Raw genomic sequence first — 72089 nt, forward strand, 5'->3', positions numbered from 1 at the left:
AGAGGGACTTCCCTGGTGGCGCAGTGGTTAAGAATCTGCCTGCCAATGCAGGGGACACGGGTTCAAGCCCTGGTCCGGGAAGATCCCACATGCCGCAGAGCAACTAATCCCATGCGCCACAACTACTGAGCCTGTGCTCTAGACCCCGCGAGCCACAACTACTGAGCCCCTGTGCCGCAACTATTGAAGCCCGCACGCCTAGAGCCCGTGCTTCACAACGAGAAGCCACCATAATGAGAAGCCCGTGTGCCGCAACAAAGAGTAGCCCCTGCTCGCTGCAACTAGAGAAAACCCGCGCGCAGCAACGAAGACCCAATGCAGCCTAAAATAAAAGTAATTAATTTTAAAAAATCTTAAAAAAAAAAACCTAAGTAGAAGAGCATAGGCACCAAATGCTGGTAGCCTACATTAGCAGGTAGACCAAACAGATGATATGGCAGTTAAGGGATACAAATAATAATAATAATAATAATAATTGTCCTTCATATTTATTGGGGCAAGAACATTAACGTACGTCATTATCTGTCCTTGTGCCCCATAACAGTTTTGCAAGTAACAGTGATCTCATTTGACTGATGTGTAAACAAAGGCTCAGAGAAGTCAAATGAATAACCCGAGGTAACTCTGCTAGTTAGCGGCAGGCCAGCAATTCAAACCCAGGTCTTCTGACTCTTATGCAGCATCTCACACAAATATATAGCATTCTATCTTTTTTCACAGAAACATTTAATATACTTAATCCGTCCACTTTAAAAATAAAGAATAAAAAATATAAAATGTATCCAACATACAAAAAGCAAGTAGACTTCAGTTCCATGTAAGTGACATTTGCTTCCTTCTGAACCAATCGTGCAAAATTTGTTATAATTTTACATTGGTTTATGTGATTAATTGATTAAGGTCTTTCTCCCCCACTACACCCAAATGGACCATGTCCATATTTATCTAACACGTAGTAGGTGATCAATAGGTACTTATGAATGAATGCATAATCCACTGGTGTTGATTACAGCTAGAAAGGAGTGAATTTAGGCACTAGGTGAATTTAGCCTTTGGTTTAGGCAGGAGCAGAAATGCTAGGGGTATCTTACACAAAAACACTGAAGATGGGTAAAAAATTACTTTTTAGTTGCTGGGGAGGATGAACTTGCTTGTACTAGACGTAGCAATTTGAGCTCAAGGACAGGGCTAATCTAACCAGACCACATGCAGTTGCTACATGGTTGTTTACAGGGTAGTGAAAGTCAAGAGATTGTAACAATTCTACAGAAAAAGAACGAGGGAAGTTTCTTTTTTTTTTTTAATTTTTTAAATTTATTATTTATTTATTATTTTTATTTTTGGCTGTGTTGGGTCTTCGTTTCTGTGCGAGGGCTTTCTCCAGTTGCGGCAAGTGGGGACCACTCTTCATCACGGTGTGTGGGCCTCTCACTGTCGCGGCCTCTCTTGTTGCAGAGCACAGGCTCCAGACGCGCAGGCTCAGTAGTTGTGGCTCACGGGCCCAGGTGCTCCGCGGCATGTGGGATCTTCCCAGACCAGGGCTCGAACCCGTGTCCCCTGCATTGGCAGGCAGATTCTCAACCACTGCGCCACCAGGGAAGCCCGAGGGAAGTTTCTTAATGTGTGGTCCTCAACAGATTGGCATCAGACTCTCTGGGCAGTTTAAGAAGGCAGATTCCTGGACCCAAACCTTCAGAATCCTCCAGGGTGGTGCCAAAGAATCTGCATTTTTAACAAACTTCCGAAGTTTAAGACTGGCTGGACTGGAAGGGGGTGGGGGTCTAGGGCTCTGTCTAGGGAGAAGCCTGCATTTAAAAAGAGAAGAAGGGAAACCTACAAAAGAGACTGAAATAGCAGCCAGGGAGCCAGAGTCAGAGTCCGTGTTACAAGACAAGGAAGGTGAAAGTTTCAGAACAAGTAAATGGCCTAAAGTGTCAAATGTAATGGAGACGTCAAGAATGAAGACGGAGAAAAGTTGTGAAGATGGGATCCAGATTTTTCTGGACCTGGACCTGTCTTTTAAGACCCAACTCAAAACATTTCCTCCCCAGGGATGTATTTCCTGCTCCACTGGACAGAGTCCACCAAACTTTGCCGTACGTAATTCTATTATAGCGTTTCACCTATTGCACTGAAATTCTGTTTTTCTTTCTCATTAGAAATACCTGTTTTTCTTTCTTGTTAGACTGAGAATTCCTTGAAGGCAGGAGCTGTGTCTTACTCCTTTTCAAATGTCCAATGTCTGGCATAATACCTGGCATACAGAAAATATCTGCAGATGTCTGCGGAATGAGTGATGGGAGAGCAATTGGAGGGAAAGAACACAGTCTGGCAGTGAAGGTAGAGTCTAGCACTGAAGGTAAATGAGAGCAGGGCAATTGATGCTGCTGGAGCAGAAAATAAGTAGGGAACCAGTTCCTCCAGAGTACAGAAAAGATGTGATTAAAGCCACAGCTTTAGCTTTAAAAAGCAGAAAGGACAATTCTCTCTCTGAATCTTGAAGGAAGCCAGAGAGGATGGGTGTACAAGATAAAGTAGCTTAGCTCAGATGGCCCTACTCTAAATAAGTCAGGAAGTTAAAGACTTTGCTGAGAGTGAGGTACAAAAAAAAGCAGGATCTAGGGCCTGAAGCAAAAAGTGAAAGGAAAAGGAAGAGTGTTGGTGGGAGTGTGCTGGTGAATCAATAAGAGATTAAGAGATCCAATGCTCTATTCTCAGGCATTGTTAAGAGCACGTTATCACAATCTGACTCCTTTCTGTAGCCCTTGAAATAACAGGCTGCATCTATCAGTCATGCTAACTGGAACTGGCTACCAGACCTGGGACCTGAAACTAACTGGAGTCACTGATCTCTTCCTCTCCTGAACTCTCCCTGCACTTCCTTTCCATCGCAAACGCACTTGCTGCAGTCCAGTCCCTATAGTAGCTATTTGTCTTTTCCTTGTTAGACTGTAAATAGTTGAGGGCAAAGGCTGTGTCTTATTCACTGTTGCATTGTACCTTAGCATAGTGCTTTGTACATAGTAGAGGATGTCTGTACCAGGCACACACCTAATATAGCATTTATCACATCATACTGTGTTTGTTTGCTTGTCTGTCTCCCTTTTTAGACCATGAGCTCAAGGTCAGGGATTGAGTTGATCTATGTCTGTCTCTCTTGTGTTTGGAACTTAGCAGCTGTGCAGATGTTTATTCAATCAAATTTTGTTAGAAGGAATGCATGGATGAGAGAATGAATAAAAGAGTAAAATATGGGGATTTGTGAAGAAATCTAAAAAGATGACATACTGCACAGGCACTAAATTTTGTCAATTACACAATCATCAGTCTCATCCTGACATCAGTAAGTGTGTAAAGTTGGTGGAAAATGATGCTGGGCGTTGGGGGAGGACCTGTTTTCAAACACACTGGGAATATTTGGAATACACATTCTGGATCTTCTTATGTAAATTTCCAGCCACTCCCTTTCAAGGGTACAGGGCCTGGGTGAAAGGGCTAAGGGTCCTGCTTTGTCCACCCTTATTAGGTACCTGTTCGTATGGGATACAAGGTGACATCAAACATGGTTACTGTTCCCTTGAGGATTACAATTTAATGTTGTCATTGCAGTGAAAAATAAAAAGAATGATGAAGCAGCATAGAAACAGCAGTGGATCAAAACAATGGAAATCCACTGCTCCCCCCCCCTTTTATTTACAGGAAAAATAGCTACTTGAAGGGCATCTTTAAAATTTCATTGGTTTGTTAGGACCTTTTTTCTTTTCTTTTAAACCACTGGCTAGCAGTCTGTGAGCCCAGTAGAAAATAACAAAAGCTGACCCTTACATAGGGCATACTATGTGCCCAAGCGTTATTCTATGTGATTTACATATATTAATTCATTTCTCTTAACAATCCTATGAGATGGACACCACTGTGATCTCCATTTTGGATGTGTTGAAACTGAGGGACAGAGGTAAGGCAACGTGCTCAAGGTCATAGAGCTAGAAGTGGGGGAGCTGAGATTCAAACCCACGCAGTCTGGCTTCATACATCAGAGGAAAGCACTCAGTTTAGGTGTCGGGTTTACCTGTGTGAAATATGAAGAAAATCACTTATCTTTTCTGATTATGAAAAAATCTCAGAATTTATACAGGGCCTGTTATACGCCAGGGACGCTAATACAGGGTTTACTGGCATTATCTCATTTCTTCCTCACAATAAACCCGTGAGATACTATTTTTATCCCCATTTTAAAGACACAAATTTAAGGCACGGAGATGAAAAATGATTCGCCCAAAGATTGAAATCCAGGCAGACTGACTCCACTAGGAGCTTCTCAGTCTTCCCTGGCAGTAAAACGAGAGAACGGGGGACCTCAAAGGGATGCCACGAGAGTACAATGAAATAATGGATATGAAAAGGCCTCGGTGAACAAGTGCAAGGGATAAGGCCTACCCACTTGAATCACTGTTGAAAACTGGTTACCCGGGGCCCCTGGCCAACGGTTTCTAGTCCCAACCCAGCCCCTTCTCCGCCCAACCCACAGCGATATCTTTGAATCTCTTTCTCTATCTCCTCGGATCCTGCCCCCAAACACTTGGCTGAGCGGCGGACCGGAGAATAGAAGGTACGCGCGCGAGCAGGAGGCGGGGCCTGCCGCCCCGATCCGTACCGGGGGTGGCTTCTGCACATGCGTCGTGGCTCTGCGGCTTCAGCTGCCTCCTCGCTGCAGCCAATCAGGGCCCGCGGCGCGCTCGAGACGTATTAACGCTATGTGAGTCGTTGCGTGCGAGGGGGGCGACGTAAGGGCGCTCAGCGAGCCCGTCTGTTCTCGAATGAAAGGAAACAACCTCCGGCGACAGAACCCCGCTCCCAGGCGCTGCCGGAGAACCAAGACCGAGTTCTTTCTCTTTCCCCTCATTGGCGCTTCTCCCCTGCCGTTCGCCTCTGGGCCCCGCCGGTGAGTCCCCACGGTACCCTGGGGCCCCCCATTCTCTGCCCGGCGGGAGAAGACAAGGAGGATGGCGGTGGCCAGGCCGCCGCCCCTGCCCGTTGTTAAGGGGGACTCTTGGTGGTCTCGCTTTATTGTCAGGGACCCCAGAAGCGCCGCTCATTGAAGGCGCTTGGCAGAGAGGCTGCTGAGAAAAGTGCTTCGGAGGAGCCAAGGGAGAGGTTAGGCTTAAGCCTAGACTTCGGGGGAGGGGGCGCAACATTTGAGGAGGACAAAATACCGGGAATTTTTAGTCTTTGCCATCGCTTAGGACATATTTGGGAAGGAGGGAGACTCCCAGTTTGGGAAGAGTGAGAGGAAGAATTGTTAGGATGGCAAGAAGGGTAGCCTTACGGAATGAGGAAAAACTCCGGGGTGGGGGGAATTAGGGGTGAAACTGAGATAGGAAACGAAGACTATTAGAGGGCGAACTCTTGGCGGGAGGAGGGTTAAAGAAAGTGGTAGGGTGATATTTTCCTGGATCCAGGAGGATTGGAAAAGGACAATTAGGGGACCCTGACTTTACGACCGAAAGGAACCTGCTAAAGTGTTTTATTGGAAGATAGTTTTGAGAGTTTATCTAGCGCTTGATTAGAGGGAGATCTTGGAGTCTAGTGTGTATTGAGGAATAAATAACGGAGAGGCTCCGGTACGTTATGTGTACCATCCCTTATTATATGGACGAGCAGCACGGCATTCTTTTGAAATTTCTTCGTTTCGATATTCTGCGTGGAAGTTGAAAAATCCTTTAATTTTGAAAAACCTTTTCTTTTTATCGGCTTACTACGTAATATCAGGTCTTATTCATACAGTTCAAATTCTTTCTCTACCCTTGGGTTTGAAACAACTGGAAAATTCCTTTAGTTTCCTTTTGAATAACCGCAAAAAGCAGTGCGAAGCATGTAATAATATCGTGCAACCAAATTCAGGTGCCCTTCCGGTTCATCTCTTATTCGTTTCTTTCTCTCCAGTGTAACTTTCCTGACAGAAATACTGCTTCTTGGATCATGTTTATATATTTTGATCTGTATATTTCAACTTCCTTGCGTGTGGAATTGTTTGATCTTCCGGAACTGCAGTTTTTGTTTTGTTTTGTTTTTCTGTGAAAATGGTCTTTCAGATATCAGACACTGAATGAGCTCTCGAGTTGGTTCTTGAATGCTCTCCTTGATGTTTCAGGTTATTTCCACCTTGGTGCTTTAAAGCATCTTGGAAAATCTGAAATGCACTGATTGCTTCAGCCTAACTAACCGGGTTTTTATTTTTTTTCGGACATTTAAATTATGTTTCTCACGCTGTTATCTTTGCCTCTTTATTTCTGCTTTATAACATTATCCATAATGCTATGTTTCTTTGAAAGAAAAGGTTTCATTGTTGGGTGAAAGCATCAAAGTTTGATCTCTGCATGCCCTGAAAAACCTTTTAGACTAAAATTAAAATGCCATATACTGTATGGATCATTATGAACCCCTTAATATTGGTCCTTGGAATGCCCTTATTCTTCTCAAGTAGAGACCACAAATGTGACAGCATTAGATAAAAATCTGCATTTTTATGATAAAGACACTTTTACTAGGAGTCATTGTTTCCATGATGTTCTCCACTTCATGTTTTACAAGGAGGCTGTAAAAAAAAAATTAGCAAGATATGCACAGATGCATTATTTGAATTTTAGTGGAAAAATCCATTTACTCATTGCACGTTAGGGAAAGTTTTTAATTGGTTTGGTGCACTTTTGTGTGCGTTTCTGTTCACTTTATAAATTATATTTAAACTGATTACAGAAAAAATACACTAGAGTATTTTTGAATGCAAAATAAAGTGTACCTTTTTTTCTCTTTTAGATTTTGGGGTCTTTGATACCTAGAAAAGTAGGTTCTCAAAATTAGGATGAGAAATTTACCTGTTTATAAATGGAAAGAGGCAGGATGCAATATGGGTAGAATTTTGGGGACACCATTTTCAGAATTAATTTTAAGAATAAAAAGTGATGTTCTAATCTAGGAATTTACTTTGTCTTAAGCTGTTTTTATAGCTTATGCTAAGGTTGTACCGAAATTACACATTAAGACGTCTGTATAGATTGGATTCATAATGTGCCATCCTTTCAGCTGGCCAAGGATGACCAGGAGAAATGCTGAATACATTACAGTGCTTTCAGAGTGCTTACTGTTCATTGCACAGTAGTAAAGAAAGCTAATTTAGAACTCAAGTAGCAAATTCTGGTGCTATTTATGAATTTTGATGTTTTGCATATTTAATTCTAAAGATGTTGGCAGCTACATTCTTGATAAAGCAACTGAACACATATTTGCCTGAGCAAATGCAAACACACTTCCCCTTTTGTTTCTTTTGTTTCTCTGTTATGTTCTTTTTTTTTTTTCTTTAATCCTAAAAGTATTTGCTGCCTGTTTTCAATCAGTTTCACGGTTTATAGCCAGTGCTATGAATACAGTACTGTTGTAAAGTATCCGATGCCATTTGGAAGAGTGAAGTATTTAAAATTGTAGATAGCATTAAGAGTTTGTTAAACCCATCAGTGCAGAGACTGTCAGGGCCTTTGAAGTTTCATTAAAGAGAAAAACCTAGAAATAAATTGATGAGAAGACCTGTTTCTTTGTGACTTCGTGTTCAGTTTTAAGTATTTGCATTGTTATATTGTAAAGCACTGAATGGTTTGCATCTACCACCTTGCTGGCTTCCAACTGCTCCTGTTCTTGTTGGTGAACAAGTGCTTCTCAGAAAGAAACGATGTAGTGTTAGTGAGTCCATTTTTTCAACATATTTTGAAAATGTTCAAATATATGGAGGAATGGAAAGAATTTAGTAAATTTTAAGACAAAAATTTGAGATTTTATTGACTGTAATGTGTGTTGTGGTAACCTGGGTCCTGAACTGCTTAGTTATGTTGATTTGGGAAACCTACACAATTCAAATAACTGATTTTACATTTGTTTATAGTCTTCTGAAGAATCCATGTTGAGATTGATGATGTAAATCAGAAACCTTCCATCTTAGAGCTTTTCTTCCCTTTTTTTGTTTGACTATACTACCTATAATTATAATTTGACTAAATTTAAGGCTCATTCAGAAAAGTTTCCCTTTCTTTATACAGTATTACTAATTAAAGTATGAAAGTTACTACATTTAGAACACGACTGTCAGTTTGTAACTTTAATTTAATAAGCAGACTTTTGGAGTAAATCTCAGAGTCAGATAATACAGTTGTTTTTATAAATGATTGGTTCCTAAAGTCTGCGTTTTTGAATAGACTGGTGTAAGGCTTAATGTTTTCCTTACTTGCAAAAGGAATACAATAGCAAAAACTAATAAAGATGTATACATGATTTTTTTTAAAACTTGAAAATAATTCAACTTTTAAAAATAAGTGTTCCAAAGTCATGGTTATGTAAATTCATTTCTCATTTGTTGGATTATCAATATGTGAACTTTAAGGAGTTGTGCAGTTATAGAATTCTGTTCACCCTGGATATTGTGTAGTTCTTTTATTAGTTTTTGCTCTGCTCTTAGATGTATAATTCTTTGTCTCCTTGAAGGGGCACCTAGCTAGCTATACATGAAAAATGTTTTTCATTAATTATGTCAGCAGATGACTATTTTAATATCATACACTGTTCGTGTTTTATTTATCCATGCAGAAATAGTTCTAATTATTTCACATGTCCCTTAATTTGAGAGCAGTTTGATTTTTCTCAGTACTTCATTAACTTATCTTTATGCATACGCTGTACATTTTTTAAAATTACAGAGGTTTGAATATTAATTTGTCTATACTAAATAGCTATTTTTAAATGCATATATTAAGACCTAGGTCAAATATTAAGCAATTTATATTACTGTGTAAACTGATTTTTAAAACAAAATTAACCATTTTGTTGCCCTTCTTATTCTCTGTAGCATTTCTTGAGACATAAAGTGGCATTCTAAAGGCAATTTAAAAATCATGTCAAGCTCAGTTGAACAGAAAAAAGGGCCTACAAGACAGCGCAAATGTGGCTTTTGTAAGTCAAATAGAGACAAGGAATGTGGACAGTTACTAATATCTGAAAACCAGAAGGTGGCAGCACACCATAAGTGCATGGTAAGTATGCCCGCAGCAACCAAGAGACCTGAAACCATGAGAATCTTAATAATGAATATTCCTGATTACTAAACAAAACAAAACAACAAAACCAGTTAAACTTCTAAGAAGTGGTTTCTCACTAATGCTATGCCATTTTTACTTGAATATTTCCTTTTAAATTTAACATCTTATTCACTGTTTCACTGTAATTTCTTTATATATGAACCTTAATTTTTTTTAAATGTAATTTATAGCTCTTTTCATCTGCTTTGGTATCATCACACTCTGATAACGAAAGTCTTGGTGGATTTTCTATTGAAGATGTCCAAAAGGAAATTAAAAGAGGCACGAAGCTGGTAAGTTGGTATTTCTGCCTCTTGAGAATAAAACTTATTTTAAGCTCATTAAGGAGAAAATTGCTTATTTTAGAGTGTATCGTGTTATTAACTGAGTGTAATTTTTTAAAATTGCAGTCTTATTTTTTTTCCCCCCAAATCGGCAAATTGCAAGGCTAGGTTTAACTTATTTGCCAATCAACAAAAAAGGAGTGAATCAATATGTATATTATCCATTTTTTTTTCTTTTCAAAAAGAATTAAAATCTTCTTGGAGGCCATGTTGACTTACAAAACAAGCAGTTTGCTTAATTTGAATGTTTCATGTGTTAAAGTCTTCATTCACATATATTTTGATAATTAAAATTCTGAAATGTTTTCATTTTCCATTAATAAAGTAATTGTGATCATTACAAATGAAGATGACAGAACCCTTTCAACAGGAAAATGTTAGTAGTTGCTGCACAGCGTATTTTACCGTGGTTCAGCTATACAACACAGCATTTCTGACTTTGGATAACTTTTGTTGAATCTTACAGTTTTTCTGAAGCTGTGCTAAGCGTAATGTTCCTGCAGTTGTCTTCACTACCAAGTAACCAGTTTGGCAAGATACTGTATTGCTCTGTTGGAGAGGTAGTGTCGTCTCTGTTGCTATTTAATACATTATGGTTTACATTGAGACAGTGTCTTCTCATTTGGTTATTTTTCTCCTCTGAGCTCTTTATTGAAATTACATCTGTAAATGTACCTTCAGTAGCTCCACTATCAAGTGTTTCATTATTTTAAAGATGGGTTTGGCAGAACATATATCTATGTTCTTAGGCACTAAGTAATCTCATATTTCATAAAGAATCTAATGGGAACGGGGGGGCTATCATTTTGATGTCAGGAATAATCTATTTTGAAAAGTAGTCAGTTTTCTAGTATTAGTGGAAAAAAAAAAAGAAAAGCAATATGAAGAAGTTCAAAGATAACATTTGAGATTTGTTTTAAGGATAAATAGTCTCAAACCCTAGAATCAGTATTGGCGCAAATGGGAATTCAGAGGTCAGACAGTTTTTGTTGTAGTGAGACCTTAACTGTGAAAATGTTTATCTTCCCCACCCCCAAAACTATAGATAGCAATAGAATGCTGCATTTTTAAAAAAATGCGTTTTTTTTTATTTGGTGGTTTTAGATTTCTTCATGTTACTGTGGCTTGCTGAGTTTTGAGAACCAGAGCAGTTATGTTTTTATTTCCTAGTCCTTAAAAACAACTTTGGGTACAAAGAAAGAATACTATTTACTTGAAGCTAGTTGTACTGTAACCCTTATCACCCCATTATTTATTCCTTGGCATTATGAATATTCCTGGAAAATGCATCTACATCCTGACTTGTTAGCATTTTTGTTATTTGACATGGCTGCTCTAGTCAGAACAGGAGCAGTTTTGGTCCCTGACGTTACTGTGTTATTAACAAATGCAGTGCCTAGTTTTACATGAAGCAGCAGCATACATCTGGCAGTATTGCTAAATTCAATGGAGATTTAATTTATTTGTACCTGTTTGTGCAGAAAGCATCAGAACTTTGTACAGATTTCACTATTATAAATTGTTTTGATTAATTTTTAATGGTATGGTGTAGGGAGTTAATTTTTTTGCTCAAGTGTAGTGAGTTATAAATAACTAAGCTTGTTCCTTGATCTAGGGAGTAGAACAGTATTGGAGGTTAAGACCACAAGCTTTAGTAACTAACTAGCTGGGTGACCCTGGGCAAGTTGATTTACTTCTCTACACCATGTTTTCTTCACCTGACAAAAGGAGATAATGGTAGTACTTGCCTTCCAGGGATATTGTGAGAATCAAAAAAGAGACTATACAGGATTTAGCATGGTACCTGGTACATGGTTACGACTTGATAAATGGTAGCCCCTGTTGTAGTTATTGTTCGTAAGTAATGATAAGATCTGCTAATATTGTTGTAGGCTAATGAAAAGGATGCTGGGCTGGGAATTCATGAGGCCTGTTTTTTTAATAACTGCCACTGACACATTATATAACTTAGAACAAGTCACCAACAGTAAACGGATAATGCTGTATCACTGCTTACTAAACAGTGATGTTGCATAACTAAAGAGTGCTATAAGAGATATAAAGAGTTACCTTAAGAAAGGTGTGGGTTTTTTCTTTTTTCTTTTCTTTTTTGGCTGTGCCACACGACTTGTGGGATCTTAGTTCCCCGACCAGGGATTGAACCTGCGCCCTTGGCAGTGAAAGCATGGAGTTTTAGCCAGCGGACCGCCAGGGAGTTCCCTTAGGAAAGGTTTTGTAGCCATTTTGAGGCTGTGGGCATCCAGCATTGAGGAATAGTGGCAGAAGGAGAGAACTTTTGAGCCAGGTATATAATTTTGCTCCCTTTCCTTCTCTTAAAATGTCAGAATTTAAATAATTTATATAGGGGCTAGGACTGGAGTAGCATTTGCATGTTTAATTTTGAAATAATTTTTAAGTCTCCTTTTAACCTTTAGTTTTGTCCCTTCCATTACATCATCTTTACGTGAAGTACTATCAAGTAACCAAAATTCCAGATTTTGGTTTTCTTATTTTCTTTTCCCTGTGTAGATTTGTCTAAGCAATAAAAGGGCCATAAATCAAATAGAAAGGGAGAAAAAAAGTGAAGAGTTTCCTGTAAGTAGGTAAGCTACATGTAAACTAGATAATCAGTTTCCCTAATTGACTTTTTAAGGCATTTTATCCTGTGAGTCTGCCCTGGCTGCTGTTCATCTAGATTTTAGGTGAAAAGTGGGTCATGAATTCCCGTTGAAAATAATGAAAAACAGGAGTGCTGGTCCATGGGTGCTTTTAAGACAGGTTCCAGTCTGTATCTCGTGCTGGCTCCAGAGGTTCTCACTTGCCCCAAAGAAAAGTATAAAGAGAAGAGTCTGGGGTTTGAGGTGAAAGTATATAGGCGGCCAGATGGGTCCGAGTCTTGAGAGGATGGGAAGTCACAGTAGAGCAGGAGGTACGGGTGGCAAGTGTGTTCCTGCTGCCATAGGCCATTTTCCAAGATCTTCATGTCAGCCACAAGGATCGGGGAGGAAAGCCATTCTGCACGACCATATTCATCTCTTTTACATCACCTTTAAGCACCAAGATGGACCAGGAGACATTTGCCAGCCTACTAAGGTTTTTATAATTTGAGACTCTGTTTTTGCAATTGAGACAGATTTTTTTTTTCCAGAATGGTTTCTAGTTCCTCTTGAATTCATATGTGGAGATACCACATCTGTACCATCTACTCTTATTCTCCAGCCATCTAGCCAAGAAATGCAAATTTCCAAGTAAGATTATGAGTTGTCATTGCTGTCTTCATTTTGTTTTAGGAGACAGTTGAGTATATTTGAAGAACATACTCTTGCTGGATGAAGCTAGGTGGTGAGATCATTAAGAGTATCTACATCGGCAGAGTTCCCTGGCAGTCCAGTGGTTAGGACTCGGCACTTTCACTGCTGGGGCCGGGGTTCGATCCCTGGTCAGGGAACTAAGATCCCACCAAAAAAAAAGGAAAAGAAAAGAAAAAGAGTATCCACATCAGATAGTTACTGTTCAAATTGGTACCTATGTCACATATATCACAGACTCTAGGAACAGAAGGAGTTGAGAGGCCATTTAGTTCACTTTCCTTCCCCTTAGGCAAGATTACCTAAAAGCCATGTAACATAGATTTTTTTGTCTATCTTATTTTAAATATATCAAGAAATTGTGATTCTACCCAAGCAACCTGAAACAGGACCAGTATTATATAACACTCTTCACAGTTGCGAAATTCATCCTTCTGTATAACTCAAGTATCTCACTTAAGTTAGCCATTTATTCTAGGTCTGCCTCTTTCCATTAAAGGAAATATTTTGTTTTTCCTATATTAAAAATGAAAAGTCCTTCATATACTTGATGACTATCCTCAGGTCATTCCTAAACTTTCCCTTTTTCAAACTAAATTTTACTCACATGTCTTAAGAAATCCTTGGAACATTTTTCCTGCTTTTTTCAGTAGCAGAAATAGCTAACATTTATTGAACACTTAATATGTGCTAGGAACTGGGCTAAGTACTTTAAATACATGAACCTTTTTAATCCTTACAGTCATATTGTGAGATAGGAAAGTATTCATTCTCACTTTACAGATTAGGAAACTGAGGCTCAGAGAAGTAACCTGACTATGGTCATATAGCTAGTAAGTGGCAGAGCTGGAATTTGAATCCAGGGCCAGTTAACTCCAAAGCCAGAACTCTTAATCTCTAGGTTATACTAGACTGCCTTTTAAGCTACCTAACCAAAAATCACATTTTAAAAAATGTAATGATTAGAGCTTAGAAGTTTTCTAATAAAGATGGAAATAGTACTGAATTTAGGACATAATCAGACTCCTATTAATATATTCTGTTATAGCATTGTTTTTAGGACAAAAATCCTACATACATAACTATGTAAGAATATTCCAAGTCTCTGTTACCCTCAAGATACTTTTTGTAGCCTCTGAAAATAAAAAAGACAAATTTTACATAGTGTTTAGTTTATTTACTCAGTACCAGTAGAGTGCTTGGCACCCCAGAGAAACAGGGTGTCTGATTTTGAGAGTTCATGATCTAGATATTGGGCATGCCATGAATCTGCATATATGGCAATTTATAGATATACCTTTTTATTCTGTGCAGGAGGGGTCTTGCCAATTTAGGTGGTTAAGACTACTTCCTAGAGATGGTAAGTTTAAAAAAAAAAAAGGATGAGTCCATGAAATAGGTTAACTATAACTGAATGGGTCATTGAGACTGGCAGTAATGGATTAGAATTGAGAAAGGTGGGATGATTACAGGGTCTTCAAACATTAGACAGGAATTTCAACTTAGGAGGGGCAAAGCAGGATTTTTCAGGAGACAGGTGATACGTAGTAGTCATTGTGAAGAATAAAGTGTAATAATGGCAGCATATTTGTCTGCTGTACATAGATGTCCTGCAGGCATCTTAAACTCAACCAGTATTCATCATCTCCCTACCCTGAAACCTGATTCTCTTTCTGAATCATTTACCTTCAGTTCTTCCTTCTTCCACAGCAGTCACATCGATTCTATTTCTGGGATGTCTCAGCCCTCTTGCCTTTCTTATTGCAACCCTGTATCCAGTCTTCCTCTTCCCATCCTTCCAACATACTGCTGGTATTTACTTGATCTCTACTTTTATAACCTAATATCACTCACTTCCTGACTCTAAACCTTTACTGATTCCTTACTGCCTACAAAATAATATCTGCCCTTCAGAAGTCGTACCTTAACCCACGTTTTCCATTCCTTATGTCATCCCCTCTCCTCTCGGTTTCCCAAGTATCCTCTGCTTGTCCCCACATCTGTGCATGTACAGATGTTATTCATCTCCTAGATGCCTCTCAGAACTTCTGTCTGTTTTTGAGTCCAACTCAACCTTCACCTCTGTCATAGAGTTTAACACTATGCATTGTACTTGTTACACGTGCACAAGCCATTCTTCTCCACTGTGTTGTGAACTCTGGGAGAGCAGAGACTGTATTTTCTTTGCCCAGCATAGGATTAAGTGGGGGAAATGCATGGAAAACACTTAGCACGGTGCTTGACGTCTCATTTGTGCTCAGTTATACTCTAGTAAGTGGGCACTCATTAACTGTTGGCTGAATTTGAAGGAGGGAAGGGCTTCGATTGGATAATAGTGTGAAGCTTAAGTAATGGGCTAGGTGTAAATTGACCACGGAAGTAATAGTATAAGCATAAAATTCCTGTGTTTTGGTTAATCAGTGTTTTAGTGTTGTTTGCAGCTCTAGCGGTTTGAAGAGGAAGGAGAGAAATCTAGAGGGAAAAATCAGGTTGGTTATTTGTTCAGGATGGTGGAGAGCTGTGTATGCCTCAAGCAAGGGTGTTTTCATGTTTCTTCAACCTTCACTCTACCAGTAGGGTGTTAAATTTGTATTGTTTTCCTCAGGCATTGTATTCATCAAGGCCTCCATCTAGAGTCTAGAAATCATCTGTCCATTTATCAGACACTTAATTGGGTGCCTACTTTGTACCAAGCACAATGCTAGACACTTTGTATGCAATCATGAATAAATGTACTTTAGCCTTAGAAGTATGTAAAGAATGCCACAGGGGAGCTGGGAGAGAGGACCATAATTAATTTTACCTGAGAAGTCAAAAGACTTCATAGAAAGTGACATTTGAAGTGTGTTCCACTGGGAAAATGATGCTGTAGAACTCAAAGGGGGAAGAGTTTCAAGGAGGAGGAAGTACTTTTGACAAGTATTAAATGAATATTAAATGCCAGTGCTATTTAAAGTAGAGTGTGTGTGGCTTATTTGGCATTCAGTAAGGGTAAAATGGAGCACCCAAAGTGTATAGAACGCAACCATTGCTTACTACATACAAAGATGCAGAAGATGCCAGGTAATTAATGGTGCTACCAAATCCTTAGAGCAGTGGTACTTAACCAACTATTAAATCAGAAAGGGGTGTGGCTGGGTTGCAGATAGGTATTTTTTGAAAAAGATTCCCAAGTGAGTTTTGATGAACACTCTCCGTTACGGACCATTGCCTTAGGACAGGGGTCGGCACGCTTTGTGTAAAGGATCAGATAATAAATATTTAAGGCTTTGCTAGCCATATTGTTTCAGTTGCGGTCACAGACAATACACAAAGAAGTGAACATGTCTGTGTGCCAGTAAAACTTTATTTATGAAAACAGGGTGATGGGCCGAATTGGGCTTGCAAGATCCTTGCCTTACAGTATTTTGGGGGAAAAACAGGTAAATTTTTTCCTGAAGATTTGTTCACTGGCCTCATTGTCATCTGTGTAACTAAGTGTACATGCGTCATGAATGTATTCGTATAAATGTGAATATTTTTGAAAGCTCAGATTATGGCATGCAGATTAATTTAAATGTGCGCAGATATTTTACCTGTCATTTATATAAAATGAACTTTGTTTTACTTTGGAGGTGATTAAGGAGAATGAATGTGAGGCCAAAGAGACACTTGAGATCTAATGATGGAGAAAATCAGGTCTTTGACTATTACTGAATAAATTAATTTTTAAAAAATTCACAAATTTTTTTCCTTTGCCTTCATTGAATATTGATACTTCTTTGTAATTGAGAATACTGTAAATTTATGTCATTATATAATCACTTCTCACTTATTTGTGCTAATGGAAGAGAACCCAAACCAGTAGTATAAAATAATCTATGTCTGGTTTTGGGGGGACATCTTGGTACTTATTTGAACATGGATTGTAGTTGGTGTTCTTCACAGATTAAGTATAGTAAGCAGCGTGGCACTTGAGGGTACCCTCAGCCTGGAAGACCTACATCTTAGAAGAGCTTAAACATAAAGATCTGAGCTCAGAAAAACTCTGAATCTTTCAGATGAATAAAACAAACTTCAAAAGCTTCCATAAGATAATCTTATATTCCTCATAATGATGATTCATAAAGTTGGATGGAGTTGGAGTATGTGATATTGAGAGCTAGGTCAGGAGACTAGATTAAGTCAGAGCTTGATAGGCTTACTTGCCCTCTGATTTCCAAAAGACTTCTGAAATTATTTATTCGGTAACTGCTTAGATTTATCTGTTACTTTAGTAAAAAACAAGTGCTTTTCAGTAGCCCTGTTTTTTAGAAGCACTTGGAATTTAAGGTCCTAATCTATCAAGTCACTTTTCAGTGACTTTGACAGCTTTCAGATCTCATTTTTGCTTTCTAGCTTTCTACTTAGACCTAATTATTTTATTATATAACCCTTATTAAGAATATTTTATTAAGTTTGTGTTTTTTTTGAGACCTTCTTCAAAATGCTGTATATATATATATTTTTTAATTGTAGCTATAGGATAAACCAGAAGCAGTTATGAGTTCATGTTCCACCTTTCCGGGCAGTGGTAATTTTTTTTAGGAGTTTTTAACAAATCAAGTGGACAGCATCTGCTAACCAGATAATTCAGAGATTACTCTGTTTTCTGACTGTATTGGATATGTGAGGTATTACTCTATATAAAGTAATGAACCTGGAGTTAGGAGCATTTTTTAGGCAGCTCTGAAAACTTGCCGCAACCGCACTGTCCTCCATTCTAGTTTTAACTGGAGGTAGTGTTTTCTGTTATTAAAAATAACACAGAATAACAAACACCAGTGTAAGGTGAACTACTCTCACTTTATTTTTGTCTCGTTTCTCCTGTGAAAATATGCTAGGTACCCTATTCCCAACTCCAAGTGCTTTTTTTAAAAAGATTTTTTTGACGTGGACCAATTTTAAAGTCTTTATTGAATTTGCTACAATATTGCTTCTGTTTTATGTTTTGGTTTTTTGGCCCCAAGGCATGTGGGATCTTAGCTCCCCAACCAGGGATGGAATCCGCACCCCCTGCATTGGAAGGCGAAGTCTTAACCACTGGACCACCAGGGAAGTCCCTCTGATTTTTCTTTGTTTTGCTTTTGTTTTTTTTTTCCTACAGACTTTTTTTTTTGGAAACCTCTTTCATTCTCTGTATATTTGTAGCAGTTTTCTTGCAGCAGGTATCTTGAGAGTAGTAAGTACTTGGCTGTGAGAATTTATATCTGTGCACTGGTGGTCAGTTACTGACATGCACAGTAGATATACAGCAGTTAAGCTGAGCAAGCTAAGACTGAGATCTTTTCCCCAAGAGCCTTCTCTTTCTGCCTGTCCTAGAAGTTGGCAATCTCATTTGTTTTGCCTTGTCTCTGTCTGTGGTCTTCGTTGAGTTTTCCCTGAGCTTCCCCCATAGCTACTAAGAAAGCAGTATTTTTCCTTTTATTACTTAAGACTTCTTCCTTTTGCAAAGTGAATTTCAGTCCTGGCCTATTTCAGTTGACTGAGGAGCAGGTATGTCCCAGCCTCTGTCTTCTGCGGGACTTTAGCTAAGTCATAGTCCTTTCAGTTCCGTTTGTCTCCTCTCATGTGTGACTTAGTTCCTCTTTCGTCTGTGGATCAGCTCCTTGAGACTCTGCTTGTGTGGCACAACTTAATCTTAACATAGTAAAGCTTCACAGACAGTAGAACCCTGGTTACCAGGGGCAGGAGGGGTGGGGGAAATGGGAGATGTTTGTCAAAAGGTACAAAGTTGCAGTTATGTAGGATAAATAAGTCTAGAGATCTCCTGTACAGCATGATGACCGTAGTTAATAATACCCTATGGTATCCTGGAAATTTGTTGAGAGTGGATTTCTGGTGCTTGTACCACATGCACTAAAAAAATGGTAATTATATGAAGAGATGGATATGTTAATTAGCTCAACTCTAGTAATCATTTCACTATGTATATGTATATTAAACCATGGTGTACATCCTAAATATATATAATTTTTATTACCATTTTTTAAAAAGATAGTATGATATGCAAACATCTATAAGAGTCTCTTTTTCTAATCTCCCCATTTTGGAAAAAGTAATTGATTATTGAAATTTATTAGGTCTACTAGGTAGCAAACTGAATAGAGGAATAAAAGTAAAAGAAAAATCATTAACAACAAAGAAATTTTCACCTCTATTTAAAGAACTTGAAATCAGGGTATAGGCAGGATAAGCTGAGAATTGACATTTATACCTGTATTGAAGACAGGAAGTTGGCCTTCAACAGAATATTTGATATGTGGGACGGACCTTTTTTCAGGGAGGAAGAAGTCCACCATTGTCCTTGAGAAATGTGTTCCTGTCAGATTAACTTTGATTTGCCCACATGGAGAGCAACCTGGCTACAGTGCAAGCATGACACTCGTTCTGCTGAGGGCCCAGTAGGGCCTATGACAGATTGGAGGGCAAATAAATGTTTCGTGTAAAGAGGAATACAGGATAACATCACTCAGGTCCAACCAACTGGTGCCTTGCTGTGTCGGGGGGGGGGGCCCGTTTTCCTATTATTCTACTTTTTTTTTCGATAGAAGTCCTCTTTGTTTTACTTTCCATAATATTTTGTTTTTTAAAGAAAAGCATACTAGCCACCTATCTAGTTTCTCAACTTCTTTAATTTTCTTTTTATCTCTTCTTGATTCTCTCTGCTCATTCTGTGTCCCTTCAATTGGATTGTTCTCCTCAATTTCACCTTTCCAAATCAGACTTTTAAAATATTTTTAGATGTACTTTAAGATAATTATGTCAAGTCTGCAGGTATTAGAAACGTGAATGAGAAAAAAATATGCCATATGATATTAAAATCTTCAATAACAGAGTAACCTGAGTTGCTGTAGTTAACTGGTTATACTTTGGGCAGATTTGAATTTATAACCAGCCAAAACACATTTTGATATATTTTGGGCATTTGGTTTCCTTCTCATTCTCGATAATTGAGTACTACGTGGTAAGTCACAGTGTTTGTCTTCCAAAAAACTCGTTCTAGAAGCACTTGATGGATAAAATCTATACATTTATAAAGATAATTAGTCATACAAGGAAGTAAAATGGTAAGAGCCAAAATGAATATTCTATCTTAAGTCCCATAGGCGTTCAAGTAAAAAGAATTATTTCAGGTGTTGCAGTATAGTAGTGATATCTTGAACATAGTAGTGTTCGCATTCTGTATTCATAGGTACACAAGCAGATACACATTTTATATTTAGTTTTATTATGGACACTTTTTTGGTATTTTCTTAGTACTTTGCCAGAATTTCATATACAAGCAGAAATACCTGCTTGTATATGAATGTTGCATAAAATAGATCCTGTGAATTCTAATTAAGAAAAATTCCTACTCCTAGCCTTGAGAAGAATCTTCCACTCTCTGAAAACATTTTTATTGGGATATCGTCCTCTTTCTTTTCTTCCTTGAGATAAACTGACAAAATAAATGTGAGAATAAGCTTTTTCTCACTTAAAAATTTTTTATTTGTCCTGAGTTGCTGTAGTTAACTGGTTATACTTTGGGCAGATTTGAATTTATAACCAGCCAAAACACATTTTGATATATTTTGGGCATTTGGTTTCCTTCTTATTCTCAGTAAACTGAGAGATTGGTATTGAAATCATTTGCTAGAGTATTTCCAATGGTTTTAAAATAATTTTTTGTAATTTCCCCATTGTAGAAAAATCAGAAAATATAGGAAATGATGAAGAAGAAAACCAATCACACAGAGATAGTCACTCAGCATTTTGCTATGTTTACTTCCACCTATTTTCAAAGAATATATGTTGTAAACATAATTAGCATACCTAACTTTGTATCCTGCTTTATTTTTTTACTTAATGTTATACATAAACCTTTTCCCATGCCATTAAAATGTTTTTGAAACGAGTAAAGAACATTCCTACATATGGCTGTACTGTAATTTATTTAAACATTTTTCAGTGGTTTTCCACAGGTGGTTTTACATTTTGGGCTATTCCAACTCTGCAGTGAACATGATTGCATATAAATCATTTAAGTATGATTTATTTTGTAGACTAGATTAATTCAAGGAAAATTACTGGATCAAAGAGTATAAACTTTTAATAAGTTCTAAGATAAATAAGGCAAGTTGCTGTCCAGAGAGTATACCAATTTCCAGCAGCATCTGAGAGTGCCCATCTCACTGTGTTTGCCAGTGCTGAGCCTCTACAGGATTTTTAACAGTACCTCTCCTTTTATTTTTGCTTGCTCATTGAACTCAATAATTTTTTTCAGAATGTACCTATGCAAACACATTTTTTTTTTTTTTTTAAATTTTATAGCTACTTTATTTATTTATTTATTTATTTATTTTTGGCTGTGTTGGGTCTTCGGTTCGTGTGAGGGCTTTCTCTAGTTGCGGCAAGTGGGGGCCACTCTTCATCGCGGTGCGGGGACCGCTCTTCATCGCGGTGCGCGGGCCTTTCACCATCGCAGCCCCTCCCGTTGCGGGGCACAGGCTCCAGACGCGCAGGCTCAGCAGTTGTGGCTCACGGGCCCAGCCGCTCCGTGGCATGTGGGATCCTCCCAGACCAGGGCTCGAACCCGTGTCCCCTGCATTAGCAGGCAGATTCTCAACCACTGCGCCACCAGGGAAGCCCGCAAACACATTTTTGATGTAATTTCGAAATGAGCTACTTGCAGTATACAGTTCTTAATGAAGTAGCGGTAATGTTAAATTTATTAAGTTAAAAACCAAGTGACAGGGCTTCCCTGGTGGCGCAGTGGTTGAGAATCTGCCTGCCAATGCAGGGGACACAGGTTCGAGCCCTGGTCTGGGAGGATCCCACATGCCGCGGAGCAGCTGGGCCCGTGAGCCACAATTACTGAGCCTGCGTGTCTGGAGCCTGTGCTCCGCAACAAGAGAGGCCGCGATAGTGAGAGGCCCGCGCACAGCGATGAAGAGTGGCCCCCACTTGCCACAACTAGAGAAAGCCCTCGCACAGAAACGAAGACCCAACATAGCCATAAATTAAAAATAAATAAATAAATAAATAAATAAAAATTTAAAAAAAAAGGAAAGCATTAAAAAAAAAAAGAATCTAGGAGCCATTTCTTAAAAAAAAAAAAACAAAAAAAAAAACCAAGTGACAGTATGTACAGAATTACATAGAAAAATACTTTCACGTACGCATAGCAACACTGTAATGGTGTCTACACTTGGTGAGTATGAGTGATCTTTTAATTTTCGTTGTGCTCTTTCGTGTTTTCCACAGTTTCTATAAGTCTATGATTTTTTTGATTAGAAGTATAATTTACTAAAATAATAGAACCTCATAAATAAGTTGTAGTGCAAATGCTCCACCTCCTCAAGAATTTATAAGCCACCCAAAAGTATTTAACAACTTTCCCTGCTTGATAATTTGGCACGGTGTTTCTTTTTACAGTATTGCTTTGAAGTTTCTGTATTTATTTAAGGAAGTGGCGTATTTCTTTCGCATTAATAATGGGCACTGGCCATCATGTTTTCTGGGAAGTACCTGTATTGAGAATGTTTGTTTCTGACTTACATAGGAGTCTTTTTTAAACGATAGCTTGAATGAGAGGTTGAGTGTTTGACTTGCTTAGAGAAATGTAAGGCATTTTATTAGAATTTACATTAGCCTCTCGGTATACTAAAATTGCTTAGGGGGCAAGTAATCCAAAAATAAGGATGTTCTTTATGTTAAAATTAATCAAGAGGAATGAGAACAGTTCCAAATGAGGCATCTAGCAACCAAGAAACAAATGAACAGATTTTAAGATTTACCTTACTGTGAATTTATTTTTGCACGGCATTTATAGCTTAGGAGACAGCCTGATTAAAAGTCCACTCAGTACAGTATACTATGGTATGTTAATCAAAACCACTAACAGTCATTGTTATGTACTTTTCTTAAAGAATTTTTTTCTAAACTTAGACATGAGCTAGTTAAACAGTATGAATTATCCAGTAAAGTCAGAAGGTAAGGTATATTAAAATATGTTGAAAGGATCTGTTTTATCTATTTCCGTGAATTCATAATGTGAGAGGTAAGTAACAGATTAAATTAAAATAGATGAGCATGTTTTCACAATCAATTTGACATCACAGAATATTTTTAGGGCTCGGGGTATTTGAAAATCTACCTGATTCTTTTATCTTCTCTCCCTCCCTCACTTGAAATTGATTTTACCAGGTTCCCAAATAGTATGTGAGTTTTTCCCTGCAAATTCTCATTGATAAGTGGAAATGTGAAGGAAATTTTTTTCTGGAATGAGCCATTTTCTCCAGTTACTCATTTCCAGGAAGATCTGGATTGTGAAAAGATCTACAGCTTACATTCCTGATTTGCAACATTTCAGATTTTCTCTTAACCACAATGAACCAATAGATATTAATAATAGTCCATTAATTTTGTCATTGTTTAACATGGGAAAAAATACTCCCAGTAGAATTTGATTTGAATTATTTCTAGGTGAGAAAACAAGAAAAGTAGCATTATTAGTTACAGATCTTTTCAATAACCAATTTGTTTTCCTTGACGGAGATTTGATATGCCTCTAACCTGATTTCATAGCCATAGCAAAATCACACACTAATAATATTATTTTATTGTTTTCCTGTAGATGTGTTCTTTGTGCCATTGTCCTGGAGCTACAATTGGTTGTGATGTGAAAACATGTCACAGGACATACCACTACCACTGTGCATTGCATGATAAAGCTCAGATACGAGAGAAACCTTCACAAGGAATTTACATGTAATGATTTAACTTCTCTTTTAGTTTTTTTTTAAACAGTCATACTTTCTTTAGGCCTTTGTAAAAATTTTTTCCCATTTCAAAGCATTTCATCATCATCGTAAAGGGTGCTTTTGGTAGGGAATTTAATGCTTAGAGACATGGCATAGAAAGTTTAATGATAAGGTTTGTGGAATCCAGCTTGTGAATGGGGTGAAGCGTACTGCTCATTCTTAATTTGAAAAATGAATTCAGTTTGTTTACTTGGTAATTTTTAATTTCTTCATTTTTTGTAGGGTTTATTGCCGAAAACACAAGAAAACTGCACATAACTCTGAAGGTACGTTATTCAGCCACTTTTCAATTTCAAGAGGAAATTTGAGTAAAATATGAGTGAATTATATACTATATTAACTTTTACCACAAGGCGTATCTCAATATTGAATACATTTTGAAGAATTAAGAAAAGCATTCGGGTGCTTTCTTCAGTAGCACGTATACTAATATTGGAACGATAACAGAGAAGATTAGCATGGCCCCTGTGCAAGGATGACACGCAAATTCGTGAAGCGTTCCATATTTTTCACAACATTGTAAATCATCTATACTTCAATTAAAAAAAAAAGAATGCTTAACCCAGTTCCTACAGAGATTCAAAGCCTTTTGAGAGCAGTTTTATTATATCTGTAAATTAATTCTCTTTTTATTCCTATTATTAAGATTTATAACTAAGATATTTAAGTATAGAGAACACTTTCTGTTCGCTTTTAAGTTTAAGCACTATAAAAATTATTCAAGTTATGAATCAACCATAATGAGGGGGAAAAAAAGAGAGAGAGAAGCATTCAGATAAACTAATGTACATAGTGAAAAAGATCTGAATTTTTAAGAAAACTTTTACCTCAAAATTCTTATGAAGAATATGTTGAGAATGTATTTATCTTTAGGGAGAAATGATGCTAGTGGTTACGGATTTCTGTGTTCAGGTAAGTATATTAGTAGATTGTAAAGGTAATAATTAGAAACCTTGCTACTGTCAGATAAAGAAAACGTGAACTGGGGATACTAGTGCATTTTGTGATAAACAGGCTTTCTGTTAAATTTTTATTCACATTGTAGTACTTTTTTTTCTTAATACAGACATGTTCATAAGAGGTAATCAATTTTAAAATACAAAGTTTAAAAATTGTTTTATGGTTTATTTCCACTTAAATTTATACAAAACCAGGATAGTCATTTTTATGTATAGTTAGCCAAGCTGTAGTTGGTCTTTAAAAGGTACGGGAAAGTTCTCAAATTGAATTCTGACTTGTTTCAAACCTTTTCAAACAGATGGTTTTGATACTTTTACTAGCAATATAAAAAGGCTTAGATTTAATCTGAGATAGTTCTATCCTTCCATTTAGATTAGAGATCTCTAAAGTTTTTGTTAGCTTCTGAGAACGTGTTGCTTAGAATTAAGAATGGTTTGAGCCTGTTGTTTTAGGAAGTTGTTGCTTTTATAAAGACTTACCTAGTTATCAGTGTTAGCATATTAAAATTTGTGGCCCTTTTTGATCTCTTAGATCTTGGTTTTATAATACAAAATAGTATTGTTTCCCCTTCAGGACCAGATTAGTCTAAATACTTCAGAAGTGCTGGTTAAAAATTCAGTGTTTAGCAAAAACTTGTCATTAAGGTAAACATATTGGACAAATAATAAGAACAGAATGTTTTTGAGGTGATAAAGTGCAACTGATAAACTTTATAATGTTTTCCTACAGTTTTTTCCTCACTTAATTCTGTAATTGAATTGAAAAACCTTTCGTGAAAGGTTAAGAGTAAGCTTTCCCACCTTTCATTGCTTCAGGTTTTAACAGCGGATTTATTTGATTCTCTTCACAATTGTAGTGAGCATATATGGTAAGGCAAGGATTGAGACTTAATAATCTGACGAATACAAGTGTGTCAGCATACTGGGGCAGGATATTTGAGGGTGGCAACAATGATTAATATAGTCATCTCCCCTTTTATTCCCTCAGTTTCTGAAGCTGATAGTACCATCTAGTGGTAGAGATAAGTCAGTGCAGACTACATAAAACAATAATTTTGACCACCTTTTTGCTTTGAGAAACTTTTTAATGAGGAAGATCTAAATTCATACTTTTCAGGAGGACTTTCCTTTTTTTTTTAAGATTTTTTCATGTGGACCATTTTTAAAGTCTTTATGGAATTTTTTACAATATTGCTTCTGTTTTCTGTTTTGGTTTTTTGGCCCCGAGGCATGTGGGATCTTAGCTCCCCGACCAGGGATCGAACCCGCACCCCCTGCATTGGAAGGTGAAATCTTAACCACTGGACTGCCAGGGAAGTCCCAAGAGGACTTTTCTTTTAATATAACTGGCAGGAATACTACAATTCAAATTTGTGATACGATTGATTTGAATTTTGGGTTCAGTGTATAGTTTGGTAGCACGTTTGGGTTCCCTGTATTATTGACACATGTAGTATGTTTATACTCATCTTGTAGAACTTGAAAGCATAATATTAGTTTAAAAGTATGACAGAGTTTCTATTTATTGAATTTTGACTTTTATCACATTCATCTAGCTTGAATTTATTAGATATTGAGTGCTTTGTCAGAAACAGAACTTCCAATTATTTCATTATTCTAATGGGAAACATATATTCTACTTTATGATTGTAATTTATGGTGGGGGTTTATAGGGTTGTATTTCAGGGACTGTCTTTGAGAATTGTACGGCACTAATCTATAGAGCAAAGAGGAATTGATACCTTTGGCGATTTCTTGATCGTTTTTGCCATTTGTGGCTCAGTACCTACTTTGCTAATACTTAAAATGATAAATACTATATAATTCAGTCTGTCATGTTAGCTTGATATAACATGAACTGTGCTTTGAAATATTAAATTTGAGAATCTCTTTACCATCTCCATACTTTTGCCTTTTCCAAAATGTCATACAGTTGGAATCATACAGTATGTAGCCTTTTCAGATTGGTTTCTTTCACTTCGTTGGCCTTTTTTTTGGTGGGGGGGAATTAGTTGTTAATGCTTACAAGAAAGGATCCAATGGACAAGAAGAGATTGAAGGTACAAGAAGGAGGATTCAGTGCACAAGTGGAACGATTGCCCTGTGATAAGGAGGACCTTTCCACTGTAATAGGAGAGAAGGAAGAGGGTAAGTGGTTCCTATCAGGTCTGTTTTCTCTGTGAAGGAGAATGTAGGGAGAGGGGTGAGGGTTGGAAGTTGAAGGAGAGAGAAGTTGTTTTGAAAGAATAGTTGTGAAGACCAGGGGAAGAAGTTTGCCTAGAGAAATGTAAAGTTTCCGGACTGAATTGGACCAGTTGAGGTTGGTAACCATGAATTTATAAAGTGATGCCATCTGTCAGGTTGTGTGACATTTCCTACAGCAGTACAGGATCCTGGGTGTAGAATAGAGAAGGTATCTAGTTGGTTCATTCAGAATCGGAATTTTTCCAAGTGGGTTCAACAAAGGAGTAAAGGGATAAGGGAGTTTAGAATATTTGCGAGAGTAAAGAAACTGAAAGGAATTAATAGACTGGAGGTCCTGGTAAGATTGAAGAACAGTGAGAATGGAAGTACTTGGGAAAGCAATCATCTGTGGTCCCAAAGTATGATATAGTGATTTCAGAGGTAGAATCCTTTTAGGTGATTATGAGGTATCTGGGTATGATTATAGGGATTAGGTGGTCGATGGAGGACATCAGTGAAGATTAAGGAACTGAATGGCTAGGTGTTGCTTGGATTGTCCATGTGGATAGTGAAATCACCCAGCATGATGGCAGGGGTCAGGGTGGAGAAAAGGGCTGTGAGCTGTGTGCTAAAGAAAGTGATGTGTGAGTGGAATGATTGGGAGTTGGCAATTATTAGCAAGAAGGAGAGGAAGAAGGTAGCATAGTCTGTGGACCAGCAGAATGGACGTCATCTGGGAGTTTGTTAGAAATGCCTGATCTGAAGCCCCACCCCTGACCTACTTAATAGGAATTTAAACAAGATCCCAGGTGGTTTGTATGCATATTAAATTTGGGAAGCAGTAGTTTAGTTGAATGACATGGACCTCAAAGGTGCAGAGCTTTTTACAAGGGAATGGAGAATTAATGGCTCAACAATGCTGTCTAGCAGAACTTTCTGTGATGATGGAAATGTTCTATATTTGCACTGCCCAATATGGTAGCCACTAGCCACATGTGGTGATTGAGTGCTTAAAATGGTGTAGTGCCCTCCTATATGTTAGAAATGGACAGGAGTAGCCAGAATTAAATCCTACATCTTATGTTTCCCCCCCATTGGCCTGTGTTTAGATAATAGGTATATCCTTTACCTTTTTTTTTTAATAACTTAATTTATTTTATTTATTTATTTTTGGCTGCGTTGGGTCTTCGTTGCTGCGTGCGGGATTTCTCTAGTTGCGGTGAGCGGGGGCTACTCTTCGTTGCGGTGTGCCGGCTTCTCATGGCAGTGGCTTCTTTTGTTGCATAGCACGGGCCCTAGGCGCACGGGCTTCAGTAGTTGTGGCTCGCAGGCTCTAGAGCACAGGCTCAGTAGTTGTGGCTCACGGGCTTAGTTGCTCTGCAGCATGTGGGATCTTCCTGGACCAGGGCTCGAACCTGTGTCCCCTGCATTGGCAGGCGGATTCTTAACCACTGCGCCACCAGGGAAGCCCTTTTACCTTTTTTTAAAGCAATATTTCAAAAATGTCAAATGTTGGCGATAGTAAATAGCTTTAGCTTGTAACAGATGCCAGTCTGTATTTTGTAGAAGTACTTTAATATGATAATTTGTCATCACTAAACATATGACTACTTATAAGGAACTGTGATTACAAATGAATGGTGGTTCTTTTAAAATCATTTTTATTAAGGGTATTAAGGTCTTTTTTTTTTAAATTTTTATTTATTTTATTTTTGGCTGCGTTGGGTCTTCGGTGCTGCACGCGGGCTTTCTCCAGTTGTGGCGAGCGGGGGCTACTCTCATTGCAGTGCGCTGGCTTCTCATTGCGGTGGCTTCTCTTGTTGCGAAGCATGGGCTCTAGGTATGCGGGCTTCAGTAATTGTGGCATGCGGGCTCAGTAGTTGTGGCTCGCGGGCTCCAAAGCGCAGGCTCAGCAGTTGTGGCACACGGGCTTAGTTGCTCCGCAGCATGTGGGATCTTCCCGGACCAGGGCTGGAACCCGTGTCCCCTGCATTGGCAGGCGGGTTCTTAACCACTGTGCCACCAGGGAAGCCCAAGGTATTAAGGTCTTTGCATTTAATAATTTATATGGAGCAAAGTAATCTGTGAAGAGATAGAGAACAGTATCTAGAGTAGATGCTGGGTGCTAGATATTCACAGTAAGAATGTGTAGAATGTAAGTCATCATCACAAACATAACCTCAGCTCAGTTTAAATTCTTAATTGTAAGGAGCCAAACTTGTGGTTTATTACATTTCTTAAATTACCCAATATAGAATATTTTGCATGGGATGGGTATTCAAGAAATGTTTGTAGCTTCTTCATTTTCTTTGGCTTGAAACTAAGAACCGTATTTAGCGTGTCACTTGTTTTTGGGTGACACTTCTTGTCCTGTAGGTTCTCTTGTGCCGGGTGTCAGTAGAGAAAGATGAATTAATAAAACAGGGTTTCACTCTGGGGTGAGTTACACAATTTAGCGGCAGATATGTGACTAACTGATTAAAATACAGTGGTGATACATGGAAGTACTTAGAGATAAAGGGGCATCATGTTTGCATCTACTCTTTAACCTTTCAGAAAAAGGTGTATGGATAGAGAGAATGAATGATAAAGCATATGTGGTAAGATATTAACATTTGGGTGAAGAGTATATAGGAATTTTTTTACACATTTTTATAAGTCTGAAATTAGTGATAAGTGGCACAATTACAGTGACCATAAAATCCCAGGTGTTCTGAGACAGTGTAAACAAATCAGGGACTTGGTGGAGCCCCTAATGGACAGTTTGGGAGCTTTATTAGAGGTGCTTCTCAAATCATATAACTCAGTTTATGTTTCAGGAAATAATTATATTGGAAGTGTGTTGAAAGTGTGTTGTCATTTATGTAGATTCAAGCCTTTGCCTGGTTTAATAGTCCCTTAATTTTTTCTTTCCCTTGTTCTTTTTCTCTAGATTATGCTGCAGTTTCCAATCTTCATTACTTTTATTAAATGGAAGTTTAGGGAGATTTTAATGTGGTATCAAAGTGGTAAAAACCTTTTAAGTTTAGGTGCATTGAATAGATTTATTAGGTACTGGAAAGGCAGTTTTGTACACTGGTTGAATATGGGCTTTGAATTCAGATGTATATTTGAATCTTAGCTCTGCCACTTACTAGTCACGTGATATTGGGCAAGTTATTTAGTATCCCTTAGAACCTTAATACTGCATCTGTAAAATGGGGATTAAAAAAACCCCACCTTGTAGGATTACTGTAAGAATTAAATGAAATGATGCATGTGAAGCTCTTAGAAATGTGCCTGGCACATAGTAAGTTGCTCAGTAAATACTACATTCTGTATCATTATGGTTGTAACCATTATTCCTTGAAAACTCTACCTACCTCTCTTACCACTCATCTTTTCATGTGCTCTTCCTTGGAAGATAATAGAATTTAAACTGTATGATTTAACTTGGAAAATTTTAGTAATGTATTCATACTGTGCTCTTTGCTACAATTGACTCCATATTCTCTCTTTGATTCACCAGATTTGTTGACTACCAATGTGCAAAGTGCTGTGCTAGGCACTATTTACACTCATCATTGTTTTAGCGCACTTTACAAACTTTCATTATAGGAAGTTTGAAACATACGCAAAAGTATGTTTGAAAAAAAGCCCCAATTCACAGAAAGATAGGCAAGATGAAAACGCAGAGGGCTATGTACCAGATGAAGGAACAAGATAAGACCCCAGAAAAACAACTAAATGAAGTGGAGATAGGCAACCTTCCAGAAACAGAATTCAGAATAATGATAGTGAAGATGATCCAGGACCTCGGAAAAAGAATGGAGGCAAAAAAAAAAAAAAAAAAAAAAAAGAATGGAGGCAAAGATTGAGAAGGTGCAAGAAATGTTTAACAAAGACCTAGAAGAATTAAAGAACAAACAAACAGAGATGAACAATACAATAACTGAAATGAAAACTACACTAGAAGGAGTCAGTAGCAGAATAACTGAGGCAGAAGAACGGATAAGTGACCTGGAAGACAGAATGGTGGAATTCACTGCTGTGGAACAGAATAAAGAATGAAAAGAAATGAAAACAGCCTAAGAGACCTCTGGGACAACATTAAACACAACAACATTCACATTATAGGGGTCCCAAAAGGAGAAGAGAGAGAGAAAGGACCTGAGAAAATATTTGAAGAGATTATAGTCGAAAACTTCCCTAACATGGGAAAGGAAATAGCCACCCAAGTCCAGGAAGCAGAGAGAGTCCCATACAGGATCAACCCAAGGAGAAACACACCGAGACACATAGTAATCAAATTGACAAAAATTAAAGACAAAGAAAAATTATTGAAAGCAGCAAGGGAAAAACGACAAATAACATACAAGGGAACTCCCATAAGGTTAACAGCTGATCTTTCAGCAGAAACACTACAAGCCAGAAGGGAGTGGCATGATATACTTAAAGTGATGAAAGGGAAGAACCTACAACCAAGATTACGCTACCCGGCAAGGACCTCATTCAGATTTGATGGAGAAATCAAAAGCTTTACAGACAAGCAAAAGCTACGAGAATTCACCACCACCAAACCAGCTCTACAACAAATGCTAAAGGAACTTCTCTAAGTGAGAAACACAAGAGAAGAAAAGGACCTACAAAAACAGACCCAAAACAATTAAGAAAATGGTCATAGGAACATACATATCGATAATTACCTTAAATGTGAATGGATTAAATGCTCCAACCAAAAGACACAGGCTCGCTGAATGGGTACAAAAACAAGACCCATCTATACGCTGTCTACAAGAGACCCAGTTCAGATCTAGGGACACATACAGACTGAAAGTGAGGGGATGGAAAAAGATATTCCATGCAAATGGAAATCAAAAGAAAGCTAGAGTAGCAATACTCACATCAGATAAAATAGACTTTAAAAATAAAGAACGTTACAAGAGACAAGGAAGGACACTACATAATGATCAAGGGATCAATCCAAGAAGAAGATATAACAATTATAAATATATATGCACCCAACATAGGAGCACCTCAATACATAAGGCAACTGCTAACAGCTATAAAAGAGGAAATTGACAGTAACAATAATAGTGGGGGACTTCAACACCTCACTTACACCAATGGACAGATCATCCAAACAGAAAATTAATAAGGAAACACAAGCTTTAAATGACACAATAGACCAGATAGATTTAATTGATATTTATAGGACATTCCATCCAAAAACAGATTACGCTTTCTTCTCAAGTGTGCACAGAACATTCTCCAGGGTAGATCACATCTTGGGTCACAAATCAAGCCTCAGTAAATTTAAGAAAATTGAAATCATATCAAGCATCTTTTCTGACCACAATGCTATGAGATTAGAAATCAATTACAGGGAAAAAACCGTAAAAAACACAAACACATGGAGGCTAAACAATACGTTACTAAATAACCAAGAGATCACTGAAGAAATTCAAGAGGAAATTAAAAAATACCTAGAGACAAATGACAATGAAAACACGACGATCCAAAACCTATGGGATGCAGCAAAAGCAGTTCTAAGAGGGAAGTTTATAGCTATAGAAGCCTACCTAAAGAAACAAGAAAAATCTCAAGTAAACAATCTAACCTTACACCTAAAGGAACTAGAGAAAGAAGAACAAACAAAACCCAAAGTTAGTAGAAGGAAAGAAACCATAAAGATCAGAGCAGAAATAAATGAAATAGAAACAAAGAAAACAATAGCAAAGATCAATAAAACTGGGCTACCCTGGTGGCGCAGTGGTTGAGAATCTGCCTGCCAATGCAGGGGACACGGGTTCAAGCCCTGGTTTGGGAAGATCCCATGTGCCGCGGAGCATCTAGGCCCATGAGCCACAATTACTGAGCCTGCGCGTCTGGAGCCTGTGCTCCGCAACAAGAGAGGCTGCAATAGTGAGAGGCCCGCGCACCGCAATGAAGAGTGGCCCCCACTTGCCGCAACTAGAGAAAGCCCTTGCACAGAAATGAAGACACAACACAGCCAAAAATAAATAAATAAATAAATTTTTAAAAAAACAAAACAAAACAAAAAAGATCAATAAAACTAAAAGCTGGTTCTTTGAGAAGATAAACAAAATTGATAAACCATTAGCCAGACTCATCAAGGAAAAGAGGGAGAGGACTCAAATCAGTAGAATTAAAAATGAAAATGGAGAAGTTACAACAGACACCGCAGAAATACAAAGCATCCTAAGAGACTACTACAGGCAACTCTATGCCAATAAAATGGACAACTTGGAAGAAATGGACAAATTCTTAGAAAGGTATAACCTGCCAAGACTGAACCAGGAAGAAATAGAAAATATGAACAGACCAGTCGCAAGTAATGAAATTGAAACTGTGATTAAAAATCTTCCAACAAGCAAAAGTCCAGGACTAGATGGCTTCACAGGTGAATTCTATCAAACATTTAGAGAGGAGCTAACCCCCATCCTTCTCAAACTCTTCCAAAAAGTTGCAGAGGAAGGAGCACTCCCAAACTCATTCTATGAGGCCACCATCACCCTGATACCAAAACCAGACAAAGATACTACGAAAAAAGAAAATTACAGACCAATATCACTGATGAATATAGATGCAAAAATCCTCAACAAAATACTACCAAACAGAATCCAACAACACATTAAAAGGATCATACACCATGATCAAGTGGGATTTATCCCAGGGATGCAAGGATTCTTCAGTATACGCAAATCAATCAATGTGATACACCATATTAACAAACTGAAGAATAAAAACCATATGATCATCTCAATAGATGCAGAAAAAGCTTTTGACAAAATTCAACACCCATTTATGATAAAAACTCTCCAGAAAGTGGGCATAGAGGGAACCTACCTCAACATAATAAAGGCCATATATGACAAACCCACAGCAAACATCATTCTCAATGGTGAAAAACTGAAACCATTTCCTCTAAGATGAGGAACAAGACAGGGATGTCCACTCTCACCACTATTATTCAACATGGTTTTGGAAGTCCTAGCCATGGCAATCAGAGAAGAAAAAGAAATAAAAGGAATCCAAATTGGAAAAGAAGAAGTAAAACTGTCACTGTTTGCAGATGACATGATACTATACATAGAGAATCCTAAAGATGCCACTAGAAAACTACTAGAGCTAATTAGTGAATTTGGTAAAGTTGCAGGGTATAGGATTAATGCACAGAAACCTCTTGCATTCCTATACACTAAGGATGAAAAATCTGAAAGAGAAATTAAGGAAACACTCCCATTTACCACTGCAACAAAAGGAATAAAATACCTTGGAATAAACCTACCTAGGGAGACAAAAGACCTGTATGCAGAAAACTATAAGACACTGATGAAAGAAATTAAAGATGATACCAACAGATGGAGAGATATACCATGTTCTTGGATTGGAAGAATCAACATTGTGAAAATGACTCTACTACCCAAAGCAATTTACAGATTCAGTGCAATCCCTATCAAATTACCAATGGCATTTTTTACAGAACTAGAACAAAAAGTCTTAAAATTTGTATGGAGACACAAAAGACCCCGAATAGCCAAAGCAGTCTTGAGGGAAAAAAACGGAGCTGGAGGAATCAGACTCCCTGACTTCAGACTATACTACAAAGCTACAGTAATCAAGACAATATGGTACTGGCACAAAAACAGAAACACAGATCAATGGAACAAGATAGAAAGCCCAGAGATAAACCCACGCACCTATGGTCAACTAATCTATGACAAAGGAGGCAAGGATATACAATGGAGAAAAGACAGTCTCTTCAATAAGTGGTGCTGGGAAAACTGGACAGCTACATGTAAAAGAATGAAATTAGAACACTCCTTAACACCATACACAAAAATAACCTCAAAATAGATTAGAGACCTAAATGTAAGACCGGACACTATAAAACTTAGAGGAAATCATAGGAAGAACACTCTTTGACATAAATCACAGCAAGATCTTTTTTGACCCACCTCCTAGAGTAATGGAAATAAAAACAAAAGGGACCTAATGAAACTGCAGAGCTTTTGCACAGCAAAGGAAACCATAAACAAGACGAAAAGACAACCCTCAGAATGGGAAAAAATATTTGCAAATGAATCAACGGACAAAGGATTAATCTCCAAAATATATAAACAGCTCATGCAGCTCAATATTAAAAAAACAAACAACCCAATCCAAAAATGGGCAGAAGCCCTAAATAGACATTTCTCCAAAGAGGACACACAGATGGCCAAGAAGCATAAGAAAAGCTGTTCAACATCACTAATTATTAGAGAAATGCAAATCAAAACTACAATGAGGTATCACCTCACACCTGTTAGAATGGGCATCATAAGAAAATCTACAAACAACAAATGCTGGAGAGGGCGTGGGGAAAAGGGAACCCTCTTGCACTGTTGGTGGGAATGTAAATTGATGTAAATTGAATGTGAATTGATACATAGTGTTCTCCACTATGGAGAACAGTATGGAGGTTCCTTAAAAAACTAAAAATAGAATTAACCATATGATCCAGCAATCCCACTACTGGGCATATACCCAGAGAAAACCATAATTCAAAAAGTGCATTCACATGCACCCGAATGTTCATTGCAGCAGTATTTACAATAGCCAGGTCGTGGAAGCAACCTAAATGCCCATCAACAGACGAATGGATAAAGAAGTCGTGGTACATATATACAATGGAATATTACTCAGCCATACAAAGGAACGAAATTGGGTCATTTGTTGAGACGTGGATGGATCTAGAGACTGTCATACAGAGTGAAGTAAGTTAGAAAGAGAAAAACAAATATCGTATATTAACGCATGTATGTGGAACCTAGAAAAATGGTACAGACGAACCGGTTTGCAGGGCAGAAATTGAGACACAGATGTAGAGAAGAAACATATGGACACCAAGGTGGGAAAGCGGCAGGGGGTGTGGGGGTGGTGGTGTGATGAACTGGGCGATTGGGATTGACATATATACACTGATGTGTATAAAATTGTTGACTAATAAGGACCTGCTGTATAAAAAATAAAATTAAGTTAAAAAATTTTTCAAAAATGTAGGGACATGAGGAGAGCATAAAAAAAAAAAAAAAAGCCCCATCACCCAGCTTTAGCAACCATCAGCTCCTGGCCAGTCTTGTTTCATCTATACCCTTACCAACTTCCTCCACCTGGATTATTTTAAAATAAATCCCAGCTATCATATTTCACTTTAGCACACTTAATTAAGAATAATATATTTTACGTATGTTACATGTTTATATATGCATATGTATATGCATATGCCTAAAAGAAATCATTTATCTGATAACTTTACTGGAAAAGCAGAGTTTGCTTGTGACCAGGGGCATGCAGAGCAAATGCTCACCACGTTCCCATTGGAGACGGCAGGGCAGATGACTTCCAGTCTTGCATTTGTAGCTGCCCTAAAGATTCAAAACAGATGTGGTAATGCTTACCCCAACTTTAATGCTTGGCCTTTTTCTTAAAAAAAAAATTCCGACAAATGTTTATTGAGTGCCTGCTGGGTGTGGGCACATTGGGGAGTTTAGAAAAGAAGCCCCTTGTGGACAAAGAGCTTACAGTCTACACAAGGTATGACAAGAGTAATAACAATTGAATAGAATTTCATAGTCTACAAAGCGCTTTTCTCAAACATTTTCTTAAAGCAGCCTTTTCAGGAAGGTGTTCTTATTAGTCCCATTTGATATACCAGGAGACTTGTGAGTGTTAAGTAACTTCACTAAGTTAAGGCCTAGAAAGTGGCAGACTTCAGACTTTCTGTCCAGGGGTCCTTTCTACTTCATACTGTTAAGTGATGTGAGAATTTAGGAGAAGGAAGGAAATGGGGCTTAAACCAGGAAGATATAAGATGAGGAAAACATTGATTAGGAGGGAGAAGAGAATTGGTAAAGGGACAGATAGGGCTTATACAATACTAGGAGGAGGGGAGAGTTGGTTTCCTGGTAAGTTGGTCACCCCCCTGTCGCATAGGGGCAATCAGAAGGGTAACAGAGAAGGGCCTGGCCATTCTAAGGTGACATGGACATCTGTACTCATAAAGGTGGGGAACACTTGGTGGCACAGGAAAGGATGACAACCTTATTTTGCTACCTACCTTATCAAGTCTGGATTTTTAGAAATTGTAGTTGTGAATACAAGGGTAAGGTTTTATTTTCTCCCATATTCTTTTGTTTGAATAGGTATATGAACATTGTACAAAAATCAGCAGTACAAAAGAGTGTAGACTGTAAGTAAGCTTTCCTCTCATCCTTGTATCTCAGTTTCCAGATTTTTTTGCTAAAAGCAACATCTACTGTCAGTTTCTTTTGTGTCCTTCCAGAGCAATGCATACATAAGCATATGTATAGCTACCCTTTTTCTAACTTGCAGGAGCATATGAAGATGTTTATTTCCATGATAGTGGGTATTACTACTTCCAAAGCATATAGTGACTCACTGACATGTGTTTGTCCCAGCTCTGCTACTCCCTAGCTTTGTGATCTTAGGCAAAATTATTTAACTTTTCTGAATTTACTTATCTATAAAATGGGGGATGGGGATGGTGACTGATACATCCTCATGGGGCTGTTTTGAGGTCGAATGAGATAATGCATGTAAACTGCATAGCACATCTGGTATAGTCAAAACTCAAAAAGCTCAAATGTTAGCTCTTATATTTTGGGTATTTGCATTTGCATATTAAATGGAAAAGGGCAAGATGCAGAATAGTATGCTCAGAATGCCATTTGTTTGTATATTCTTTTAAAACATTTGCATATGCATAGAAAATAATAGCTGACATTTATTGAGAGTGTCTTATGTGCCAGGCCCTGTTCTAGATTAAGTACTTTGCAGGAACTAACTCATTTAATTCAAGAACCCTCTGAGGTAAGTCTCAGGTCCAAGCACACACAGTCTATGACAGATCCAGGATTCAAAACCAGGGTCTCTACCCTTGAGATTGAGAAAAGAAGCGTTAACGGTACCTTGAGAGGGAGGGAGTGAGTATGCAGAAAGGGAAGCAAGGAAGCTAGGGCACCAGCTGGGAGTGCAGAGCAGATGGAATTAGAAGGTGGAAAGGAAGGTTTTCCCTACTTTTATGCAGATAGTTCTTTTATAATTATTATTAAAAATAACTTTTGAGAATGTTAAAACATTTTCACAGTTTTGAATTGGAAAAATAAACAATAAGTAACCATGAAAAATTTAAACAAAGGTGCTGTGACTAGCTTCATACTCACATTTTCATGTGCAAATAATTTTCAAATATTTTCTAGGATAAATTCCCCAAAATAAAATCACTGGGTCAAAGGGTTTAATCTTTTTAAGGTTCTCAATACGCATTGCCATATTACTTTCTAGAAAGATTGTACTAGATAATGTTCCTGTCAGCAGTGGCTGACTTTACCCCCTCCTTTCACCACATTGGATGTTATAAATTCTTTTAAATACAAACGTAGTACATAGCCCATTGTTAAAAAAATTAAAATAGTACAAAAGTACTATTAAAATTAAAGTAATTCAGAAAGCCCTCTATTCACCCCAAAATCCCACTCTCAGTAGTAGTAGAGTTCCTACTACTAACAGTTCGTATATCTTCCTAGAACCTTTCTTACATATGTACAAACTTACATATATATGCATATGCGCACTATTTGTAATACAATGGCGTTATAGTATACAGAGATAATGTTATGCAACTTTTTTTTAAAATAAATTTATTTATTTATTTATTTTTGGCTGCGTTGGGTCCTCGTTTCTGTGCGAGGACCCTCTCCAATTGCGGCAAGCGGGGGCCACTCCCCGCCGCGGCCCTTCCCGCTGCGGAGCACAGGCTCCAGACGCGCAGGCCCAGCAGCCGTGGCTCACGGGCCCAGCCGCCCCGCAGCATGTGGGATCCTCCCGGACTGGGGCACGAACCCGCGTCCCCTGCATTGGCAGGCGGACTCCCAACCACTGCGCCACCAGGGAAGCCCGCAACTTGCTTTTTTCATTCCGTGATGTATCAGACACCCTCCTCTGTCTGTGCATACAGATCAACCTCATTCTTTTTAACAGTTGTGTTACATCCCATAGAGTAAATAGAACCATAGTTTATTTAAGGATTTATCTTAATAAAAATCAGTTATATCTATTTTTTTCACATACAAATAAAACTGCATTGATCTTCCTTATACGTATGTGCTTATGTACTTATGCAAGTGATTCTATAGGATAAAGTCCTAGAAATGGGGATGCCAGGAGAGACTCTGTGCATTAAACATTGGGAATAAGTACTGTCACATGTACCAACAGTGTATGAGAGTGTCCAGTTCCCTACAACTGTGCTGGATATTATCAGTCTTATAATTTTTACGAATCTGATTATCTCATTTAATTTCCATTTCTCTTATCATTAGTAAGGTTGTGCTTCTGCCCATGTTTTTTCAGTCATTTATATTTCTTCTGTGAATTATCAGTCCTATCCTTTGAACGTTTTTCTTTCAAGGTTCGTCTTTAAAATTGATGTGAAGTGCTGTCTGTAAAATATAGATATTAATTCCCTGCCACTAAATGGCTTCTTAGGTGTCCTAACACCAAGATTGTAAGAAAAATTCTCTTCCATTTTCTTCTGTTACATTTCTGGTTTGTTATTTTATTAGATTTTTTGGATCCATCTCTAATTTTTTCATATGGTATGAGAAAAGGAATCTGAATTTTTAGAAAATGGGTACGCAGTTGTGCCATTATGTCTCTCCGCCACTCATTTGAAATGCTACCATTATCATACTCTGATTTCCCATATGCATGTGGGTCTCTTCAACCTGGCTTTCTCTTCTGCTGACATGTGTCTATTCCTATGCCAGTGTTTTAACTACTGTTGCTTTATGGTATAGTTTGATATCTTTTTTTAAAAAAGATAGTCTTGTGTATTATACATTTACTCTTCCAGAAAACTGGAATCAACTTTCAATTCTGTTTTATCAGCATTTCATTAAATTAGGTTAGCAAGAACTGATACCATTCTAATGTTGATCCTATTCATCCAGAAGCATGGCTTATCTCAACATTTTTGTGGGGCTTCTTTTATATTTGTATTTCTAACACATTTTTTGTTGGGTTTATTGTAGTTTTTTACAACTATTTAAAGACTGCTATTTTGATAGGTGAAAATGATGTATCACTTAATTTACACTTTGACTTAGAGACGTCGAATTTTCTAAAAGTGTATTTATTTATTTATTTTAAAGTTTATTTACTTTGGCTCTGTTGGGTCTTTGTTGCTGTGCGCGGGCTTTCTCTAGTCGCGGCGAGTGGGGGCTACTCTTCATTGCGGTGCGCAGGCTTCTCATTGCGGTGGCTTCTCTTGTTGCGGAGCATGGGCTCTGGACGCGTGGGCTCCGTAGTTGTGGCTCACAGGCTCTAGGGCGCAGGCTCAGTAGTTATGGCGCACAGGCTTAGTTGCTCCGCGGCATGTGGGATCTTCCTGGACCAGGAATTGAACCCGTGTCCCCTGCATTGGCAGGGGGATTCTTAACCACTGCGCCACCAGGGAATTCCCTAAAAGTATATTTAACTACTTATGTTCTACGAATTATTTGATCATATGCTTCACCCATTTTTCTGTTGGGGTCTTAGTCTTTTATGAGCTTATCAGATCATAAAGATACTAATCCTTTGTCATAAGTACAGCAGATATTCTTCCAGTTTGTTTGCCTTCTAATTTTATCACTTTTTTTTTTTTACTTTCAGAAGTTTAAAAGTCTAATATAGTTAAATCTGTCAATCTTTTGTGATTTTTTTTTTACTATTGCTGTTAAAGTCCCCTAAAATTTTATACTGAACGATTCCATATTTAGGATATGTCTCAAATACGCCATCTGGAAAACTAGCCATGTTGGCCTGATAATGGAATCAGTTAAGTAATTTCTTTATAGGTGTTTAACAATGTAGTGTTATTATAGTGTTAGTGATTGTTTGTTTTCATTGTAAATAACAGAATATTATGTATATCACGTATATGCTGTAGTATATATCAGGATGATTGGAACATTTGGTTATGATTTTTCATTTTAACTTTTGGCACATGCAAGTAATTCTAATAGCTTTAATGAAATTCTGTGTCTTAAAAATTGTCAGATTGAATGTTTAAAGTAGGTGGCATGTTCTGATGTGAAATTTGCTATAGTGTTAAGATCAGAATATATCTTTAATTGACTTGTCTGTCTTCACAGGGAGAGTTATTCACATGAATTTGTCTTATTGCCTATAAAACACTATCCACTTTTACCTTCCCCCCGCCCCGCTTCTTCCCTTAAATCCTATCACAGTTAGGTGAAGTTACATTGATATAAATTTTTATTAACTGTTTTGCAAGCGGTCTAATGCTCTCAGTTCCTGGAGTTTATATATTCAAGTATACTGATTAAATTACCCTTTCCTTATCATAATGAATGTGCTTTTATTGCTTAAAAAAAACCCTTTAAAGTATTTATTAGGAAAGATCAGCATCTGAGAAGAGGAGTTGATATGCTTTCTCATGGAGAAATTAGTCTGTGGAATTATAGTCGATAATTTATGGTAAAAGAAAAAACAATGTAGGTATTAGAGCTATGCCTAATACTTTCTATAGTTTGACACTAAGACAAGTGAATATTTGGTTTTTATACCTTTTGGAACACTAGGTACATTGTCTTATATACAGTAGGCCCTCAATAAATATTTTTAGTGAATAACCAAATGAAGCACCTCTATTAATGGTAGAAATACTTTTCAAATTACTGGGAAGCACAGTTCTAAAACTTCTACATAAATTTTGTTTAATCCATTAACGTATACACAGACAACCTGCACCATAGCTTTTCTACCACTTATGTTAGAAATTCCTTTTATACTTAATATTTGTTTAATTACTTGATCAGTTGGTTAGTTCATTTGTAGATATCTTCCTTGTTGAATTTGATCTTTTGATTTTCATGATAGTTTAAAGAGCTATCTAGAGCAGTGCTGTCCAATAGAACTTGTCTGTAATGATAGAAACATTCTATATCTGTGATGTCCAGTAGAGACTCAGCTTGCCACATGTGACTAATAAACACGTGAAATGTGGTCAGTGCGACTGAGAAACTGAAGGTTTAATTTTATTTAATTATAAATGACTTAAATTTTAAAAAGCCACATGTTGCCAGTGGCTACTATATTGGACAGCACAGATACACCTACTTTATTTTCATTTAGCTTTCCAAGTTATAGCAAGTTTATTTTCTGGGTAATTGTTCTGATTTCACCAACAGTGTGAGGTAAACCTCTTTGAAACCTATGGTAAAAAAAAAAATTATACAAGATCTAATTCTAAAAAATTCCCTTATTAGAGTTTGGAAATGCTTATTGAATTATGTGCACAGTTAAGATCACAAAACTCATTTTCATAGAATTATAACTTTGATGGAAATAATTAATTTTACAGTGATTATAGTAAAACTATTTCTTTGTACTTGATTTTTGTTGCATTTATATGAAATGTTAGGCCACTATATCAAACATACCACAGATCATTTCTCCCCATATCTTGAGGTGATTTTATTCTAAGGAGAAACATATGTTCTAAGGACCCATGAACTAATGCTCATTTTAAGATTGGTCCGTGTAAAGCTTTTGTTCATTTTTAAGCAGCTGATCTAGAAGAAAGTTTTAACGAACACGAACTGGAGCCCTCATCACCTAAAAGTAAAAAGAAAAGTCGCAAAGGAAGGCCGCGAAAAACTAATTTTAAAGGACTGTCAGAAGATACCAGGTCCACATCCTCCCATGGAACAGATGAAATGGAGAGTAGTTCCTATGTAAGTAGAAAAATGTTGGATTCTTACTTTTTGTTGCACCATGAATATTTCATCTGAACTGTGTTGATAGGTAAAGTTAATCATTTGAAGTGTTAACTAAGCTTGAGGTACTGATAGCACATTTTCATGGATTTTTTTTTCAAGTTTTTCATTTTCTTTTACATTTGCAGAGAGATAGGTCTCCACACAGAAGCAGCCCTAGTGACACCAGGCCTAAATGTGGATTTTGTCATGTAGGGGAGGAAGAAAATGAAGCAAGAGGAAAACTGCATATATTTAATGCCAAGAAGGCAGCTGCACATTATAAGTGCATGGTAAGTATGGTTCTTTTTATGTGCTTTTAAACCCAAGTTTTGGAAAGCATTTAGCTAGTAACCAAATATAGAACTTTCCTCCCCAGCATTAGTGTTTTAGAATTATGAATAGTGTGTCCTATAATCTCAAATCTTTTTTTAAAAGTATAATTGACTTACAATATTATACTAGTTTCAGGTATACAACATAGTGATTCGATATTTTTATACATTACAAAATGATCACCACGATAAGACTACTTACCATCTGTCACCATACAAAGTTATTACAATATTATTGACTCTATTTCCTATGCTGTACATTATATCCCCATGACTTATTTATTTTATCACTGGAAGTTCTATAATCCCAAATCTTCATAAACTCTAGATTTTAAAAAATATAGCCTTTATGATTTAGTGCGATTTAAAGTAATCCTAATTATAGTTACTATGTTCCAGATAATCCATAATTAATGATTTCATAACTGTAAAAATTTCCCTGGTGGTCCAGTGGTTAGGAGTCCATGCTCTCACTGCCGAGGGCCCGGGTTCAATCCCTGGTCGGGGAACTAAGATCCCACAAGCCACATGGCATGGCCAAAAAAAAAAATTTTTTTTTAATTATATTATTCATATCAGAGGTTCTTAACCAGAGGTGCATATCAAATTTACCTGGGGAGCTTTTTCCATAATATGTACCCTTGGAGTAGATCCCAAACATGTCTAGTTTGAAAAAAAAAATCTCTAGGTGATTCTCATTTGCATCTATGATGGAAATTTGTCATTTTAAACTATTTTTGAAACTGTGGAAATGTAAAATAGTTGAGATGACAAGGTGACACTGCTGAGCTCTCCTTGTTAAATGAAGCATTTAATCTTGGCTCCACACTGGCAACCTTAGTTTTATTCCATTGTCCTTATTTTGGGTTATATTTTAATCAGACGTGAATAGATTAAAAAATATTTGAGTCAGTACTTGATTATTAAGGAAAAGTCATCTTTCTCAGGATATTAAAATAATGTAACATATTTGTTCTTATGTTGTTTAATCTTTTTCTCACAAGGATTCTGAATATTAAATGTTTCTGCATTTTTCTTTTCTAGTTATTTTCTTCTGGCACAGTCCAGCTCACAACAACATCAAGAGCAGAATTTGGAGATTTTGATATTAAAACTGTACTTCAGGAGATTAAGCGAGGAAAAAGAATGGTCTGTGCTTTTATGTTTATGCTATGCAACATTACTCTTCTGACTTTGTGCTTTAAATTTAGAACACATCTCAAATTTATCCAGTCATCAAAAAATTTAGTATAAAGTAGTTCATATGTTAAAGTGAAGTATATATTTGACTTATTTGTAATATAATAAAGGATGCTGATGTTACTGAAAGTTATTCCTCTTTCTATGTAACTTCATTACCTAAGACAATTATACTGAGATTTATACTTCAGGGTATTTGAGAGTCTTTTAGTAAAATAAATGAAGATGTGAACATGACACACCTTATTAAGTTTAAAATGTTAAATTGTTTAAGCTCGCTTAAAGAAAAATTCCATGACCCCAATAGAACATTGAGAATCTCCCCATGCTGTTATTTCGTTCTTTTTTTTTTTAAATAAAAGGAGATTTTTTCAGAGCCTTCTGTTAAAGTTCACATACATAGTTATGTCTCTTAATATGTTTATCATAGCTTTAAAGTTTCCTTTATAAAATGTGCCTAAGTCTCATGTTTTTAAACATACTGAATTACTAATAAATAGCTTTAAGAAATAATGGCATCTTTATTTGATGACTTACTCCTTTACAGTTTGTGAATATTATAAAATGTCATTGGAATGCAGAATCTTTTCTTTAAGACAGCAGTTGTCTCTAGAAATGACTTTATTTAAAAATTTTTTTATTGTGAAAATTTTCAAACATCAGAATTAGAAAGACTAGTAACACACGTCTATCCATCACCTTGACTCATCAGTTATCAAGAATTTGCGGCACTCGTTTCATCTATGCCTTTTATTCTTGTTGCTTGAAGTATTTTAAAGCAGAGCTGAGACTTCATATCATTTCACCTCTACATATTTCAGTATGTATCTCTTAAAAGTTGGACATTTTCTTACCTAACCACAATGTCATTACACCTTATAAATTAACAATGAGTCTTCAGTGTTATTTAATACCTAGTTCGTATTTCCCCAATTGTCTCAAAACTATCTTTTTTAAGTTGGTTTGTGTGAATCAGAGGAGGTTCACATATTACATTTGGTTGTTATATTTCCCTTAAGTAATCTAGGGCACTCCCTCCTCCCTGTCTTTGTTGTTTCTGTTTTTGTTTTGTTGTATGCCATTGACTTGTTGAAGAAAACAAATTAATTGTCCTGTAGAATATCCCACATGTTTTATTTGTCTGTTTGCTTTTTCACAATGCTATTTAACTTGTCCCCCGATCCGCCAGATTTTCTTTTAAAGTGGAAGTTAGATGTAAAGGCTTGATTAGATTCATTTTCAACATTTTGGGGGGTAAGAACACTTCACAGGTGGGACTATATCATCCATATTTTATCACATCAGACGAGTCATAATGTCTGACCTTGGATTCAGGTGGTGAGTTGATCCCTCCGTTATGAAGCTTCCCTTCGATCTTTCATCTAGTGGTTTCAGGCATTGTTGATCTTTGTCTGAATCCATTAGAAATGACTTTTTTTTTGTGGAACTGCATTTTTGAAGGTATAAAGATTATTGATGTCATTTGTTCCATTTAAATCCAGTTCAGTTTTTTGATACTTTGATTACTCTTCTAAAAATGAAACTCCTTTAAAACAGAATGTGGAGTACTAAAAAAAAATAAAGAGGAAAAAAATCACTTCATCGTATGTAGCGCAATGTTGTGTCATACAGCTGAAGTCAAATAGGTGACTAGGATAACAATTCACATTCTCTTGATCAACTTATTTACCTCTGCACTGTTGAATCTTAGTGTCAGCACTAACCTAGCATTTCCCCAAGTGTGCTCCAAAGGAAATCAGTCCATCGGGATGCTCTCCCACTGCTCCAAAGTTAAAAGGGCATCTGGAGTTCAGTAAACTTGGGAACTGTTTACTATACCCTCCTTCCCGGAGGAAGGCTGTCAGAAGTTCTGCAATCAAGTAATCTGTTGAAAACTAGCATTTCTCAAACTTCTTTGACTCTCAAACCCTTCTGCCAACAATCACCTTAAGTCTTAAAAAGATGTCAGCCCCTTTAGTCTGTTTCTGCCCTTTTGCCTACTTGGTAGCAATCCCTCTCTGAGGGGCATTGCTTTCCTATCTTCTCATTCTTCCCCCCAGTCATAACAGGAAAGGAACTGATCTCAGGGAGGAAAAGAAGCCAACCACTAAAATATAGAATATATTTGTGTGTGTGTGTTTGGCAGTATTAAGGAGTGTTCCCTTTATGTTTCGATGTCAGCTCTCTGATGGTTAGTAGAGTTAAATAATGGAAACATCAGGGGTGACTACATATTACAAAGTCTATCAAAGTATGATTTAAATTGCAGCGTTATTTAATATATATGCTATACAATAAGTTCAGTGCACTCTTTTTCAATAGAAAAACTGGCTGTTTTCTTTGTAACGTGGACTGTTTGGCTGAAATAGCTAAAATAGAAGAAGTAAGATTGCATAAACTTTGAAATACTGCTTATGATTATTCTTTCTCTTCCCTTAAACAGAAATGTACACTTTGCAGTCAGCCCGGTGCTACTATTGGATGTGAAATAAAAGCCTGTGTTAAGACTTACCATTACCACTGTGGAGTACAAGACAAAGCTAAATACATTGAAAATATGTCACGAGGAATTTACAAGTAAGAGAACAACAATTGTCCATTTTCCTAAACTTGTCAGTAAGTAACTGCCCTTAAATAGATGACATTAGTTTACTTGCTCACTCTTCTTAGGTGGTGTTTAGCCAAGTGTAGAATACTAAGGACTCTGTATAAGAAATGAGTACTGCAATTGACATTTTCCTCTGCCTACACATCCCTGGATTAGCATTCATTCAATCAGTATTTTTATGCTTCCTATGTGCCTGGCATTGTGCTAGGAGCTGGGCATACAATAGTGATCAAAACAGACAGAGACAGTGTCCTCATGAAAGCTTACAGTTTAGTGGGAGAGAGATATATCAATTAAATGGTCACATAAATATACAATCATAAACTTCGTAAGTGCTATAAAAGATCTGTTACAAAGCGCTGTGAGAGCATGTAACAAGGAGGAGCTAACCTACTAGTCTGTAGTGGGGCAGTGTTTAGGAATTTCCTCAAGGAAATAGTGCTTGAGCAGAGAAATGAAGGGCGAAATGAATGTGGGCATTGGGAAGGCGTTCTAGGCAGAGAGAACAGCGTGTGCAAGGCCCTAAGATGGGAGAGAAACAAGGGTGCAAATGAGGGGGTGGGTGGTAGGAGGCTACTGCTGAGGGTCCAGGTGAGAATTGTGGGTAACTTAGAATAGGATGTAGTTGTGAAGGCAGAAGTTGAAAGATACACTTGGAAGACTGATGAAACAGTAAAGTTTGGAGATTTGGGATTACATGTTACCCTCTTTTTTATGGCCCTCCACTTACCAGTGCTGCGTTGGGCTAGTGTTATCAATGTGAATCTACAATGGTTCCCTTTGTTTAATAGAATGGAGAATAAGTTGGTAGAGATCCCTGAATATTTATTTGGTTTGCCTTTGCAAGTTGTAAAGCACTTCCTTGCTCTCACATTCCCAGCGTGCAATAAACCGGTGACTCAGGGTCTACTATTCCATGGACAAAGCAGTTTGTGTAAGCAGTCACCAAGTCATTTGGGTGATTGCATGAGGTGCTAATGCTGTATTATAAAATTGGCCAAACTTTGCTTAATAATAAAGGCACATGTTTTTCAAGTGAGTTCTATCAAGCCTTGAAGGAACAGATAATTCCAATGTTATTTAAAGATGTCCAGCACATAGCAAAAAATGGAAAACTTCTTGGTTCATTCTATAGCACGTGCATATCTGTGACACCAAACCTAACAAAGACAGCATTTAACAACAAAAATTTTAAAACTAGAGACCAGTCTTAACTTTTATAAATATATGTACCAAAATATGAAATAAAATATTAGAAAATCAAATCCAGGGCTGTAGTCTAACAATTTAAACATTATTCAAAATTAGGAAATATATAAATGTGACCTGTTACAATTAATAAAGAAAAATCCTAGTGCTTTCCTAGTGGATAGTGAAAAGACATTTGATACCATTCAACATCCATTTCTGAATTTTAAAGTAAGGTAGCAAGAGTGCTCTTGGTGGTAAGCTAGGAGTCTTAATAGAGTGTTAAGAGAGACAGAAACGGCAAACAGCTTATTTAGTGTTAAAGTAAATGGACCATGGTTCTTAGCCAGAGCTGAGCCTCAGAATCGCCTGGAGGTGGATAGGGCCCTCTTTAGAAATGTTCATGCCTAGGCCCTACCCTCAGATTTAAATTCAGTGGGTTGAGGCCCAGACCATGTATTTTGATGACTCTGCAGGTGATTCTCAGGTTCATCTCTAATTGAGAACCACTATATCAATACACTTTCATTCAGATCAGGAACAAGACAAGGGTGCCAACTGCCAACGTTACTTTCACTCTTTTTCTGGAGGGTTAAGCCTGTGCAACGAGAAAAGGAAGGAAAATGTATATGTTGTGAAGGAGAAAAATAAAATTGTCAATATTATTGATATTACTGTCTACCAAGAAAATCCAAAGAAATCAACTCTGAATTTATTAAAATTTATAAGAGCTCAGTAAGGCTGCTGAATATGAGATGAATTTTTAAAAACAATTCCAGTAATAACTGCTTAGAAAATGTAAAGGAAAGATGTCTATCCCACCACACACACACACACACACACACACACACACACACGCACACACATGCACACACGTGCATACACATACACCAATGGTGAACCTTTTTTAAAAAATAGCATTTTACATAGGACCCCAATGAATGACGAAATATATTATGTTCCTTGATAGACTCAACTTTGAAAGATACCTATTCTCCCCCAAATTAATCTATATACTTAATACAATTTTAATGAAATCCAACTTTTTGACATTTTTATCTAAAAAAGTAAATGTGGTATTATTGTCTATTAGTAATGATTGTTACCTTACATAACAGGAAAAGAAATAGAAGCTTAAACAAGATAGAAGTTTGTTTCTCCCCTAAAAGACGTCCGGAGGAAAGCAGTGCAGATGTGGTAGGCAGCTTTTCAGTGTTATCATTGGCCCCCATTGGCGTCTTTCTGCTGTCTCCTCCTTGGGCTTCCTTCCATAGGAAGCAGGAGGAAGCAGGGGCAAAGGAAGATGGAAGGACAAAGTAGCTGTTGCTCCAGCTGAGTCAGGCTTTAATCAGCCTTCCTGGAAGTTCCATACATGCTTCTGCTCAGCATCTCATTTGCCAGAATTTAGTCACATGTCCAAAGGAGGCTGGGAAATATACTCTTAGTGGACACATTGCTACCCAAACAAAATATGGTTTAGTACTACGGAGGGTGGGGAGGGATAGATATTGGGGTAGCCAACTAGTCTATCACATGAAGCCAAGAAAATTTTTAATGCAGTTGAGAGGAGAAATCCCCTGTTAGATATCAAAGCCAATCATATAGTAATTAAAACAGTGTGATACTGGCCCAGTGTTAAAGATCACAGACGATAGATCCGTGCCTTTGTTGGAATCTTATAAATAATTATGGTAGCATTTTATATACGTGGAGACAGAATGGATTAATTCAGTACCTGATATCTATACAGTTGGCTCTCCATTTAGAAAACAGTCTTGACCCAGGGAACTCTACTCAGTATTCTCTAATAACCTATATGGGAAAAGAATCCAAAAAAGAATGGATATACGTATGTGTATGTATAGCTGATTCACTTTGCTGTACACCTGAAACTAACACAACATTGTAGGTCAACTATACTCCAATAAAAATTTTAAAACAAAGAAAAAGAAAAGAAAACAATCTTGAATATAGGTGGCCTTTCTAAGCATGATAGGGAACTCAGAACTTTTATTTGACTACATTAAAATTAGACTACCTAAAGAGAACTCCAAATCATTAAGAAAAACACAACCCAGTTTAAAAAATGGGTAAAGGATGTGAACAGGCAGTTTATAGAAGAAATAGCCATGGGTTATAAGCACATGAAAAACTGTTCAACCTTATTAGTAATGAAGCAAATGCAAATTAAAACAAGATCTTACCAATTTTGGCAAAGATGAATAGGATTTAGACTATCTACTGTTAGCTAGGTTTTTGAGACACAGGCATTCTTATTCCATGTTAAGGTTGAATATAATAAATTGGTACAACTTTTTAGGAGAGCAATTTATTATTGGAGAAGGAAACCTTAAAATAATGTATATCTTTTGCTACTAGTCTGCTTGTAGGGATTGAGCAGACAACAGTGCAGAGATACATGTGCAAGAAGTGTCATCGCATTATCGTTAGTGATAGTGGCAGCACCCACTAGGGCATCTTCTTAGACTCAACTATACTTCAAACTGACAAGATTACCCCAGATGGCATCAGTCTACTCAGGAAGGATATAGACAGGAACTACAGCTTGCCAGCAGGGTGGCATCAAATATTTGTCTTCTCTGAGAGTCCTTGCAGCAGTCATTGTAGCAGTACAGCTCAGGTCCAATAAGATATGATCCACATTGGGGAAAAGCCTCATACCCCATTGGAGTCAGTACCTCTTAACAATACAGTCATATAGGCATAGATAATTTTCAGGTTACACCACACTGAAAGAGGACCAAAGGTAAGACTTCTTATCAGAATATGCATATTTTTCCCAGTCCAGATACAGTCTACCAACTGGGGGGTAACATAGCTTAGTAAAATAGTTGACACACTAATTTTTGTTAAGTTGCTAGAGGAAGAGAGCTAAAGAGTTAGCCAAAGGTGAAATTCTCATGTGGAATGGGAAAAGATTTTTAACTTTTCACCCATAATAGCAAAGAAAGAAAGAGAGAGAGAGGGAGGGATGGAGGGAGAAAGAGAGAAAGAAAGGAAGGAAGGCAGGGAGGGAGGGAGGGAGAAAGAAAGGAAGGGAGGAAGGGAGGAAGGAAGGAAGGAAGGGGAGAGAGAAAGAAGGAAAGACAGAAAATAATCAAATCAGAATTCTATCAGGAGACTTAGTAAATAAATTTTAGTACATACATGCATCTAGTGGAATACTATGCAGAAATTAAAGAATAAAGTAGACCCATGTGTAGAGTTGTGGAGAGGTATTTCAATGATTGAGTCAGGGGAAAAAGTTGCATAATTCTGTTTTAGCATATAAAAAGTACATGTGTACACACATGTACAAGATATGTGTATGTTTTTTATACATAGAAAATTTTCTAGGAGCATAGTCAGCAAACTTAATAGTTGTCATCTCTCATTCGTTGCATAGGGGTGGAGAAGAGGCAATTTTATATTCTCCTTTATATGGTTCATGAGCAATCCATTATTTTAAAAGTAGCCAATAATATTTTAAAATAACAGGCCCATTTAAAATATTTAGAATCAGATATGTGGAGAATTATTGTGTTTAAATTTTGACTTTATTTATATATTCTTTTCACAATAGTTATCCGTTTTCATTTCAGGAAAAGATGGAAAATGTAGATAAGAAAAATAAAACTAAATGTCAACTTTAATTCTACCACCAGAGATAATAACTTTAAGTCTTTTGGAATATTTTCTTCTAGACATTTGTATGATTGTGTATATGTGTATATTTATAAAAACAAAACTTTCTTATATATACTCTTTTATAACCTGTTTTCCACTTACTATATCTTTAGTAGAGGCATTTTTTTTCTGTGATGTTAAACAGTTGTACATCACCATTTTAATGGTTGCATAGTATTCCAGTGTTATGGGTGTATTAGTTTGTTTAATCAGTTCCCTTTTTAGACATTTAGATGGCTTTTATTATTTAGCTGTTAGAAAACCATGTTGCAGTGATCATCTCTAAACAAAAGTATTTGGACTGGGATCCATGATGATTTGAAATGCTCTTTTTACTTTTTCACATTGAAATTTGTTTCTTAAATCTGCTTAGAAGTGGATTCCAGATTTTTTCATAGAGACCATGGAGTTCAAATGAGTCCGTAAGCAGGCAGTTTGGGGAGAGAAGAATGGAAAAATGGGAGGAAATGCAAGGAGGATTATTTCTGAATGAAGTGGCTTCCTTCCCTCCTACATGTGACTTGCTTTCTTTCTTTACCAGCCCTTTCTGGATCCTGAATATATTCATATTAAAAAGGCGAGGGAAGATTATATAGTGATCTGTTTATCCTGTTTTATTGTCTTTATTGTATTTCTAAGCTATTTAAATATGTATTTTTCTAAAATGTCAGTCTCCCACCATAAAACAGTAAGTTCTGTGACAGCAGAGATCTTGTTTGACTGGTCAGCACCTGCGGCTTTGGTGTCCAGACAGGTGAAAGACACATAATAGGCCTATGGGAAATAGTCCTTGAGTGAAAAATAATCCCATAAAAAGATTAAAATTTGTTCTAACAAGAAAGGGCTCATCCTTTTAGTTAAAACTCTGTTATAAAAATTTCTAAAAGTCCACAAAAATAGAAGAGTATAACAACCCCAGTCTCAGCAGGTACCAACTTATTGCCACGGTTGTTTCATCTACATTTTTTTTCTTTCTGAGGTATGTTAAAGCAGAATCCCAGATCTCCTGTCATTTTATCCTTACATACTTTAATATCACTATGCTATCATCACATCTTATAAAATTAACAGTAAGTTCTTAGTATCATCTTATACCCGGTTCACTTTCGCATTTCCCCAATTGTCTTGAAGATGTCTTTTTAGACTTGATTTGTTCAAACCTCAATACATGCAAGGTCCTTACATTGCATTTAATGGATGTCTCTTAAGTCTCTCTCAATATAGAGCAGTCCCCACTCCACCCTTGCCTTTTCCTCCTACTTGTTAAAGAACCCTGATAAGTTGTCCTGTAAAAGTCCCATATTCTAGACTTACCAATTTGCTTTTTCCTGATGTCATTTACCTTATTTCTCTACCCCTCTGTATATCCTGTAATTTATAAGTTGGCTCAAAGGCTTAATTAGATCCAGGTTATATTTGGGGGAAGATACTTCATAGGTGCACTATATAGAAGTGATATTTGATACTTGAGCTCATGATTTAAAAACTGATTCCTAACATGCAGTGTTTGAAGAGTAGAAATTCTCCATAGTTCTTTGAAAATGTTTTAAGAATAAAAAATGATGAGCAAAACTAGGTCAGAAGTCAGTTGTTATTGCTGCCCCCCCAGCCCCACCCCTGCCGTTTATTCTACTCACTTGTCAGAAACTTTTCATGTTAAACCTAGTCTTACATCATTTGTGGCAGATGAATTCCTATGTGATCATCTTTTATCCGTTGCTGACCACAAGAGGGCATCCACTGAACATTTTTTAAGCATTGTTCCATCTTGTCATCTTGTGTATAATTGACCTAAAACTGAGCTCAGATCAGCTCCCACCCTTCTTTGATTATTGTAGGGGTGGTTAACTATAAAAAATATATTGTTGTATATACAGTAAAGTGGCCTAAACCTTTGTTCAAAATCACCTGCATTGCTATTTTCATTAAAAACAATGAATTTCAAGTATATAGTGTATATACCCAAGTAAAAGGTTGTCGGAACAGCATGATGTCAAAGTATCCCTCCAGAGGTGGTTTGTTAATTTCAAAGAGGGAATACTTACCCTTAGGATAGAGAAATCTGGCCATTTCTACCACCTTAAGCAAGTGAAAACAGCCCACTCATAGCAGGACATTCTGAAATTGCATGCATCCTCAGGTATGCAGGATTACCTACAAAGTATCCTGGACTAACAAAGGAAAGTTGAACCTAAACTTAACCAAGCCCTTAGACCTTGTTTCTAGTTTACAGGAAATAAAGGGTGAGAGAAAACCAAATAAAACATTACCGCAGGGACTTCCCTGGCGGTCCAGTGGTTAGATCTCGGCACTTTCACTGCCGTGGCCTGGGTTCAGTCCCTGGTCAGTGAACTAAGATCCCACAAGCCGTGCAAGCTGTGCACAAGCCGTGCAGAGCGGCCAAAAAATTTTAAAAAAAGTGTAAAAAAGACTCTTAAAAAAAAACAAAACGAAAACATTACCACAGTTAGATAAATCCAGAATGTGGTGTAGTTGACGAGGCATATGGTCTGACTCTTCCCAGAAAGTCAGTGTCATGGGAAAAAAAAGAAATTGAAGGAGCCAGTCTACATCATGAGAAACATAGCTAAATGCAATACCTGGAAAACTGTTAGGTGACTCATAAAGGTGTTCTAGTAAAGGCCAGGACACTAATGATGGAAAGGTACTTGAGGAGTTTGAGTAAAATTGTTTCATGAAATGTGAGCAGAAAGCAGCAGCATATATACAATTTATATTATTTCCTAAAATGTGCTTTGAAATTATGTATATGAAACATTATAGAATTTCATTATTTCATATATATACCTAAAAGTTGATATTTTCATGTTAGCCAAAAACTTTTTTTAGTCTCATTGGGCAAAGTGAGGAATTGCCTTATATTTGGACATATGTGGTTTTATTTCAGACGAACTTTTATTATTTCATTAATAGAGTGCTTTCCTTTCTATCTTTTAGACAGAAATGGACCTATAGCTAATTGTGGGGTGTTTTTTTAGTGTGGATGAGGAAACCCAGATTTTAAATGGGCATGGACCTCATCCACTAATGACATAAATATATTCTCATCAACAATGACAAAACATTTTGAGATTTTTATCTTTCATCATTGTAGACTATATTGTAAAAATCATAGTGGAAATGATGAGAGAGATGAAGAAGATGAGGAACGAGAGAGTAAAAGCCGGGGAAAAGTAGAAATTGATCAGCAACAACTAACTCAGCAGCAACTTAATGGAAACTAGGTATGAAAGTTAATTATATTGGCTCTGTTGTCAGGATACAGTATACACACTGATAAATACGTATTGAGGTAATAATGTGCAGTATGATTTTTTTAATGCTATTATGTTTAGTTAAGCATGTTACTAGAATGCTGAGGATGTGTAGGCTTGCATAGTTTTTTTTCTTTTAACTAGCTGATTTCGTAACAGTAAACACAAGCTATCCACTTTATCAATAAATGTAGTTGTAATGTCAAACCAATAAGATATTCTTGCTCCTCAATAACATTATATTATTGTGTTCCCCTCAAGCATCATATTTTACATTTTTTTATCATCTTTTAAACAGGTTCATGGGACAGAGTTAGAAAACTGGGAATGAATAAGACATCCATAACTACTATTCTTTTTTCACTGTTTTCTAAAATCAAAAAGGGTTTGTAACTTTTTACTGCCCAACTCTTAGATCCTTCATTGAACTGCCTAAAAACATCATGTTTGTTTTATGAGCCTTCACTAGATGGCAGAGTTTGACATGTTGATATTACGTAGCTGTAGTTTGCAGTTTCTGGGAAGCAATTGAAACACTATTAACCCTGTGTATAGTGTCAACAGTTAAAGCAGACATTGAAATGAAGTAAGCTATATTTCTGGACTGAACAAAGTTCTACTGTTTAGAGTGTCTAAGTTTGTTTAGTGGATTCATACTCAAGGGAAAGCATAAGCAAATTTCACTTTACAGTGCAAACACGCCTCTGGTGGCAGCACATGGGAATTTGTGAATTTTTTTTCCACACTCAAGTAATGGAGGCTAGAAATGAAGAGAACCTTCTTTTTCTCTTGGCTTCGACAGCACATGCTAAAAATCTCTTCCAAGAAGTGTGCTAAAGCTTTTCATTTGGTTCCTGTTAAAGTTGTTCTCACTGACCAGCATGGACTCAGGCAACCGGTGATTATAAGCTCTGAGCTCCAGTGCTTATGGCAAAATTCTCTTGACAGTAACCCTCTTCTCTTTTCATGTCATACAAAGAGCTTCTAGCAAAATGATTGGATCCTTTCAAGTTTAAACTAACATTTGGCAACAGCAAATTAAGCCTCTTTAACCTTTAAAGCGTTACCACTTACTAAGGACTTCAGCCACCGTGTCTGAAACCCGTTCCTCTCAAGTGCCGTGTTGTTGTGGAACACTTCATATATTGGCCCAAAGTACGTAAGGAGATCTCATGTGCTGTAGAAGTAAAAAAAAAAAAAAAACAGTCTTTGCATAAAACAGTATTTATTTTTAATTTTGTGACCACTATTTTAGAAACTTTATTTAATATTTTTAATGTTTTCATTCATTGCTTTGCTTATCTATAAAATAGGCTTCTGTGCCCTATTTTTCTTCTGGTAGGGTTCAGTGTTGTTTTATTGATCATCAGAATTGTTCCTCAAAGCCTAAGAACCCAGCTTTTTAGAAAGGATTTTCACACTGGCATTTCTAGCTAGTGATATTTTCTTCCACTTACCTGCTGAAGCACATTTATATATTTCTTTATGGCAAAACCAAAAAATTTTAGTTGTGTTCTGCCGAATATTACCATAGCACCTCAATATCAAGGGTAGGGATTCTGATTTATGAATTATTAGTTAACCTACCACATTAAAGCAAATTAGCCAACAAGAAATAACATGTTAACTTGACTGTACATTGAGATATTCTTCAGCTTATGGAAAAGCATTTTAAAAATGTAACAGGTGGAAAATTACACTGTGCTTAACGACTGATTTTTTTAACTGCTAGTCCCTTAAAGTCACATTTGTCAAGTGTGTATTCACACATTTACTTAAATCAAGGGACTCGATGATTGCTTTATTTTAACCATCTTTTATTATTTTTAGAAGGAAACTAGCTTTAGTAGTGGATTGCCCTATATGTTTTTCTCCTTTTGCTCTAAATATACCATTGGATTTTGTGTGTGTGTATGTGATGAATTTTCAAAATTCACCATGACTTGAAGTGCAACGACAGATCTAGATGTTTGTTTACCAAGCTATGTGACTTTTCCCAAAGGATCTGTACTTTATTTCCTTACAGCAGCTTGAAACCCATTATGTTAAATCTTTGAATCACTGTGTCTAGATCATTTTTACATTGTGTGCCATAGACTTACCCATGGAATAATAGAGCACCTTCATTTTTGGACAACTACTGTAATGATGTTTTTAGGAAAAATGGAAGGTGCCGGGGGTAATAATGGCCAGTCAATAATCATGTAATGGACTTCAAATACAATAGCTGTCAGTTAATGAATTTGTTATGTAATAAACTGTGTGGGTTTCTTCAACCCTTTCTCTGCCACTAGCAACCAGAATAGCACTTTACCATTTGGTTGGCTAGATAAGTGGCTGGCTACCTATTTTTCTCACTGTGGTGTGATTGGCTAAATAGTCTTTCATTAAAAATTGAAATGTAAATTGAAGTCACATGAAAAATCACCTTTGGTTGTAAACCTCCAATATTTTGATTCTCTATCATGTTTTCGTCACATGCTGAGTAAAAGTGCCTTACAATGTAAAAATTGTACAGTACTTATGTTCCCGAGTAGCATCATCATGTTCTGGGTAGTAATTACATCGTGGTATGACTATTTAGAAAAATGGACCTCAGCAGTGTATTTACTGTTCATCTCCTAAGTCCTTAACTGTAGTTTTAATAAGCATGACATTATTTGATAAGTATATAACATTTACATCATTTCAAAAAATACTGTCTTTTATGCGTATTTTAGCTTGAAATTTTGAAGCGTCTTTTCTTTTCTCCTGTTTTCTTTTTTCCCTTTTTTGTTTTGTTTTCGTTATCGATATTAAACAGTGTAATCTTTGCAAGCGTATATTGAAGATTATTCTGGAGCATTTATTGCCTTACCAGAAATGTTAGTAAGAAATGTTCTTTAGAGTAGAAAGATAGACTTGAGTTTCTATACTTTAATAAGAGCTCTTTGTTCCTAGGGGAGGGGGGATGGGAGGGGTGAGTTTTACTTTCATCTCAGTTTATTAAATACCCACAACTGAAATACATTTTATTTCAAGGATCATGAATTTTAGAATTTCAGATAGTACTTGCTCAGGAGTACATGCTACTCAAGATATTAAGAGAATAACAAGATATGTAGATCTACTGTTGAATCAGAATCTATGTACTTGAACAAATGTGTGACTCAAATATCTCAAAGCAAAAGAAAAGTGTTCTAGAATGTTCTTGCTTTTTTAAAAAGCACTAAAGTTAGACCAAGGTATACAGTTTTGTTCTAACAGACATTTAGATTAATTGTAAAGATAAGGAATGCATTATGGGTCAAAATCAAACATTCCTCTCATGTTATGTATATTTTGTTCCTGTTATATTGGCTTTATTTTCAGAATTGTAGTTTGTAGTATTAGTTTCCTTTTATTGGTATTCTTGCATATACTATTCATTCAATAAATGAATTATGACTTTCATGTTTGTATTTATGTCTTTTTTGTGCAAGGGTATGATGAAGCTTATTTGTAACAGCAATAGTACTGTGTTCCTTTTAGTCTTGCTTTTATTTCAAGGTGAAATACCTAGTTTGTTTAATAAATTTGTCGTTAAACAAGTATGAGAGAAAAATGTGAATTTGAGTTTAGTTCAAAGTTTCACACATAAGGCTTTATCAGGGAGAGAATCAGCAATCTTTCAAAAGTATGATAGAACTGCATTACGTCTTGGTTCTTTTATCATTCCATGATAAAGATACCTACAACTTAAATCGGGTCCTCTGGAACCTAGTTAGAAGGTGATTTTAAAAATAAACCAAAACTCCTAGTACAATTTATCTGCTTGCTAATAAGGGTGCAGGATTAATATCCTTGTCATAAAGGGATTCCACCTTAAAGATTTAAATGTACTCCCTTTACTCTGGACAGCTTACTTCTAGCAGTAGTGCTCATGTATTGAGGTGGTCCTATCCAGGGCAGAAATCAAAGTTTTAATTGGTAGAATTTGCTCATTCCATACATACAATTCCTAACCTGGGTTCCTGCATTCCTGCTCAAAAGGAAAAAGAAATCAAGTAAGAGATTCTGATTAATGCTGGAACTATAGGAGAGTGTGCTTTATTGCAACTGCTACACACATGCTTGGCGAGTGTGTGTATGTGTGTGTGTGTGTGTGTGTGTGTGTGTGTGTGTGTGTGTGTTGAAAATCCATTACTTAGTTTCATTTTAATTACCCCCTAAAAATATAAAGAGAATTATGTGGTTTTCTTTACCTAATTGAAACGTTGACAGCTGGGGTTTGGGGTTGGGGTGTTTTTTTGTTTGTTTTCTTTTTTCAGCTGCAGTCATCAGCAGTTGCTGAGGTCATTCCAAAGCATAAACGTGCTAGAATTTCCTACGAAAATTCTATGGCCAGCAAATGGCCAGTCCATGTTTTTAAGGGAAAAACCCAGTCCCTGAGACAGTGCTGCTTTATGTATCAACCAGTGTTACATAATTTTGCCTTGTTCAGATAATGAGGTAACTGGGACATTAAGGACAAGGCAAAAATGCATTCTTGATTTTTATTCAGAAGATGAAAGCTATAAAATACCAGTTACCATGAAAGTTAATGATAGTATTTTACCTTGTTAAACTGTAGCAGACATGTTGTCCGTGGGGTCAGTGTACTGAAGTTAGTCAACCAGACCTGGGTCCTTGTCAAAAGATAGCAGATCCATAAACATCCAAATTCTACCTTTGCCTATACCTGTATAGGCTATAAATGTGTTTTTATGTTGGGGGTGAGGGTAGCGGTGGGGAGATAGGGAAGGTACAGCTGGGCAAAGAGCTAACTAGATCTGCTGTGTGAATGAAGGGGCAACCTTTTAAATGGGACCTAGAGAGTAGATATTCAAGGGAGTGTTAGGAGCAGGGAGATAGAAATAAACTGTACTTTAATGTGGACATTGGATTTAGACTGTTGATTTTCTATAAAGTCATTTGTACAAAAGGGTAAGGTTTTTCTGTTTGAGTAGCTTTAAAATCACAGCTATTTACAGATTTTTTTTGAATTTTATTTTATTTTTTATACAGCAGGTTCTCATTAGTTATCTATTTTATACATATTAGTGTATACATGTCAATCCCAATCTCCCAATTCATCCCACCACCACCACCCCACCACCAGATTTTTTTATTTATAAAAGTCATATATATACCCATAAAAAGAAATGAAGTACTGATACATGCTACAACATGGATGAAGCTAGCTAAGAAGGGGCTAAGAAGGCAGCACAAAGTGTCACATATTGTAGGATTCCATTTATATGAAATGTCCAGGAGAGGCAGATTCATAAGAGACAGAATACAGATTAGTGGGTGCCAGGAGCTGGCTGGAGGGGAGGATGAGAGTAACTGGCATGGAATTTCTTTTGGGGGTGATGAAAGTTAGATAGTGGTGATGGTTATATAACTTTGTGACTATACTAAAAACCATAAATTATATGCTTTAAAAGGGTGAATTTTAGGGAATCCCCTGGTGGTCCAGTGGTTAAGGTTCCGCACTTCCACTGCATGCCACACCGCGCGGCCAAAAAAAAAAAAAGGTGAATTTTATGTTATGTGAACTTTACCTCAATTAAAAACATACGTAGTCTTTGTACAAAATTAAAATGTAAGATATATCAAGCACAATGTGAAAATCCCCCCTTTTCCACAAGCCTACTCCCCAGTATTTGATGTGTATTCTGCCGAATGCTTGTGTACAGATATAACTTAGATGCTTTTTTTTTTAGCATAAATAGGCTCATGCTGTACCTACAGTTCTGCACCTTGTCTTTTTCACGTGAACAACATTACAAGCTGCCAGCACAACTAGATTTCTCACATGCTGTTTAGCAGCTCCATGGCATTGTAGAGTATGGTTCTGTCCAGTCTCACGTGCATCTTCATGTTCTTAAGCAAGTAATTTTTTAGGCTAAATTTCCAGAAGTGGAACTGCTAAGTTAAGGGTATGTACATTTAGAGTTTTGATAAAAATTGCCATCCAGAAAATTTGTACCAATTTAAAAGTCCACCTGTAGGGATTAAGCTTCCTTGCTCTGCTACTCCAAAGAAGTGCTTTTTAATGAAAAGAGGTGTGGTACCTTTTTTAAAAAATAAAATAAAATCATACATGCTCTACAGAAAATTCTATGGGGTTTTGATTTTGTTGTAAAGACCAGATAGACTATATCTCAAAGTGGAATATGAATTATCTTTGGGAAACTGGACACTATATTTCATTTGTGAAAAGATTAAGTCAAAAGGTTTTGTTTTGTATATATTATTAACAGTAGTAATTGGTGAATCATTTTTCTTCTTTCTGCTTTCTGAAAAGTAACAGCTTGCTCGTAGCTGTTCATTGTTGCCAGATGGATCTGCTTCTCTTTGTGTCCAGGGTCGAATATGGCTCAGTTTAGTGTACTTGAAGGGGTTGTGTACTGTTTTGTTGAAGAATTCCTATGACCTTTATCTGTCTTGATGGTTCCTACTCCCCAAATCATGACTCTAACAACTGGTCAATTATGTAAAAATAAGATAGAATCACTTGACCTTTTCAACTAGTTGTTTTGTCCTTGTATGAATAAAATCGAAGACTAACTAGAAAAATTGACTTGATATTCATATCATGCTTTTAGCTTATTTGCTAGAAAATCGTTTTTTTCATTTAAGAATTTCAAGCAACAGTTAGTTACCTGCATGTCTGAAAATAAAGTAAGAAATAAGAGTAAAAATAACATGAATATTTGGTTATCAAGAAAGTTCCTAAATAAAGAATAAATTGAATGTAGTCAGGATGAATTGATGCCATATGATGCCGTTAGTTTTTTTCTAATTCTCAAAATCACATTTTGTGCTAACTGGGTATTTATGACATTAGCCAAACAACTATTTTACTTAAAAAGATTTAAGTCAGATGTATAATATTGCAAAAATAATTTTTAAATATTTTACTAATAACCTGACCTTTGGTCATGTTTCCTTCCTCCCCCTTTTTTTTTCATATGCTTATGAAATAATTAAGTCTTTAAGGAGGGGCGACAAAACAGGATGACTACACTAGAGAGTTCTTTCTGTAACTTTGAACTGCAGCAATCATGGAGACTGGTGTTACTTTCACTTCAGAGGTTAGCCAGACAACTTAACACAAAGGCTTAGTTTCAAATGTTCCTGATCCTTAAGCCCAATAGGCTTAGGTTCTATATTTAGTATTGATTTAGTATTACCAGGAAACAATAATTCTTTGGACCCTGGTCTCATATGTTCTTGGTTAGAGAGCAAGCACAAAAGATAAGCAGTGTCTGAAAGTTTGAAGATCAGAGAGCTGGAATTTTGGCATTATCCTCAAATACAACAGTCTTTCCGGACCTCCCTTAGAAGAGCTGTTCTTAAGCATTTCAGCTCATCCCATGTGCCCAAACAGCCTAGGGCAGCTATCCAGTATGCTGGGGGTGGGGGTACAGGAAGAGGGGTTAAAGAAAACGTATGTCGCTTAGGAAAAAGGCTTGACAGGTTTTCTTTCTCCCTGGGAAAGACGCAAGGTAGGAGATTTAGGTAGCCTTTACTGCATTTAATAACTGAGGTCACTCCATTCCATGAAACTTGGAAATGCAGCCAACTATTTGTAGGCCACTTCCTAGAAAGATTGACACAAAACATTTAGAACATTCATATCTTTATTCTTTTTTTCCTTTGATGCCCTCCTGGAAACTCTCTTACCTTAATTTCCATGATCTATACCACCCCTTCGAGACCACTCCTTTCCTGACTCTTTTCCCTACCCTGATCTAAGTGTTCCCTGGTGTCCTGGTCTTTGCCCTCTTGTGCTGTTCTCGCTTGTCACCACAGTCTGCTGCTCCAGCTGTCACCTGTGTGTGTTGTGCCGATGACCTCCAGTCCCTAGCCACAGTCTGCTCCACCCGCGGAAGCTCCGTGCTGAGTCTCAGATGAGCCTCTGTGCTATTCTCCTGGACACTTTTACTCAATCTGCTGGCTACTCAAGCATGAGTCTCAAACCAAGTTGTCCTGATAGTGCTACAGTTCATCTACTTGGATTTCCACATCTACTTCCTTAGAATCTGTCATTCTGTCTTTTGGATCCATCCTCTCTATTCTTACTGCTGATAAACTAGTTTGGATTCTGCTGGGTTTTGTTTGTATGTTTTTCTTTTTAACTTTTTGCCAAGATTCCTAACTTCTTCCACTCTGTGCCCGTGCTCACCAGACTCTTAGTTCCTTGGTTTTCTTTATTGGGCAGTTTTTGGTCTTGCTTCCTTAACTACTCAGTTTGGATAAGATGTTTAATCACCTCCATTACCCTTTGACACCACTGGCCTCAACTTCCCACTTCTTGTAATTCTCTTCCACCTTTTTGCCTCCCCTCTGCCTAGAGTTCACCCCAGTCTTACATCTGGGGAAGATGACCTGCTAGAGGACATCACAATGCAGACCGATGCCACCACAATTTTGGTGTTTAGTCTCAAATTCTCCATATCAGTCTGCAGTCCTTTTTACTTACATATGGACTCTAGATTTTGGTGGCCTTGGCTCAGATCCCGTGTAACCTTGACTAGGTTGCTGACTCTCTCTGTACCTCCATTATCTCATCTTTTAAATGCAGGTGAAAATACTACTCCATGCATAGACCTGTGAGGATTAAAGGAGGGAACCCAGACTGAAGATCTCCGTCCCTGTGCTCCCTTCTAGTTTTACCCTATTTCTCTCCTCTTCTCATATAATTTTCTTTTTTTTTTTCACACACACACAGTGTATTTTATTTTTACAAGAGATAAATAGACTGACACGAAGCATTGTACATGGATGACCACAACAAAAGCAACAATGATTGCAATTACCAAACCTGAAACACACTCATACTATGTCATAATATTGACATTCAGTCCAGTAATCCTCCACTGTAACAGCTCCTTTACTTTGCAGTGAAAATTGATTTGTATATTCTTTGCCTCTGAGTCCTTGTGGGATATTTTTTTTTAAAATTCAGACAGAAAGTCACAAAAATTATACTCATCCTCATCAGTTCACTCAGTCCCATGTAAATTTTTTTTTCATCTTGATCTTTTGTTAGCACTTTTTTGAGTTCATCAGTTTTTCATTAGAGTGCTGAAAATGCTTATTCATTCAGTTCAGCAGTACAGTCAGTTACCAGAAACCTGTACTTGTCAGAGTCTTTTCCATGAATTTCTTGAAGATGAAACCCTTTAATAGGAACATATTTGCAAAAGCATCAGAGTACACCCAGAACTGTCTGTAAATGAGAAAAGACTTAAAAATGACCACAGTTAAAGATTTGATGAAAGTTCATAATAATGCAGTTGACAAGAAAATTAGTTATTTCTGAGATATGCATTTTAAAGTAATAACTAGGATTATTACTTATAACATTATACCAGAACATATAAGATTTTTAGAAATTTCATGTAATGTCTGAAACATTTATATTAACATATTTCCATACATATTTCCATACAAATACAAATATAAGATTTTTAGAAATTTCATGTAATGTCTGAAACATATTTCCATACAAATAACCCAATGAAAGTTTAGTATTAGTTGTCTTGTTTGTTTGTTTTTTTATACTGCAGGTTCTTATTAGGCATCAATTTTATACACATCAGTGTATACATGTCAATCCCAATCGCCCAATTCAGCACACCACCATCCCCACCCCACCGCAGTTTTCCCCCCTTGGTGTCCATATGTCCATTCTCTACATCTGTGTCTCAACTTCTGCCCTGCAAACCGGCTCATCTGTACCATTTTTCTAGGTTCCACATACATGCATTAATATACGATATTTGTTTTTCTCTTTCTGACTTACTTCACTCTGTATGACAGTCTCTAGATCCATCCACTTCTCAACAAATGACTCAATTTCGTTCCTTTTTATGGCTGAGTAATATTCCATTGTATATATGTACCACAACTTCTTTATCCATTCGTCTGTTGATGGGCATTTAGGTTGCTTCCATGACCTGGCTATTGTAAATAGTGCTGCAATGAACATTCGGGTGCATGTGTCTTTTTGAATTACGGTTTTCTCTGGGTATATGCTCAGTAGTGGGATTGCTGGGTCATATGGTAATTCTATTTTTAGTTTTTTAAGGAACCTCCATATTGTTCTCCATAGTGGCTGTATCAATTTACATTCCCACCAACAGTGCAAGAGGGTTCCCTTTTCTCCACACCCTCTCCAGCATTTGTTGTTTGTAGATTTTCTGATGATGCCCATTCTAACAGGAGTGAGGTGATACCTCATTGTAGTTTTGATTTGCATTTCTCTAATAATTAGCGATGTTGAGCATCTTTTCATGTGCTTTGTGGCCGTCTGTATGTCTTCTTTGGAGAAATGTCTATTTAGGTCTTCTGCCCATTTTTGGATTGGGGTGTTTGTTTCTTTAATATTGAGCTGCATGAGCTGTTTATATATTTTGGAGATTAATCCTTTGTCCGTTGATTCGTTTGCAAATATTTTCTCCCATTCCGAGGGTTGTCTTTTCGTCTTGTTTATGGTTTCCTTTGCTGTGCAAAAGCTTTGAAGTTTCATTAGGTCCCATTTGTTTATTTTTATTTTTATTTCCATTACTCTAGGAGGTGGATCAAAAAAGATCTTGCTGTGATTTATGTCAGAGAGTGTTCTTCCTGTGTTTTCCTCTAAGAGTTTTATAGTGTCCAGTCTTATATTTAGGTCTCTAATCCATTTTGAGTTTATTTTTGTGTATGGTGTTAGGGAGTATTCTAATTTCATTCTTTTACATGTAGCTGTCCAGTTTTCCCAGCACCACTTATTGAAGAGACTGTCTTTTCTCCATTGTGTATCTTTGCCTCCTTTGTCATAGATTAGTTGACCATAGGTGCGTGGGTTAATCTCTGGGCTTTTCTATCTTGTTCCATTGATCTATGTTTCTGTTTTTGTGCCAGTACCATATTGTCTTGATTACTGTAGCTTTGTAGTATAGTCTGAAGTCAGGGAGTCTGATTCCTCCAGCTCCATTTTTTTTCCCTCAAGACTGCTTTGGCTATTCGGGGTCTTTTGTGACTCCATACAAAATTTAAGATGATTTGTTCTAACTCCGTAAAAAATACCATTGGTAATTTGATAGGGATTGCATTGAATCTGTAGATTGCTTTGGGTAGTATACTCATTTTCACAATGTTGATTCTTCCAATCCAAGAACATGGTATATCTCTCCATCTGTTGGTATCATCTTTAATTTCTTTCATCAGTGTCTTATAGTTTTCTGCATACAGGTCTTTTGTCTCCCTAGGTAGGTTTATTCCTAGATATTTTATTCTTTTTGTTGCAATGGTAAATGGGAGTGTTTCCATAATTTCTCTTTCAGATTTTTCATCATTAGTGTATAGGAATGCAAGAGATTTCTGTGCATTCATTTTGTATCCTGCAACTTTACCATATTCATTCATTAGCTCTAGCAGTTTTCTGGTGGCAGTTTTAGGATTCTCTATGTATAGTATCATGTCATCCGCAAACAGTGACAGTTTTACTTCTTCTTTTCCAATTTGCATTCCTTTTATTTCTTTTTCTCTGATTGCCGTGGCTAGGACTTCCAGAACTATGTTGAATAATAGTGGTGAGAGTGGACATCCTTGTCTCGTTCCTGATCTTAGAGGAAATGCTTTCAGTTTTTCCCCATTGAGAATGATGTTTGCTGTGGGTTTGTCATATATGGCCTTTATTATGTTGAGGTAGGTTCCCTCTATGCCCACTTTCTGGAGAGTTTTTATCATAACTGGGTGTTGAGTTTTGTCAAAAGCTTTTTCTGCATCTATTGAGATGATCATATGGTTTTTATTCTTCAATTTGTTAATATGGTGTAGCACATTGATTGATTTGCGTATATTGAAGAATCCTTGCATCCCTGGGATAAATGCCACTTGATCGTGGTGTATGATCCTTTTAATGTGTTGTTGGATTCTGTTTGCTAGTATTTTGTTGAGGATTTTTGCATCTGTATTCATCAGTGATATTGGTCTGTAATTTTCTTTTTTTGTAGTGTCTTTGTCTGGTTTTGGTATCAGGGTGATGGTGGCCTCATAGAATGAGTTTGGGAGTGTTCCTTCCTCTGCAATTTTTTGGAAGAGTTTGAGAAGGATAGGTGTTAGCTCTTCTCTAAATGTTTGATAGAATTCACCTGTGAAGCCATCTGGTCCTGGACTTTTGTTTGTTGGAAGAGTTTTAATCACACTTTCAATTTCATTACTTGTGATTGGTCTGTTCATATTTTCTGTTTCTTCCTGGTTCAGTCTTGGAAGGTTATACCTTTCTAAAAATGTGTCCATTTCTTCCAGATTGTCCATTTTATTGGCATAAAGTTGCTTGTAGTAGTCTCTTAGGATGCTTTGTATTTCTGCGGTGTCTGTTGTAACTTCTCCTTTTTCATTTCTGATTTTATTGATTTGAGTCCTCTCCCTCTTTTTCTTGATGAGTCTGGCTAATGGCTTATCAATTTTGTTTATCTTCTCAAAGAACCAACTTTTAGTTTTATTGATCTTTGCTATTGTTTTCTTTGTTTCTATTTCATTTATTTCTGCTCTGATCTTTATGATTTCTTTCCTTCTGCTAACTTTGGGTTTTGTTTGTTCTTCTTTCTCTAGTTTCTTTAGGTGTAAGGTTAGATTGTTTACTTGAGATGTTTCTTGTTTCTTGAGATAGGCTTGTATAGCTATAAACTTCCCTCTTAGAACTGCTTTTGCTGCATCCCATAGGTTTTGGGTCGTCGTGTTTTCATTGTCATTTGTCTCTAGGTATTTTTTGATTTCCTCCCTGATTTCTTCAGTGATCTCTTGGTTATTTAGTAACGTATTGTTTAGCCTCCATGTGTTTGTCTGTTTTACGTTTTTTTCCCTGTAATTCATTTCTAATCTCATAGCGTTGTGGTCCGAATAGATGCTTGAGATGATTTCAATTTTCTTAAATTTACTGAGGCTTGATTTGTGACCCAAGATGTGATCTATACTGGAGAATGTTCCGTGCGCACTTGAGAAGAACGTGTAATCTGCTGTTTTTTGGATGGAATGTCCTATGTATATCAATTAAATCTATCTGGTCTATTGTGTCATTTAAAGCTTCTGTTTCCTTATTCATTTTCATTTTGGATGATCTGTCCATTGGTGTAAGTGAGGTGTTAAAGTCCCCCACTATGATTGTGTTACTGTCGATTTCCTCTTTTATAGCTGTTAGCAGTTGCCTTATGTATTGAGGTGCTCCTATGTTGGGTGCATATATATTTATAATCGTTATATCTTCTTCTTGGATTGATCCCTTGATCATTATGTAGTGTCCTTCCTTGTCTCTTGTAACATTCTTTATTTTCAAGTCTATTTTATCTGATATGAGTATAGCTACTCCAGCTTTCTTTTGATTTCCATTTGCATGGAATATCTTTTTCCATCCCCTCACTTTCAGTCTGTATGTGTCCCTGGGTCTAAAGTGGGTCTCTTGTAGACAGCATATATATGGGTCTTGTTTTTGTATCCATTCAGCCAGTCTGTGTCTTTTGGTTGGGGCATTTAATCCATTCACGTTTAAGGTAATTATCGATATGTATGTTCCTGTGACCATTTTCTTAATTGTTTTGGGTTTGTTTTTGTAGGTCCTTTTCTTCTCTTGTGTTTCCCACTTAGAGAAGTTCCTTTAGCATTTGTTGTAGAGCTGGTTTGGTGGTGCTGAATTCTCGTAGCTTTTGCTTGTCTGTAAAGCTTTTGATTTCTCCATCAAATCTAAATGAGATCCTTGCTGGGTAGAGTAATCTTGGTTGTAGGTTCTTCCCTTTCATCACTTTAAGTATATCATGCCACTCCCTTCTGGCTTGTAGAGTTTCTGCTGAGAAATCAGCTGTTAACCTTATGGGAGTTCCCTTGTATGTTATTTGTCGTTTTTCCCTTGCTGCTTTCAATAATTTTTCTTTGTCTTTAAGTTTTGCCACTTTGATTACTATGTGTCTCGGTGTGTTTCTCCTTGGGTTGATCCTGTATGGGACTCTCTGCACTTCCTGGACTTGGGTGGCTATTTCCTTTCCCATGTTAGGGAAGTTTTCGACTATAATCTCTTCAAATATTTTCTCTGGTCCTTTCTCTCTCTCTTCTCCTTCTGGGACCCCTATAATGCGAATGTTGTTGCGTTTAATGTTGTCCCAGAGGTCTCTTAGGCTGTCTTCATTTCTTTTTATTCTTTTTTCTTTAGTCTGTTCCGCAGCAGTGAATTCCACCATTCTGTCTTCCAGGTCACTTATCCGTTCTTCTGCCTCAGTTATTCTGCTATTGATTCCTTCTAGTGTAGTTTTCACTTCAGTTATTGTATTGGTCATCTCTGTTTGTTTGTTCTTTAATTCTTCTAGGTCTTTGTTAATCATTTCTTGCATCTTCTCAATCTTTGCCTCCATTCTTATTCCGAGGTCCTGGATCATCTTCACTATCATTATTCTGAATTCTTTTTCTGGAAGGTTGCCTATCTCCACTTCATTTAGTTGTTTTTCTGGGCTTTTCTCTTGTTCCTTCATCTGGTACATAGCCCTCTGCCTTTTCATCTTGTCTATCTTTCTGTAACTGTGGTTTTTGGTCCACAGGCTGCAGGATTGTCACATATAATTTTCTTGAAAGTCAAGTCCCCACTTGATGTCTCCACTTCCAGATCTTTATTATCCATTCCTTAGCTCACTGTACTCGCTTCTGTCTACACATCTCCATTTCTCTCAACTACACTAAAACCACTCAAGCAAAGTTCACCAGTGACTGTTGCTAAAGCCAGCGGGCGCTTTTGAGTTCTTACCTTACTTGACTTCTTGACTCTGTTTAATGTCCCTGACAGTCCAAGCACCATCACATGGTTCTCTGCCAGTCTACTTTTGCAGATGACCCAAAGATAAGAGTAACTCATAAGATGACAGGAGCAAGATTGAAAAGGCCTTCCAGTGGCTGGGACTGTACATGGACTGTCTACCTAGCCCCTCCCCACTAGCGGAGATTTAATAGGTACCTATACAAAATCACAATCTGGTCTTTCCTTGGCAAAGGACCTACACATACAGAGTGGGGTGAACTGTAGGCACCTGGGAGGTAAAAGGGTAGAAGGGAAAGTTGAGAGAAGGAAGATGTTGAGGCCATGGGTATCAAGAGGTAATGAAGTTGATTAGCCAACTTGCTTGTGAAAAATGCTACGTGGTAAAGGCAACTCAAAGCTTGAAGCACATCAGAAAGCAAAATGCATTTATGTTCATAGATACACATATATAATTCTTGTTTAGTAGAAAAAATCAAAGTTAAGGTATTTGCCTACTTATAAAACCTATGAAAATCACCAGAGGTACAATGGTGAGACAAAAGCTGGGGAACTGTGAAAATTCTAAGCCTGTTATGCAGATAGAATCAGGCAGCAGACACCTGAAAAGGGGCCACACAGGAGCAGAGGGAGGTGGATAAATTAAGAGCTTTATGGTCTGAAGACCTGGGTTTGAGTCCTAGTTTTACCACTAGTAAGCGGTAACTCTGAGCAAGGTACCCTCCCCTTCTCTCAGCCTCAGCCCCACCCCATCTGTCAAAATAGTATCCCTGTTATTTATGTATATATATATCCCTTAAACCACTGGGTTGTCTTAAAGAGCAAATAAGATAAAGTGATTTTAAGTGAAATCAGCTGGTTCATGGTAGATAACAGTACAGAAAAGTAATAGCTATTCCCTTTCCACACAGTGATCCTTCAGATATAAAAGTGAAGCTATCCCATTACTTTTTAAAGTTGAAAAAAAAACTTTCACTATTCACCTGACACTCATCATGCCTAAATTAGAAAATACAGATAACTAAAAAAAAAAATGTTTAATCCCTCATAATCTTGTGGACCATAGGTCACCATTATATTTTTTGTAAAATCTTCAATGTTTCTATGCATATATGTAATTTTATAAAATGGGCTCATATTATACCTACTGAGTTGTATTCTGCTTTTTTCATTTAAAAATGGGAAATTTCTTCACAGGTCAGTAAATACACTCTATCATTCTTACTGGTTGCATAATAGTACATTTTGTGGCCGGATCACAGCTTATTTAACCATTTCCCTATCATCAGACAGTTAAGTTGTTTGCAGGTTTTTTTGTGACCATTATTTTGCTAGTGCAAACAGTGCTGATCTAATCATGAAGAAACAGCAGAGAACTCCAGATTGAAGAATGTTCTACAGAACAGCTGGCCCACACTCTTCAAAAAAGTCAACGTCTTGAAAAACAAAGGCAGAGGAACTGTTCCAAATTAAATGTGACCAAAGAGACATGACAACTAAAAGTAACGTGCGATCCTGAGTTGGATCCTGGTTCAGAAAAAGAATTCGTGCTATGAAGGACATTTTGGGGACTTTTAACTAAATGTAAATATGGACTGAATATTAGATGATATTGTATCAATGTTAATTTCCTGATTGTGATCGTTGTTGTTATATAAGAGAATATCCTTGTTCTTAGAAAATACATACTGAAATGCTTAGGAGTAAAGGTGTGTCATGTCTGCATTTTAACTGGTTCAAAAAAATAATGTGTGTGTGTGTGTGTACCTATGTGTATGTATAAAAAGACATAAAGCAAATAGGGTAAAATGTCACAAGTTGGTAAATCTTGGTGAAGGATATACAGGAGTTCTTTGTATTATTCTTGTGACTTATCTGTAATTTTGAATTTTTTTTTTAAGTTAAACACACCAGAAGAAACAGCAGCTCTTGTTAAGGGAGCCTGAAGAAGGAAATAGTAGTAAGCCTTGGTGAGCCATCAGGATATTTCACTAGGGAACCACATCTGGAGGAAAGAGTATAAACTGTATTTGGATCAGGTGGCCTAGAGAGGACTCCTCTCCCTTCCCATTCAGGAATCAGGGAATTGGGAATCAGGGTGATTCCTGACCTTTTCTACTGAAGTACACCCAAAATAGAGGAAATTGGTCTTTTGAGCTGTTTTCACCCTTCAGCTGCAACTGTTGTGCTTTGTATCTCATTTCTTCATCTATCTTAGATTCCTTTTTCATTTTGTTGAAGTAGTATTTCTTTTTTTCTTATAGGATACAAAGTAACAAGTATTTAAAAATAATGCTGAGATGAACATTCTTAAACATACAGCTTTCTGCCTTTGTCTGATTATCTCCTTAAGATAAATTTCTAAACAAATTCCCAAGTCAAAGTTCTGTGCACATTTTTAAAAGTCCATTAATTCATATTACTAAATGCCCTGCAGA

At 37.0% G+C, this 72089-nt stretch overlaps 1 protein-coding gene and 1 non-coding gene across 6 annotated transcripts; both read left to right on the plus strand.

Annotated features, from left to right (window-relative positions):
• Positions 1 to 4780: 4780 nt before the first annotated feature.
• PHF6 (PHD finger protein 6) lies at positions 4781 to 58289 on the plus strand. 5 transcript variants are annotated; one of them, XM_057538716.1, is made up of 11 exons: positions 4781 to 4942; positions 8891 to 9074; positions 9311 to 9412; positions 23408 to 23541; positions 23817 to 23860; positions 42374 to 42543; positions 42714 to 42857; positions 43944 to 44048; positions 46543 to 46676; positions 54698 to 54827; positions 55156 to 58289. In XM_057538716.1, the coding sequence occupies exons 2-10, from the start codon at positions 8937 to 8939 to the stop codon at positions 54825 to 54827; spliced, it is 1101 nt and encodes a 366-aa protein (XP_057394699.1). In that variant the 5' UTR covers positions 4781 to 4942; positions 8891 to 8936; the 3' UTR covers positions 55156 to 58289. The 5 variants fall into 5 exon arrangements, with proteins under 5 accessions (XP_057394699.1, XP_057394700.1, XP_007174584.1 ...); XM_057538717.1 differs by having other exon boundaries at positions 55837 to 58289; XM_007174522.2 differs by having other exon boundaries at positions 42377 to 42543.
• Positions 23997 to 24104, plus strand: LOC114236773 (U6 spliceosomal RNA). The gene has a single exon (XR_003622637.1). It is a non-coding gene; the product is annotated as a U6 spliceosomal RNA (small nuclear RNA).
• Positions 58290 to 72089: the final 13800 nt, after the last annotated feature.

This window comes from Balaenoptera acutorostrata, chromosome X, assembly GCF_949987535.1.
Source record: "Balaenoptera acutorostrata chromosome X, mBalAcu1.1, whole genome shotgun sequence".
Taxonomy (NCBI): Eukaryota; Metazoa; Chordata; class Mammalia; order Artiodactyla; family Balaenopteridae; genus Balaenoptera; species Balaenoptera acutorostrata.

Coding starts and splice junctions, on each gene's coding strand:
- PHF6 (XM_057538716.1), top strand. CDS start 8,937: ATGTCAAGCTCAGTTGAACAGAAAAAAGGGCCTACAAGACAGCGCAAA. Junction 9,413..23,407: donor TTAAAAGAGGCACGAAGCTG/GTAAGTTGGTAT, acceptor GTTTTCCTGTAG/ATGTGTTCTTTGTGCCATTG. Junction 42,544..42,713: donor AAATGGAGAGTAGTTCCTAT/GTAAGTAGAAAA, acceptor TTACATTTGCAG/AGAGATAGGTCTCCACACAG.